Source organism: Ambystoma mexicanum, chromosome 3p (assembly GCF_040938575.1).
Source record: "Ambystoma mexicanum isolate Mex_15411 chromosome 3p, UKY_AmexF1_1, whole genome shotgun sequence".
NCBI classification, from domain to species: domain Eukaryota; kingdom Metazoa; phylum Chordata; class Amphibia; order Caudata; family Ambystomatidae; genus Ambystoma; species Ambystoma mexicanum.
Window position 1 is genome coordinate 650598246 of NC_090925.1, and position 72089 is coordinate 650670334.

Sequence of the window (72089 nt, forward strand, 5' to 3'; positions counted from 1 at the left end):
AGATCCGGAGGTACTTGATAATAATATGATACCTGAGTTACTCCAAGAAGAAGGGGACGAACAGGAGCGGGAGCACAGTCCCCGGTCTCCCCTCACTCGCAAACAACGCAGATCGGCTAAAAAGGCACAGAAGAACAAAGCAGCTACATTGGAAGTTCAGCATCCTCCATCTAGCCCTAAACCAGCGATTGAGCCACGATCAAAAAAAGCTAGAAAAAGAATGGTAAGAGCCGCCCAAAGGGCCGCTAGGACTAAGGGCCCCTTGACAGACTGGCTGACATCTGAGGAAAAGCCAATTGTAGTGGACGATAATGAAGCTTCTGTGATATATGAAGATCCTGACCTTGAATCCAGTATACATACACATGGGGAAGACGTCCCTGAGATACAGGCGAAAGATCCCGATGAACTTAGCTTAATGGACCAGAAAATAATTGGGAGCGAGAAATCTACCCAGCGTATATGCTTCATTAAGAACTTATACCCAAGTGGCAAAAACCCCTGGTTAGCACGCTCGGAGTTGCTAGCAAGATTATATCATATACCTCAATTGCGCGTGTTAAAATCGGAGGATTTTTTGTTTATTGAACCACTGGGGTGTCCGAATCCCAATGTATCTGCCATACACTGTGTTTTTCCAACCACGGCACAATTAATCAGGAAATATAAAGAAGAGTTGTTAATAGTGGACATTGAGATTGACGTGGACCCCCTGGAGAAGGATCCTGCACAGGAATCCGAGGATTCTACACCAGTAACTGTGGTAGACACTGTGCCTATAATAAGGGGAGGGGAAAACCCGGCGCTGAGGGAAATACAGCAAGTTCTGAAGTCCCTACTAGAAGCAATTCCGCAATTGATTAAGAACCATTGATGTCTATCATTACTCTCCTGGAATTGCAGAGGTTTCTCTCACTTGTTGAGGTCGGAAGGCTCTGCACATATGATAGCCCAATATAGCTGTATTTGCCTACAAGAGACGTGGTCTCTTGATCCGTTATTATTTGACGGCTTTGTGATACATCAAGCGCCTGCTAAACGGGGTAGTAAGGGGCGCCCCTTTGGAGGGCTCCTAATCGGGATTGTGAATTCAATTGTGTCTCGCAAATTACAGTGTAAAGCTGAGGAACAGCTATTGGCAGTTGAGCTTGAACTACATGGTGAGAAAGGCCTGGAAAGGTACTTACTAATTAATCTATATAATCCACCAGGAGACTTGGTATGTGACTCTCTGCAGGAGGCGATACAGGATTTGTTATCCGATTGGTGGCTAAAAGCAGGAAATGTTGCTGTGATGATCATGGGGGATTTCAATTGCCATATGTCTGATGAATCAAGCATATCTTCAAATCCAGACCTCAACACAAGATGCGAAATGAACCATGGAAAGAGGGATGTTGGGGGCCTGGGTTGGCTCAAATTGTTTGGAGCTTGGGACATGGCCATGATTAATGGCAGAACTCTGGGAGATCGACCGGGGAAACATACCTGGTCTAATGGAACTGCTGTTAGCACATTAGATTATATATTTATGTGCCCCGAGCTCCAGACAAGAGTAGTCGACATGAGTGTGAGGCAAAATGAATGGAGCGATCATGCGTCATTGCAGTGCTCATTTAATATCCCTTTATGCCCTTCGTCGGTTCTGAACATGGGTACCATCCAAACAAACGTGGTAGGCTCCAGAATTGTGTGGTCAGAGAAAAATATCAATTTGGCTACGGAGTCACTTAAAACCATTGCAACTCTGGGCCTCCACGATTTTGATCATATGACTATAAATGAAATTGAGGATTGGATATCCAGATTCACTCGTAAACATGCTTTAGCCAAGAAGGGATATATGTTAAAAACAGGGGGAGCAACGCCCTATTTTAACAAAGAAATCAGGGAAGCCAAGAGAGATTTAAGAGCGGCCATTCGGAGCGTTAAATGGGGGAATGTATATGGAACCGGGTACCGCGAGAAGTTAAGAAAAATTAAAAATCGATATAGAACAGTGGTTAAAAATATCAAGGCCCGCGAGAAAAATACTAGGTATCAAAAATTAGTGCAAACTATTTGCACTAGAAATCCTCGTGGTATCTGGGCCCTTCTTAATGAAAATAGAGAGAAGGTTAAGGGCCCCCTTATTAACCCAATAAGTAAGAAGACGTGGGAAAAATTTCTATTGGACCAAAACAGAGGTGATATTGAAACCCCAAATGAAGAGGGGATAGAGGTGCCCTTTCCTCCGCCCATTGATGTTTCCCCTGAGGCAATATTGGAAAAAAATAATTAGCCTCAAATCATCTAGAGCCCCTGGACCCAACGGTCTGGCGAATGTAGTTATTAAGAGCCATCCCTTGTTTTGGGCTGATTTATTCTCTTTGCTCTTTAATGAAATTCTAGAGCAAGGAATAATCCCCCGCACCTGGCAAACAGCTACCCTTATCCCTGTGTTCAAAAAAGGTAACCGTATGGAGCCTAATAACTATAGATTATTATCGATGCTAGATATTTCTGGTAAATTGTTTGCGGCACTGTTACTCAGTGAATTGCAACAATGGGTTGATAAGGCCAAAATACTTAGTAGATTCCAATGCGGTTTTAGACGAGAGTTTTCCACCTCCCATAATCTACTTGTCATGGAACTACTTCGAACACGGGCACTCAGTAAGGGGCAGCCCCCGTTGTATGCTTTGTTTATAGACTTTCAGGCTGCATTTGATTCCATCCCGCGATTAAGGTTATGGGCCAAACTTGAGAAATTGGGATGTCCACCTAACCTATTATACTATCTAAAATTACTCCATTATAACACAACGGCATGCCTTAGATTGGACCAGGAAGGTAATTCAACACGCAATGTGATACAAGATAGTGGGGTTAAGCAGGGATGTGTGACAGCACCTTTAGTATACAATCTTTATGTCTACGATATCCCTGCAGCCCTGGCTGAAGCAAATAACTTTGATGATCTTGTGATCTTTGATAATACCATAAGCGGTTTGAGGCGTTCTGCTACCGCTTTGTGGGATTACGCCAGAATAAATGGATTGAAGATCAATCTAGATAAAACGAAGGTACTGAGATTCACGAGTAAAAAAGCATCCAGGGTGAATCTTATGGTACATGGAAGTGTCATCCCTTATGCTCCATCCTACCGCTACCTCGGAGTGGATATTGAACCCCTAGGGGATTACTCATTGTGCAGACAGGGGCGCTCCATGAGAGCCATGCAAGTCACTTCACTCATTGCCTCATTTACAAAAAAACAGGGTGGCTTTACCCTTTGGGGAACGCGTCAGCTCTATATCCAAGTAATGGCACCAATGATTATATATGGGCTTGATTCTCTACATACAATGGACCTAGGATGGTTACAAGTTTTGGAGGGTAAGTTCTGGAGACGGATCCTCGGGTTTCACCCGGGGATACCCATGGCCCTGATCAGATTAGAACTGGGACTACCCTCCCTTAAAGCCATGGTCTTAAAGAAAAGAGCTGGTTTACATCTCAAGATGACTGATGATTCGATCAATCCCCTCCTATTGGTGATCCATCAGGAGATGACCAATAAATATACTACGTCACCCCTTTACAAAGATATGGTGACATTCCTAACTGACATTGGATGGACACATAGAAGGGTTAACACCTCCAAGGAAATCCTATATGCCCTAGGTAAAAAAGTGGATCTATGGGATTGGCTTGAGAATTACAATCACATGCGCAACCTCAAGTCGTATCAGTTTATTAAATATCGTTTGTTTAGCTTTATGAAGCCACAAACCTATTTATCCCTCTGTCCCTCTAGTAAACTTAGACGTTTTATTCTCTTACTTAGATTTGAGCAATTGCCCACCCTGCATAACAGAGGGGGTTGGGAAAAAATCCCGTCCGACAAACGTATATGTCGCTTGTGTAAATCCCCTGATCACCTAGAGACAGCTCGACACCTACTTACGGAATGTTTGAAATTGAGAGCGACAATCATTCGACATCTGGGTGATTTTGCACATGATCATGCTACTATACCTGAAATGTCCTTTTGGTTATATTGCACTAATACCAGCAATATGCATTTATTTATCGCCCTATATAACATCTGGCAACAAGCCGAGCGGGAGTTGAAGTGTGAATTAGTACCATCCTAAGATGGAGGAAATGTAAGGGGGTGCATGATGAATCCACTTAGAGACTGAAATGAGTAAGTTTGATAGTCCATATACAAAGGCCTCAATTAGACTCGGGTGATAGAATGTCAATGCTTATTCCTTAGTTAGGGTGTTTAGTTTTTAGTTCTTATATCAGTTTTTATATGACTTTTCTATTTCCTTTTAACATGAATATGTATATAGCTTAATTGAGCATAAGGTTATGTATTTGTGATTTGTAATATGTAAATATTATATGTGTAAAGTTTGAATTATTTCATACTACATCACATTAAAGAATAATAATAATAATAACTTACTGGGAATTATGACAAGGGGCCTCATTACGACCCTGGCGGAACGGGTTAAACAGCGCCGTAAAAGGCTGCGGTGCCATTCAACCCGTTCCGCCACATTACGAGGTCCCCAATAGGTCGCCAATAGCGGCATGGCTACCGGCATACCTCGTAATGAGGCCCAAGGACTCGGCCTTGGTGAATGATATTTACAGTATCGTTCAGGCATGGATGGCTTCCCATGGTCTTTGCCTGAATGGTGATAAAACAGAGCTCCTTATCCTGGGATCTGTATCTCTTCTCTCCAAATTAAACAATGATTACACCTCACTAATTATTGATGAGAACCCTATAAGAGTAGCAAAAGAAGGAAAAACTCTTGGTTTCTACTTAGATTCTACCTTAACATTCAATAAACAGGTAAAGTCCCTAGCCTCCTCTACAGCATATACATGCAAATTGATTAGAGCTGGCAAACAATTCCTATCCTCCAATAGTTGCATAATGTTAGCAAGAGCCCTTATCTTATCCAGACTCGACTACTGCAACACCTTATACATTGGGGTCAATAAATATATTATAAATAAAATCCAGATACTTCAAAATAATGCCCTTAGAGCTGCCCTTAGCATCTCTAGGAAAGAACACATTTCTGATACTAGAAAAAAACACAAGTGGCTATCCACATCTGAGAAAATCTGACTAAAAACTGCTTCCCTGATCCACAAATGCTTAAACAAAAAAGCACCTTGCTATTTGATAGATAAAATCTCTAGAAAGACCTCCAACAGGCCTACGAGACTAGCCAACTCCAACTGCCTTCAAGTGCCCCGCTACAAATGATCTACTATCGGTGGTACCAGTTTCCCAGTCAAAGCCGCCCAACTATGGAACTCACTACCCACAACACTAAGAATGGATCAAACCTTTGCCAAATTCAGACAGAACATGATCGCCTGGCTCATAGAAAACAACGAGAAATGAACCTCTAAAACGTGACAACACCTGCTTACAATGCTTACAACATAACTGCACCTATATATATTTGTACATAGGCTTCTTGTATATCCCTTACTTACTTCCTGTATCTACTCATCACACTTTTATCCACTTTCATCGCTATTATTGTATTATTGCATTATTGTATTATTATATTGTATCATGATATGTAACCTTGTAGTAAGCCTCGAGACTTCTTATTCCCTGCACCCTGATACCTTTGGGTCTGGCACGCATAATATATAATATATAATAAACAAACAAACAGCCAAGCACCCGTCTCCCGCTTATGCAGCCAGCTCCCCCATCTCCCCAGCCAGCAGCCTCCGAGTTCATCCAGCCGGCCAACAACAGGTCCAACTTCCTTAATTTTTGTTTTTCTGCTCTTGCTCCTCTCTCTGTTTGTGCTCTTTGCATGCCCAACCCCTTTCTCTCTCCTCTGCTCACCTTTTAAGCTCTCCTCCATTTACCTCCCATCTTCCTATATTTTTGTATGGATTCCTTATTGTCTCTCCACCCATTCTCAGATACCATTTTGATGTCATGAAAGATGACTTTGGTCAGTCACATATCAAACAATCTAAATTAAATGTTCTCCAACAACATAGTCCCACTAGGGAATGGCATTTTCAGCAGATATGATGAGACTGTAAAAACGAAACCTATCATTATGGGGTAAAACATAAATTGTCATGATGACGGTCATCCCTAAGTTTAACTATGCATTCAATTTGACACCATTGTGGCCCACAGAGAAATTCTTTAACTATGCTTACTTGAAACATAAGAGGTTTCTATCCGGCGAATCCACGCTGAAACTGAGCATGAACAAGCTCTTCTCAAGATCAGTGTTGGGCGGCATAAAACTACAATATGCAGAATATGCAGAATGATATTACTTGTCACACAGACTAACAGACATAGTGTATACTTTCATAGAACAAGATCAAGATCTAGACTGGTTAATATTTGAATTGAAAGCCATGAACACCCTCTCCAAATGGGGACTGTTGTATGGATTCAAAACATGACTAACCACACACCCAGTCATGAATGCCACATTGAGAAGCTGGAAAACTACTCATAAACTATTGCATGTAGACTCCAACACTTTGAGCCACCCATTGGGAATGACTGGAAGCTGAAGATAGACTTGACATTTGTCTTCCATAACAAAATAGCATCAGGGATGAGACTCAAAGAGATATTCACAGACACAAAAAGGCACACGATAGTGAGCTACTGCAGAGAAGCCAGAGCAAAATGTTTGCAATTTAAGATACCACACGAGTGGCATTGATCAGCGAACAAGCTACATAGAGTAGGGCTATATATTGAAAACAAATGTTGGAGGTTCAAAAGAGCAAAGGCAAATATAAAACACATCTTTGGTCATGCCCAAGATTGCAGGAATACTGGTCCCATATTCTGAACCATATTGACACAACAAGTGGAATAGCAATTGAGAGAGAAGCAAGAGTAATACTGAACCTGTGTATCTGACACGAGGCCCTTTAAGACAAGGTAGCAATACTTTGAGATGGATGGGGAAGCAGAATATACTCAAAGATCAATAATCAGACTGACTCAGGAAGTTGTCAAAGTAAGTCTGTTTTATTCTCAATTGTCTAAGACAGGGATTACAGCGAACATCAATGGACATGCACTCGATTTTCTCACTCCATGAGTTTCATAAAAAATACAGTTTATATAGTAAAAACTCATCATCATTGACATCAATCTAGGTGGCAAACTGCAAAAATCTACTTGGGAAAGTGATAGGCTTAAAAGGAACATCTAGGTATACATTTCATACTTGTCAGGGAAAGTGATTGGGTCTCTATCATCAGGCTGGTAACTAAGCCATCCTCTAGTGCAAGTTACTATGAACATCATCAAATACATGACATCCTATTGGTTATACAAACTATAGGGCTCTCTATTACGTGACCCTGTTAAGTGACTTCAATTCAGCAATCTAAGTCAATGCCTAGTCTGGGATGCCCAAGAGAAGCCCTTATTTATATATTTTTATGACAAGTTCATAGATCTGGATGATAAACCCTTGTATAACGCCCCTCTCTTTGAATCCCCCTGACCTCACGGACCCAAGGAGTAGGTTTGTTTTGCAAATTAAAAGATTTATTTGAAAAATTAAACAATATACATATCACACTTTTATGAATAAATTAATATTTGATAGCACACTTATGAATATAATGTTGATCAACAATGGGTAATGTTACAATTGCACACTCTTTTCAATCAGTGAGGAGTTAGTATAGAAAGGATAAGGTAGCAGAGAATACATTTATGGTTTCAAAGAAAAACAATGATGGAAAGAATGCAGCACAGATATAAACTGATATGGTTTCAACAAGAGATAATATGATCACTTTTTCTTTTGACAATTCACTCCCCCCCTATGCAATATAAGGAGATGGAAGGAGAACACACAGTTTTCAGGAATACAATCAAATGCAATACAAATTCCAGTTCCCCCCTAGCAAGCTTAGAGCAACCGGTAAGCTTTTAAACATGCAGAAATACTTTTAATGTGATTTGCAATGAAGTGAAAATATGCTAAAAATGATTTTAATTCCATCTAGGAGATACAGGGTAAGTGTCAGCTACTTTGAATTAGTTCAGGTCAACACTAGCAATGACTCATGAGGGATTATCAGGTTGAAAACGAATTTCAGCAATGGAAGCAAAAGACAGCTATTTTTGACAGGTGGAGAAAATTGAGTCAAATTGCAATTCTCTGCACTTTTTCCCAGTGCGTCGATCGCGATTACGGAAAAAGTATAACAAGTAGAAAGTTTTGGGCTTGTTGGAAAGCTCAGGTTCTTGGGCTTTAAAATGAAAGTTAAATCTCGCTCCTAGGACATGCGGTTCAAAAGATACGGACGATTTAGTGGAGGTAGTGTCTCAGACATAAAGTAACATTCAAATGACAAATGACACTTTCATAGGTTTGAAATCACAGACTGGACACACAATTTCTATGCAGTTCTAAATAGGTGGAAATGGTTTGAATTAGATTATTTTAAACTAAGAGATTGGTTTTGCACAGCTCTGGCTGGATACTCACTCCTAATTTGGGAAGGAATGGGCCTCGTCACAGATCTGGTCAACAGGTTCAGACTTTTCTTCAGACGGGTGGTTCTGAAGTCACAGCTATCTGGGTCAGCTCTGCTCTGCTGGTCTTGATTTCTGGTTCTGTCAAAAGTTCTGGCACTGCACAGCGGTCTGGTCTGGTTTCTGGTCTGCGGTTCTGGATACAGCACTGCTCTCTGGGTCTGGTTCTGGCAAAATTCTTGGCTAGAATCAAACAACACAGCCCGGCTTCTGCTTCAAAGTTCTGGAGTCTGGTTTTCTAAGTTCTGGTCTCTGAATAGTGCCTGAATTTGGATGTCGTCCGTCACAGTGCTTCGCAAGAAAGTGGAAAGTGAATGTCTCTACCTGGGCCTTAGTGGCTCTTTTTATGTCATTTAAAAGTGGGTGGGAAGGCTGACTTTCTATGCCCAACCCTCTGAGGATCCTGATAGGTTAGAGGATTTTCTGTGCTCTCACTGGAGAACAGAGTTGTGAGTCAGAGTGTTGCTACATTTTACAATCTATTGAAGAAACACCCCTTTGCTTTTACCTAGAACCCAATTTTTCATAATCAAACATGTTTCCCAAATATACAAGTGGTTCATAATACATGTACACATCACCGATGAATTAAGACCGGTCTCTGTTCAAGCCTCATGTTCCTGCGAGCTTGGGTTCAGAAACGACAACATTTTGTGCTTTTAGTGGGTTTTGCCATGTTGGTTTTTCATCAAATCTTCCACGGAGGTACACCCCCCCTCTACGCATATTACAGTAAGTTTTAATTTTTCTAGCATAAACCCCGTGTCTGCAATATTCATAAATCCCGGGGTTCGGTCTCAGAACATCGTACAGAGTTGAGTTTAGTCTCAAATTGTAGGTACATTTTTCATATTACGAATCTCCAAATTGTACATTTTTGTCAGCTTCATACAATATTTTATAAGCAATTTAATAAAACATACATTTGCCTCTCCTTCAGTACACCCATTTGCTTGTCCCCGCCCCCGGGAACTTGGCTTGACTCAGAGATCAAATGTCTTTCCTTCCCCCAGAGCAACTGTTGACAATTAAACCTCAAATCAGCATATCCTATTCAGCAGAAATAGTCTATTGTGTTGACTGAGGTCAGCAGACCAGGGTGCCACTGTGCATCTGATTAACACAACCATGTGATCTCCTGTGCTGTTGCTGGTAAGAGCAGGTGTCTAGGCTTCCCCTGGACAGAGGCCTCTTGAACTTTTAATTGAATCAGACTGCCTTCTTGTGAGGGGTTCTGAGGTGTGAAGGCTTCCCATTGACGAGCAAGGCTTTGAAGTTTCCAGCTTACTCAGGTTCCTTCTCAGCTCCTGAAATACCGGTCTCCTGTCAGAGTTTAGATCGCTAGCACCGGTTAATATCAAGTGCCGGTACTGCACCCATTTTTGGGAGCTGTCTTGAATTAATACATTTCAAAACGGGATTTTACTTGATAGCATATGATCCTTGCTAACATTGTATTAATGTGGATTCTGCAGTAGAGTAATGTAGAACACTTAACCAGAAGTTGGATTTTTTGTCCGGTGGTTTTGTGCCCATGATTTTAGCGATTTTTGACATTAATTAAAACAGATTTTGAACAGCACCAAATTCCTTTGCACTGATTTCGCTCATGGCGCTTCTCGCACTGGTGGGTGGCAGGTCAGGTGACCATTTTGGTGTGCGCAAAAACTGCGCGGCTTTCCTGGATTCTGGCGCAAATGTGGGCTTTTCACTCATCTTGGATTTTCTAAGCCCACAGCACCAAATGTTGCAGCATAATAACTTGAACGTGGGTCGATACACCTGACAACCCTCTATAATTGGTTGGCACCCTTGTACCCCTCTGTAATATTCCAGACACGCTAGCAGCACTAGGGCTGGCACCCAGGTGCTGGTGGGCTAGTCTTGACCATAGCTTCCCACCTAATTAGCCTGACATCTATCATCACTCTTGCCGTCTGCCAGTCTAATTCCGTGTAGGGCGGTAAGGAGACCGGTGCCGGTAATCCCTTACTGCCCTACTAGAAGTTCCCTTAGTGGATCCCTCCTTTAATGCCTGGTCTGACCAGGCATTATGGACAGGATCCGCTAAGGGAAATCAGAGCCAATAACGGTACCGCAATTTGCGGTACCGTTATTAGCGCCTTCCCCATTCCCATTGAGCCCTATGGGGGCTCAAATGGGAATGGGGAATGGTTTGGTGAATGGGGATTTACTGGTCCCGCCAAGGTCGGACTGGGCCGGTAAGTCCCCATCTCACCAAACCGGACACAGTACCGTTATTGGTGGTAGTCATGGCGCAAATAGCGCCATAACTACCACCAACCTCGTAATGAGGCCCTTTGTCTCTTGTTTTCGATGCAGCTCAACCCAGCATCTATTTTCATCCGGCCATGTGACTGGAGACCATTTTTCAGAGCATTTTACTGTATAAAATACAATTAAATGATGAACCTCTGACGTCCTCAATGTTCTTGCACCTCACCTCAAACAGGAGTTTGTTCTTTTCACACGTTTTGTAACTACTGCATGAACATCCAGGCTCACAGTGGCCTTGAGGTCTTGGTGCTGGGCCAGCCAAGCCTTTCTTGGATTCATCTTCGGCATAAACTGTGTTTTCCAACTGTGCCACACTGAAAAAGGCCTTTCTATTCATGGGGTCCAGACTCTGCTAAAGTGCGTTGTGGAACATCCATAGTCCATACATTCCTATGCTTATACGTTGGTGCATCGCCGCAATCTATTCACTACGTAGCAAGCTTTAAGAATACTTTTCCATACTTGCATTACTGCTTCTGTATAATTGAAAAATGACTTGATATATTCTTCATTATTTCTGTAGCATGAGCATCTTCATCACGAGCCCGAAATGTTGCTCATCTTTATTACTACTTCAGATCACATAGAATGTTTACATTTGTCAACCTCTTGCTTCTTTTCTGGATGCATCAATTCTGGTTTACATGACGTCACCAATCTCCTTTCTCGCTTTTTTTCATACTTCCGCTGGGAGTTCTTTCAAATGGCCATCATATTTTTGAGAATGCATATATGGTTTCATCAGTGGGTACCTTACTTCCATGATTTCTTGCGGTATAAGCATTCTTAATGGTACTGCACGTGTTGCACACTCTGGCTCCCAACATATAGGCAGCATGGGGGCGGAGCTTTGGGTGTGGGTCCCTGGCTCCACCTCTACACTCCCCCCTCTGGGCATTTCATCATCACTTTCTCATCAATCTTCACATATAGACATCCTCGTCTGAAGAAATGCTTCTTTTGACCCATATCTTTATGATTCCTTTCAAGCATCCTGTTGACTTCACCTGCTCATCTTTATTCTAAGACGTAGGCATGCATTGTCGATTAGGCCTGCAGTAGATCTATCTCCCCACATTCTTCTTGTGGTCTTTGGGTACAGGAACTTTATTCCCTCAGGTGCATGGATGCTGGCCTTCACGTAGTCTCTGATCTCTTCATCTATCAGTTCCTTAGATTTGAGTCCAGATTCAACATCAATCATGATCTTTATTCCTACAGATTTCGTTGCAGTCTTCTTGCATTGTGAGATTATTATTCTGATCACACAAAATCCAAGCAAAACTATCACTATCTGAGCTCCAAGGAACTTGAACATGTCCGCCATCAATTGTGGAACACATGAGTAGATTGATCCAATCCAACTGTCATTAGCAATGTTTTCCACTTTGTCTATCATCTGGAAGTGTAATTTCATCAGCAGCATTATGGCGTTTGTCAAGGTGCCATTCTCGTCATCATGAGAAGGTGTGACTGTGAAACATGATTCTCCAATTAATGCACAGACACCTCCATCTATAGTTGTGATCATGTCCAGGACATATCTATTCTGAAGAGCCATCAGTCGTATGGCTCTCAGCTCTTCCTTGATAGCATTGAATCCCTTTATGGTGGTATTAATTGTCTGTAAACAATTCCCACCTGGTTATCTGTAACCACTTGGTATTTGCTGTCAACTGGATCCCGTGTATAAAGATTATCGGAATATTGATGAAGTCTGACTGAAAAATCTGTGTTCATATGGAATTGAATCAAAGGCTTCTATTGACTTGGCTGAGAAATAGTTCTCTCTCTGCATTCGATTCAGTAATTACGCAGGTCTCTTCTTCCTTAGGTGAGCATTTGCTTTTGGAAATTCGCCCGCCAATGTTCAAGTCACTTTTTGGAATCAGCAACGCTGGAACATGGACAATCTCTATAGAACACATTCCTAATCAATCTCTGGCCAGCTTCATGTAAGCTCTGGATCCACAGGCCCACTAGTGATCCATTATCACTGCTGTCCCGATGCTCATTCCTGGCACATCAAAGACTCAACCACAATTTTGATTCTCTCCAACGTTTCTCATGCCATTGTTTCTGTAACACAATTTTGCATTGTCCAGAGGCACTATCTGTAAAAATCCTCCTTTATCTTGGGACCCATGTCAGTAGTTTTGCAGGTTTTGGCCATAAAGGTTTGCATCTGTTTTCCACAATGTCAATGGTTGGTTTGCGATAACCAATTACTACCCAGGCTCTGCAGATAACCACACCTTCCTCCCATCTGTCTGGAGAAAGTACTGATCCCCAGATCTGCATCTTGCCTCTTTACTTCCATCTTCAAATTTCTTCTACAGTTTTTCCTGGGCTTTCAAGTCTTCTGTTTACTTCCCATCTGATTCTAGCTACTTTCACTCCAGGCTGTTCATATCTTATCAAATGATTTCTGGTGTGTTCTCTTGCTCTTGTCTTTGTGTCTTGTACATAATCATCTTCGTCTGGAGCTGACCATTCTGTTGCCCATACCAAAGTTGCTGTTTGGCCCATGAACTGACCTCTTGCCCGGCACCGGGCTATGTGAGATAGGCAATGTGCTGTCTGAACATCGATTTCAACAGCTATGAATATCTTAGACTTTCCCATGGTATAAGGCAGGAGTGCACACACATAGCATTCCTCCTGTGAGGGTCTCTTTCACACCTCTTTCATGTGCTGGTACCACATGTTATACCCCAAATGTGCTGTGCTATCTAGGTAGTCATTCAATTCACTATGATTCTCCCTTTCACTCCTCTTAGGTCTCTTTCTTGCCTCTTGAGCTCTTATAATCATCTCATGAGGTATATCGGCATAGTTCCTTCCCACTGGGGGAATCATAGGGACACTTGTCAGTGAAATTGGTGTCTTTACATGAGCCACTGGTGTAGGAACAATCACATAGGGCCTTGGCTGTCATATGACTGCTACATCTGGACCTTCCTTCTGCATAGGAAGATACATGGGAACTATTGCTCTCTTTGGACCAACATAATAAACAGTGTGTATCGTGAGAAACAGAAGAATAATGATGAATATGATACATGTATATATTATATACCAATACATCCAACTCCAACAGCAATGGCTTCTCCCACGTTGTGGTGCTCTCTCATTGTTTGCCACATTATTATTGCTATCAATATTTCCCATCTTGCCTGTGATTACTTTTAAGGAAGGAAAAAATAACTTTCATCGGGCAAGTTTGTCAGATGCTCGGGTTTAACTGAATCTGCTCAATTATCTCGTGTAGTAGCCAATTTATTGCAGGTCGATTTCTCGGATCTCTCAGAAATACACGAATATTGGTCTGTCATCCAACAAGATAAGGATGCTCTTGAAGCAAATACAATATTATTCCAAGCAGTTTCTGAGCGTCTTCATCAGATAGGACCATCTGCATTTTCTGTACAATACTCAGGTAGCTGGAGGATTTGCTCAATGTTAGTTAAAAGCAGGCTCCTCACAATGGGACAAGTTTTAGGATCTTGCAGAAACATATGAAGTTCTCCCAACAAACGCAGGATATGCACATGAAGAGGAAAACAGCAAGAACGAGCCGATAAGTGTTGCCATCAGACACCATCATGGGAACTCGGTAAGAAAGGAATCAGGAAACTGCTCCCTCTTCCAATCATCAAAAAAGAATTCGAGGTTGCTCATTTTTTCTTATTCTGCATCTCAATATTCCACAGTCCAATGTTAGCAAACTCCTGTGGCCCAAGAACAATAGCTTTTTCACTCCTTGCTTAGCAGCTACAGTGTCTCGAATGAGCCACAGTCCAATGTACTCTTTATCTGTCCACTAGACAGTCTCTGCGTCTTTCTTCCTTGTCATCGATCTAGTCTGCACATGCTGAACTTCTTCTCTGTGGCTTGCTTCCGAATGGGGTGGGGTTTGGTGGTTTCTCCAGCATAGACTTTTGTGTCTCCCAGGTGAATCCATGCGGGTCTTCCTAGGACTTTAAACCTGGGCTCATGCCATTTACGCGTAAAATTCCTGATTAGAATTTTATCACCTGGAAATAGTCTAATTCTCATTCGCCTCTCCATAACTAGTTCATAGGACGTGAGATAATGATCCGAGCCTGGTTGATTCCTCAATGCATATGTGCAAGGGGCAGGCAATGCAGCCATCCTTTTTTCAATGTTAGTTTTAGCTTAACTATCCTCTCTTTGAGCAGACCATTGAGTCTCTCACATATTCCATTTGCTTGTGGGTGATAAACAGAAGAAAACGTATGTCGTATGCTGAGCAATAAACCAATTTGCTCGAACATCTAGTTCACAAAATGGGGGCCATTATCTGATCTCAATACCTCAAAAATTCCCCATCTAGGAAATACTTTGCAGAATAAAAACTTCACAGCGCAAGTGGCGTCAGCGTGTGTGCATGGATCGGCCTCGATCCACCTAGAGAAGGGGCACACCACCACTATCATATACCTACATCCATTACAGACCTGCAGCATATCAACATAGTCGATATGTAAATGCTGAAAAGGACCATTTGGTCAAGGAATAACTCCTGTAACTGTTCGCAGCGTGTGCCCGGCAGGAAACCTTTGTCATACGATGCAATTTACTACATAAAAAGCAACATGTTCTAAAAGGTTCGGCACAAACCAGTCCTCCGCAATGGTTGCTGCAAGGCTTTCTCTAGTGGCATGCGCAGGGTAGTGTAGATGTTCTAACACCACCCTTAATAAGGCTACAGGCATCACCGGTTTACCAGTGCTTTCCTGTCACTACAGTGCCTTGGAAGGGAATAAAGAACACCCCCTCCATGTCCACAGGTGTTTCTCATCTTTTGGGGCTCCACCTTGAACTACCATTAATTGTGTTTTTGATAAATTGTTAAAGCTTTCATTCACAATCATCATCACCACCATTCTCTCTTTCACATCAGGCATATCAAAGCTCATTATATCAGGTGTATATAAAATTAGTTTTGCCTCTTTGTCTGCGGCTTGGTTTCCACGTGAAATAAAGTCTGTTCTCTTAGTGTGCACTGTGCACTTAACTTTTCTGATGGCTACTGGGAGTTGCACTGCTTTAATAAGTCTGTCCAATAAGGCGGCATGTTGCACTGGAGTGCCATCCGCTCAGAGGTAGCCCCTCCTTTTCCAATGTGCTAGCCCTGCGTGTACTGTTGACATCACATAGGCGGATGCACTGTACACCGTTACTTCCTGGTCAGCGTGTTTCTCAAGCATGACAATCAGCGCCACTAATTCTGCAGCCTGTGCCGAAAAGTGAGACGGTAGTCGTACTCTTGTCATTACTTTGAATTCCCTGTTAGCCCTGTGTTTTACCACAGCAGCACCTGAATACCTTTGTCCATCAGTTTGATCTATCTTTGAAGACCCATCAATAAATAAAATAAAGAGAATATTGTCTGCTGCCAAAGCATTTTCTTTTACACTTGGGATCTCGTTATAGAATTCTTCATGATTTGAGGAATCATGTGCCTGCTCGTCCTCTGCCAATGGTTCAGCTACAAACGTGGCAGGGTTCATCATCTTACATCTGACTATTTTAATCGCTGGATTCGATATAACCACCTCATCAGCAGAGGTTCTTTGGGATATCAGTGTACCTTTAGGTTTTTCCAAAACAGCAAACAAACATGTTCAACAAATAATGTCATGGAACACCCCGTTACTATGCTGGCAGACTTCTCAATAGCGAACGCTGTGGCTGACAACGATTGTTTGTGAGGTAAGTGACCCCTCATTACTGGGTCTAAAATCCCACTGTAATATTTTAGAGGCTTGTACCCCCATATAGTTCTCTGTGTGAGAACTGCTGTCATAACTGTTCCATTTGTGTGTGAAAATAAAAAGAATTCCTCAGAATAATTGTGAATCCCTAAAACAAGAGCTGTGCAAATTGCCTTTTTAACTCATCAAACCCTTCCTCCATCTCCTCACCCCATACAATGTTTTCTTGAAACTGATGTGCCTTTTTCAGGGCTTGCAACAACGGTCTTGTGTAAGAACTGTAATAAAAAACTCATGCGCTGACATAATTGCACAATCCTACAAACTGTTGCATTTGCTTAATCGTGTGTGGTTTTGCTGTTTTCAGAATTACCTCAGCCATTTCAAGTGTAACGTTCTCTCCTTCATGTCAGATTAACTGTCCGATGTATAACACTTCTTCCTGGCACTATGCAATTTCTCTTTGTCCACCTTACATCCTTTTTCTGCTAAAATAATCATTAGCTGCTCTCACGTCTGCACTCTTCTTCTGATGTGCTGCAGACCAAAATATCATCTAAATATTGCAACACGACACTTGGCAAATCAACATTGCTTAAGTCCATCTACAGGACCCTATTGAAAATCGATGGAGACTCACAATACCCTTGGGGCAATCTTGTGCTTTTCAATTTAGTCTGATGGAACATAAATTACGTCAGATCCTGAGAATCTTTCTGCAACAGGATTGAGAAAAATGCATTTTTCAAATCAATCAGTGAAATATCGCACCTCAACAGGGATACCACACAAGATTGTCACCGGATTAGGAACTAGAGGAAATTCAACCTCTACAATCTGGTTAACCAGTCTCATATCTTGAATTAAACACCACGACCCCCACTTAGATTTTTTGATAGGGTACACAGCAATATTGCATGGTGACTCTGACATCACTAAAATGCTCTGATCCATCATGGCGGATATTGTCTTAAACATACCCTCGTCTGACTCTCAAGACATGCAATACTGCCTTGCTCGAGGTAAAATTGCTCCTGGACTCAGTTTGATATTTACTTCTCCAACCCTTCCTGTCCTGATTGGATCTTTAAAGAAGAATTGATGTGTGAAGTCTCCGTTATTTAATAGAAGGGTCATATTTAGTTTTTGAAGATTGTTTCTAAAAAGCACATGCTTGTGGAGATAATTTCTTTTTTTCCGGGAAAGCTAATGTAAGGAACATAGTCATTTGTTTTGTTTCAATAGAGTAACGGCTGCAGCATTCTGAATTCTCTGCAATTGTAAGATTGAAGAATTCGGGCATCCAAAATATATGCTAATATTGAAGTCTAAGCAGCATACTACAGATGAGTTCATCATCAACACTTCATGTGAAAAAGAGAAGAATGGAAGGAAATATTTTTCTTGATGAGGAAAAAACAAGATGTAACTAGCAAATTGGCTGTTTAGTGTCAATTTGTTACTTCAATGTTGGGCTTTAAGCATTGGACAAAGGTGTTTGGCCAGCACGATGGATTCCCTATATTGTATTTATTTGTATTTGTTTATTTGTATTGCGCATCTAACCCTGAGGTAACTGGGCACTGGAAAACTTAACAAGGTACGGGAAACATACAAATAAACATACATAGGTGTTGAACAGGTGGGTTGACCAAAGGTTACAGGTAGGTCTCACAATCAAAAGGTGGGTCGACCAGAGGTTACAGGTAGGTCTGTGAGTCAGGACAGTAAGTACATTTACGGGCAAATCAAGGTCAAGTCAATAATTACAGTTAAGGTGAATCAAGAAGCAGGACAGTGAGGATAGAGTATAGATCCGCTGGCAGCCGGGAGTTATTCTGGGAGTGCCAGTAGTAGGGATGCCAAAAATCTTATCTACATCTGTCAGGGTGGCAGATTTTAGTTTTTTTCCCCTCCAAGGATTTCTCATTCATAACTAGATTTAAGTTTTTATCAGGATTGATCTTTAGATAGTTGAGAGCCATCCAGCCTTTGATGGAGAGCTGACAGTATCTAATCTTTCCAGCCAAGTTGTCATCTCCCAAGTCTACCACAGTCTGAGTATCATCAGCATAGTTAAAGAAAGCAACACCAAACTGATGAATGATATCCTATCGAGGGTGAAGGTGCATAATAAATTAGCCTGCAACACCATAGTCATATGTAAGGGGAAAGGTGGACGGGCAGGAGACTGGAATCCGCAACAGCTCCATATCACCCCCTTCTAAACTGTCTCAATGTAAATGCAACTGGCTGCAGCCTGGTTAGAGACTCTTTATATGTTTTAGCTTGGAAACTGAAAACACAGGCAACGCAAAATGATGTGTGGATCTTTATGCTACCTTTTATGGAGAAAAGATAAAATCAGGACATCTTAGACAACTTTTTTGGTTTATGTTTGGAACTCGAAGGAGCCTTCATTAGTAAAGACTTTGACAATACTATGATAGACAGACAGTAATGTGTTTTAAGCCATGGCACAAGTCTTCTAAAATTTGAAGGGTACTATTTAGCATACAGAAGTGGTGTTGGAAGTGATGTCATAGGGCGTGAAGCAGGCCCGAAGTGTACGAAAAGAAGTAGTGGAACTCTGTTCCCTGCTGGCCTGTCCCCCTCCCCACAAACCCCATCACCACGTCCCCGTCCACTTGCCATATAAATGCACCTGCTGTTTAAGGGAACGTTCAGTGTAGTGCACTGTAGTGCAAGTTTCAAGTTCTTCCTATACTTTTATTTTAAAACAAAACCGTTCCAGAACGTTTTTTAAAAGAAATATATTTAAAAAAAAGTAGAGGACACCGTTCCCAACCGCTCCCGCCCACTTCAACCACTGGCAAGAAGTCAGAGCAAGGCAACACCTGCTGTTATATGTGCCCAGTTGCGATACATTCACTTAATTGGCTGTAGAAGAAGTTTTCTCTTCTGGTGTAGTGTAGCAATCTGAATAGAAAGTTCCTTGTGAAGGGGGGACTACATTCCAATGTACCCAGTAATGCTGATAAACTACCCACTTTTTACAACTGTCACTCTTTAATTATTGGCACTTATTTTTAAAATCTATGCAGATAACACAAGCTATGCTCTTCAATTGCTGGCTTTCACCTCGTATCATTTGCATTCCTGCAATGAACTTGTAGTGTTGTTTTCCCTTTGTTAATGTATGACTACATGCACCAGAATTCAAAGTAATGTGAGATTAACAAACAAGGCTGCCTGAAGTGCTTACACCTGATAAAGAATAATTTCAGGTCCCAATAAACTGTTCTACTGCTTTAAATGCTTAAAGATATACTAAAAAAAACACTATAATAAAGCCACCTGCTCTTAGTATTCTTTTGACGTAGGCATGCAACTTAGTTTTATGCTAAAATTAAATGAGCAGTTTAACATGACCTGCTGTATATTCTCTATAGAGAAGACCCGTGCTGGTAGGCAAAATAAATGATGTGCACTTGAGCCTGACCATCTGTACGTATGCATTGAAATAAAATAAGCTTTTGAAAGTATATCAGCAACCATTCATAAATAAATGTGCTCCACAAAACGGCGTATTAGTCTTGGCAAAGTACAAGATTGTGAAACACATAATGGCTGCCTCTGACATAAATTTAAACGATACTTTGTCATAATAATTTTGGATTTCGAATTCAGAAAGTTAGCACGGATTATGATAAGTGGGAAACTCATCAAACTAAGGAATCGCTGGCAGAAGAAATCCGTCTTCTTATTAGCATCTGATTCAGAAACAGTTATAGAAGGGGAAATCAGGAAATAGGACCCCCCTGCGAGAAAATATTGTATAGCACTTTTGTTATTTGTATTTTTTGTGGGCAGTTAAACGTTCTGAAGCAATTTATTTCTGCCTTCATCTAAGAAGAATATACATCAAACGTTACAATGACACATGTAAAGACTTTCTTTCCAATAAGAAGAGCATGCCAGCAGCCTGCCATTATCCCTTGGGCAGAGGTACACACTGGAAAGTACTGATCCCTGAAAGACGTTCAAATGCCGCCTTGGCATAGAGTCTAATCTTAAGTGCAATATGGGGCAAAAGATGGCCATGCCAGAGCATATGAAGCTAATGATTACAGGGTTTGAGAACCTGGGCAAACAATATCACTATTTAGGTGAGTGCCAAGGCAAATGACAGCAATACCTTGGGGGAAGTCCCAGGGCATTTGCTAGATAGGCGTACCTACATCACCATGTCTTCCCAGTAGAGAAATATGCACAAAAAGTCTCTCTACAGAGTTACTAATTTAGGATTTCAGCACTCAAATGGCAAAGCTACTAGTCCCCCTCTCCCCCATTCTTTGGTTTTAGAGTCAGTGTAGTGATTCATAGAAGAGCAAGTTCATAGATTTGCCTTCTGGCCCCCTCCATTCCTTTGCTCCACATGCAAGTGCAAGCATCTGCTCCACATAGTCCACCCGCAGAGTCACTGATCTAATGCTCCCCCATGATGGTTCCCCTAGTGTTCTAAAAGTGCTGTTTCACCTCTAAAGCTTCTCTGCAGTGTTTTCTTCCTCAATGTCCATCTGCTTATATTACCCGACTGGCCCTACTTTGCAGTGCTGCTTTCCCTAAATTCCCTCGCCGACAGTTCTTACCCCCAGACTCACCTGTGTGTCCCCTGTCATTCTTTGTGAACACTTTCTCAACACCCCTGTCCCTCTCTGTGACTTACTCTCATGTCCTGTATTAGCAAATGTAAGACTACAGAGTTATTTTGATTGTTTTATGTTTCTGAAGCCTATCACTTTGTGAAAAAATACTCTGTGTTTTGATGTCACTGTGGCCTACATTTTCTGGATCCAGGTATAATAGTTGGAATTATATCATACCAGCTGGAGTACCCAGTGTTGCCCGCGTCCTGAGCGAGTGGTGTCTCATGTGCCCTGGAGGATGTTGCTCTTGTCCTCATGTCAGCAAGTCTAGCTTCAGTTTGCTCTTGCATCTCATTTGCCCTGGAGAAAGTTGCTCTTGTCCTCTGGTCGGCAAGTCATGCTGCTGTTTGTTGTTGTGTTTCAGAAGCTCTTGGTATTGATTTTCGCTTTGCATCAGATGGAGCTTTTCCAAGAGATGTTCGTTTTGTGTGCATCATGTTTCAGTCAGTTAATGGCTCCAGCACATTTGAGAAAATGTCCAAGAAAGATTGATTGATTGTGCTCTATTCTCGTGAATGAACTTAGGTAAACTGTAACCTTGCCATTTCCCATATTTGGAGTGGCGTGATAAAAACAATATTACATTCTTTTTTTTATTCCCTTTAAAAATGCATTAATAAACACTTTCAAACTGTATACAGTAGTACTTTTTTTAAAGGAATAACCAAGACATGGAACATTTTGCTTCAGACACTTTTCCAAATGTTGCCTCCTTCTAGTACCTACTGTAGTGAATTGGGGAGAGCATTAGTAAATGAGGGTGTCTATGCAGTACATTTTTGCATCCAAACATAGACTACAATCTTGTCCCAGGCAAATGAGCAATCCATGCAAAGTTTGGTAGAAGTGGGTTCAATGGTGTGGATTTGTATAGCCAGACAAACGTACAGACATACATACATTCAGCTTTATACATAAAGATGTCTATGTTCAGCCCTTTCACGACTCCTGCTCCTAAGCACTGTAAACATAGGTGTTATTCCAACCAAGTATAATAGTACATCATTTATCAACCTCAGAAGGGTGATGGGCTGATTCAGTCCTGCTGAAATATGAGCTTGAAAGTGTCGGCTGGCACATGTCTAAGATCAGATTTGAACTCATTTAGCTATTCACTTGTGCCAAGGTGTGTTTTTTGATGAATTGTGCAGTTTAAAGGAAACATGTATTGGGATATCTACTCACTACCTTCTCCTGTCCCCTCCAATTCTTTTTAAAACAAAATATAACACTGCTATTATCATGTTTACTAGCGGCCCACTATAATAATACGTTATATTAATAAGAAATGTAACCTCCAGAGCCAATTACATACCAAATATTCCTTGGTATATACATTTAAGGCAAACTAGCTGTTAGTGCTCTCTGTCGGGATATAAGTATGATCTGCAGGTCATGGGTTTGAATCCTAGAAAGGCCTACTCATCTTTTTACCCTTTTCAGGTCGACAACTGAGTATTCATTTTGGTTATCGGGTAATAATAATTTTACGTGAGTATTTTGTGTAAAGTGATTTGGCCACAGCCTATTTAAGTAATGGAGTATTGTAAATGAGTAAATGTTAGTATCAAAAATTTCAAGCATAGTCTCAGAATTCTGTGATTTTCCTATATTAGTGTTGCTTTAAGTGTGACTGGACAGGGCAGCGGGGTAATCTCAGTGTGCATGACACAGCCCAGAAAGGGGTAGAGATGCAGTCACGCTCCTTTTGTAGCCAGCCAGCACCCTACCCTGTCACTGCCGGAGGGTGCAAGATGATGAGTGATGTCAACGGCCGAGGGAGTGGACACTAGCCTGATGGCACCAACAATTTAACGCCTATCTTTGAATGTATCGGAGCTAAAGTGCGGTTACAGGCATAGGTACGTGGTAACAATTGCACTTTGATGGCGAGGGACTGACAATTGGGCGACCACGGTGAGATCGAGGCCTGAGACTCTTTATCCACCCTGTTCCCTTTGTGACAACTCTGGCTATGCCCTTAACCCCCCTCCCCCCACACACTTCACAAAGCGAGACCTATTGGCTTTGGCAATTCTTCTTTTATGACGAGGCTTCATCATGGCTAGTCACTGTTGGATAAGATGGTTACAAATGTGCGACCCAGGGTCCAAAAAACGGCCGAAAATCCCCCCAATAGGTTCTGAGTGAGAAGATCAGAAATCCCCGATCTGGAAGGCATCTGTATAACGTGGAACACCGGATTTAAAGTGTTTGTAAAATAGTAAGCTGATCCAGTGTTAATTCCCGTCCTCTACTGCCATCTGCTGAAATATAAAAATAATGCACGTTCTATTTAGTTAATCTAAAGAAAAAATGCTTCCCCTCAGACATCCATTTTAACAATGTATTCAGTTTAGACAAATCGAGGAGCTCCATTAAGGGGTATTTCTGCAACACAAGTGTTTACACAAAATGATGAAGACACAGACAATACTGTAACAATGATCACTCACCAGGGACACTTGAGGGAAGGACTTACCTCATGGTTCACCTAATATCAAAACATTATACAATTCATTGAGATTTCCAGAATTACTGCATCTAATATGCATAAGCAAATGATCATTCAATCAATTTCAGGGAAGGTATACTTTTTTGTGCAATTCAATTTAATTCATGTTTATTTTCAGAAAATATTCTGTAAACGTATCTTCTATAAAACTAAAGTTCATGTACATACCATTTGTCCAGATGAAAAAGAACATTAAGTTCACACAATTATAAATACATGTATGACGAAATATTTGATATATTACCCCACACCCTTTACCCTTCTAATCATCAACAATTAAAACCAACTCAATAAATAAGAGTACCTTAAAAAACGTTTCAAAGATTGATATATTTCTAAAATCCTTCCGTGCGCATGCACAATTGCATTGTTTTGCATTTGGTTATTTATATAGCGCTGTTTCCCCACTTGTGTGGCCTCAATGCCCTTTTTTCCTTAGTTGGAACACCGTTGGTGACCATAGCCAATATGGTTGGAATTTCTAGGGGGTTTAGCTTAGGCGATGCATATGTGCATTTTGCCGTTCTAAACCTTAGGTGGCTGGCAAGGCTCGACTAACCAGCTCAAGAGGGGTCAGACACATGGGTGGGTGCTATTGGGGGTTAGAGATAGATTGCCATTGTTGAGACAGTCTATGTGAGGCCAGCTATACCGGGTTCCTTTTGGATGGTGGCCGCTGTATGCTAGTGGCAGAGGTGTTGAGGTACGTCAGGTGTTTCAGTCTTGATGGCTATGTGCGAACTAGACCGGATGTGCTTAGCTGTAGCCGTATTCTATCGTGCATGGATGCTTGGCCGTGCCTGCAGCCTGTGTCCACACTATTGGTGTGAGAATATATGCACCGTAGGCTGTGAGATTGCTTATTTGTCCAGGTCTATAATTGAGAGTCCTAGACCAATGAGCCTAGGTTTCATACTGTAGCCGGTATCTGCGTATATTAAACAAAGATGGAGGCTACTTCTAGATTTGAGAGTCCTGTATAGTGGCAGAAAGGCCTATGTTTCACAGTGCAGTAGGTTTAAGCATATGGTTAACAAAGACTGAGGCTGTTCCTAGATTTGAGAATCCTGTATAGTGGGAGAGAGTCCTAGGTATCACAATGCAGTAGGTTTCATTATAGAGTATAAAAAGATGGAGGCTACACCTATATTTGAGAACCCTCTACGGTGCATACAACAAAAAAAGGAGGGGGCTTCAGCTAAATTCGAGAATCCTGCATGGTTGGGGCCTAGGCTTCTCAAGGCAGTAGGTTTCAGCCTATAGTACAGTAGGTTTCCGTAATGTGACAGTCATCGATGGTTTGTTGTACCTGGATTTGGGAATACATTTGTAGTGGGAGATTGCTAGTGTTGAGAGTTTCCCTGAATGAGCGATGCAGTTTAACAGTGGCAGTGATTACTTAGTGACGGGCGTGTGCTACCCTGGGCTATTTATCTCATTGTTAGTCGTCTCTCATGAGGACTGGTGGGTGGGGGCGCAGTGAGGATGTGGTTTACTGGGAGTACTAGTCGGCTGGTAGTGTTGAGCAATAGGTGGTGGTATGTCAGGTGAAACCTCTGTGAGAGATGCTGACCCCAGAGTTGTGATTGTCGGGTGGGGTTGTTGTTATGGGTGGGTTGATAGTGGATCAGGTGTGCCACAATGAAATCGGCTGGCTTACCTGAAGTATTTCTTGGCTGGCACTGTTGTTGAGCAATATGTGGTAGTGCGTCAGGTGAAACCACTTCAAGAGCTGCTGGCCCCTGAGTTGTGATTGATGCGGGGGAGTTTATTAGTGGTGTATTCACGGGGTGCAGCGGATTAGGAGGGTATTGGGAAGAACAAGGTTTTAAGGGCCTTCCTGAATTTCAGGTGGTTTTCAGTGTTGCGAATGTGTAAGGGAAGGGAATTCCAGATGATTGGCGCTTGGACGGAGAAGGACGAACCGCCAAGCCTTGCAGAGCTGTGGGGTGGGATCACTAGGTGAAAAGCAGTGCGATATCTGAGGTTCCTGGAAGGTTGGTAGGGGACAATTTTGTCTCAGAGGAATTCAGGGCCAGTGTTGTGGATTGCACGATGGGTAATACACATGGCTTTGAAGGTGGTGCGTCGGGCAATGGGGAGCCAGTGGAGGACTCTCAGGGTAGGGCTGATGTGTTCTCTGGCGGGCAGGTTATTGAGCAAGCGTGCTGCCTGCAGTTTCCTTAGCTGGATGGCGGAGCTCGTGGGTAGAGGCAGTTTGCGTAGTCTAGGCGGGAAAGGATGATGCAGTTGATGGCCGGGAAACAGTGGGGATAGGTGATGTAGGGGAAAATCTGCCTGAGTATAGGTAGTTGGAAGAAATAGGTTTTAGATATGCTCGTGGTATGTTGGGTGAGGGATACATCTAAGTCAAATTCGCATCCAAGGTTTTTAATCACGTTAGAGTGTGCTGGTGCTTGTCCTAGTGATTCAAGCCACAGGATTGGTTGGGGAATGAGTGATGTTTTCCGACAGACTAGGATTTCGGTTTTCCCAGGGCTGATGATGAGGTGGTTGGTCGTCATCCAGTGATCAATGTCAGAGAGGCACGATGACAGGTCCGGGCTGCCAAAGCCTTCAGAGTTTGGGATTTTCAGGATGATCTGGGTATCATCTGCATAGTTGTAGCAGGTAAGGTTGTACGAGCGGAGGATTGCGGGAATGGGTTGTATGTAGAAGTTGAAGATTAGCAGTGATGTGGATGCTCCTTGTGGGACACCTTTACAAGCTGGATGTGATATGGATGCGAACTGGTCGAGGTGCATGATTTGCGACCGGTTAGAGATAAAGGAAGAGACCCACAAGAGGGCTGTGCTTTTGATTCCTAGTGTTTGTAATCTGACTAATAGAATCGAGATATCAATGGTATTGAAGGCTGCAGAAAGGTCTAGCAGGATCAGAACTGTGCAGCCGTCTGTGTCGGCTGCTCTTTTCAGGTCGTCCCAGATGGAGACTAGGGAGGATTCTGTTCCCCTTAGTGGCCTGAAACCTGATTGTGCTGGGTCTAGGAGGTTGTTGGCTTCGCCAAATTGCCCAAGTTGTTTGTAGGCCATGCAGTCAATAAGTTTGGTGATGAAACACGTATTGGAGATAGGTCGATAGTTTTGGGGGAGGAGTGGGTCAAGAGTCAGTTTCTTGAGAATGGGTTTGGTGTAGGATGTTTTTAGGGCTTTCCTGAAGGATCCTGATGTGAGTGAGTGATTAAGGATTGTGCGTGTACCTGCACAGGTGGAGGTTAGTATTTTTTGAGCATTGAGGGTGGGCACGGGGCTTCTGGGGAGCCTGAAGGGCAGCTGACTGCTACCAGCGAGAGGAATTCTTGGTGTGTGATGGGAGAGAAAGAGTCAAAAGAAGATTGTGATTGGGGGGTTTGGATGGGGGGCTGTGGGCGAGTGGGCAGTGACAGTAGGATTTTTAGTTTGGTCATGATGGCATTGTGTCTTTCGTTGGTGGCATTGTAGAAGTGGAGTGAGAGGGTGTTGCATAAGGCTGGGTTGCAGGCATTTTGGATTGGGTTCCAATAGAATGATTTCTTGCTTTTTCTGATTTCCGATCTGTAAATTCTGGTTGTCTTTGCTAGGGTGGTTTTGATTTAGGCTGAAGGGTCTGCTCTCCAGGCCCGTTCCAGATGGTGCTTGAGAGTTTTGAGAGGTATGGGATTGGGGCTGAACCACCTCGGGGTTGGTCAGGATCTCTGTGAGGCACGTTTTGATGGTGTGAGGGGTTAGAGGACATTGGTAAAACAGAGGTCGAAGGAATCTATTACTGGGGGTTCCTTCCATGAAGAAGAGTGCATTGAGGGAGTTGCAGAGTGAGAATTCAAGATGTCGGGTGTTTACAACTTTGTCCATAGTGGGAAAGTGGAGGTGGCGGTTGGCGGTGAGCATGTGGGGCATTGGCCACTGACTATAGTGTTGAGTGGTATGGTGAAACAGAGTGCTGAGTGATCCAACCATGGCAGGGGTCGCAGGGGCTGGGTAGAAATGTTTTTGGTGCTGAAAATTGCATGAAGGGTGTGGCCTCTCGTGTGGGTGGGAGTTGGAGGCGTGGTGTTTCAGATTGAGTGGAGGTAGACTTTCTGTGAGTGACAAGGTCATAGGGTCTAATGTGGAGTCAAACCATATGTTGAAGACTACACTATGTCAGGCTTAGGGGTACAGCTGGTCCGTTTGGCGACTTCAGGGTCCAATATTGATAGTGGTACTGTTAAACTACTTCAATGGGATGTACTCAAACAGTTCAAGGGGAGTAGGGGACCCCCGCCTCCCCTGAAGTTTAATATTTGCTTAAGGTCGCAGTTCACTGGATTAACGGTAAGCCTCTGGAAACCCGTCATGAACTATGCAAAACACAAAAACAAAGATCCAGGATTCTGCGCCCAGTAATGTCGGTACGTGTTTTATTGAATTGCCCTTTAGATAACATGTGTTTTGGCCTTCCTTGGCATTTCTCAAATCAGGGCTCTTGTGTTACTATAATTCACCAGTGTAGAACTTGGTCATTCTTAACATAGTTTTCCAGGGAGACTTTCTCCCAATACTTATCTATCTCTTTCTTAGATAATCTTTCTAGACATATGAATTTGGAACAAAGATCTTCTTGTCTTTTGTTTAAGTTTGAAAATGCGTGTGTCATGTCACCTCTTTTCGTAAATAGATTCTTTGTTTCTTCTTCCCGGTTCCTTAGATATGCTGCCATTGTTGTATGGTACGTTCACCAGTCTGCCTAGTTGCCAAGCTGTAATGTTACATAAAGTATACACTATGTCAGGCTTAGGGGTACAGCTGGTCTGTTTGGCAACTTCAGGGTCCAATATTAATAGTGGTACTGTTAAACTACTTCAATGGGATGTACTCAAACAGTTCAAGAGGAGTAGGGGACCGAAATAGGTTAGCAGGGACAATGGCTACACTGTAGATGTAGCACACTAGGCTAATCAGCCAATCCAGGCCAGAGGGCGGGCTGGGAGGTGGGAGGAGGGTGGGGAGAAGGAAGTCGAGTAGAAGTGGGGAGCGCAAGAGACACAGGTGCACATGGCAGTTGGGGGCTCCCAAAATGGCTAGATTACAGAGTTGCCAAGGCTCAGGAGGGTCTGTGGCTGTTTTACACTCACCTGCTGTGCTGGGGACCGAAAGATGCCAGTGTTGCGCTCACCTGATCTCTGCGAGGGTGTTGGGGCACGGTTGGAGCCCTCCCTAGACTTGGCTCCCCTGGATCAGCCTCTTTCCCCAGCTGCTGTAGTGTGGGCTACTCTAGCTGCTGGCACTGCCCCTGAGAGAAGACGAGAGGCAGTGAGAATGCTGCGGATGAATGGTGATTCCCCTTGAACCCTTCGTTCCAGAATGAGGTGAGCATGCGTTTACCTGTATAGTCTCACCTGTTTTCTTGTGAGGATGAGCTCTCCACCCTGCTTCTCTTCAGCAGGGGCACTTGTTACGCTCTCTTGGTCACTGCGGAGGCGTTGGGGCATGGTTGCAGCCCTCCCTGAACTTGAATCACCCCCTTCAGGCCTCTCCCTCAGTAGAAAAGCTGTGAGTGGTGGTATGTGGTTATACTGCTCCTGCTTGGAGATAAGAGTGTGTGAGTGTGCCAATCTGTGATTGTTATACCTCTCAAACCCTTCACCCCAAAGTATGGTTTCTGTGAGCATACGCCGGCCCATAAAGCTCACCTGTGAATTATGGAAGATAAACTCTCTGTCCTGCTACTTCTGGCAGGGGCGTGTTGAATGGGATCTAGTTCCTTCACTGATCCCTGATAAGGATTAGTCCAGTCCAGCTGCGACTATGCTTCTCCTTATGATTGGTAAGTCTTTCTTGAGCTCTTGTGATGCTGTTCGTTCTGTTTAATGTCTTTTATATGTTGCTCCTATTTCATGCCCGCAATAATGTCTCTCTTTTGTTTTCTTCCCTTAGATGGAATTGCGGTCTCAATGCAGCTGTGAGACGTGGCCGGATGGAAGATGGATGCCACTGCAATGTTTGACAGCAGGTAAGTGATGATTTAAGGAAAAGCGCAAAGTATGGCGAAGCGCAACCTTAAACTGACTGTTTTTTCGATGTCTAACCTTGTCTTCTGTTTTTCCCTGCAGGCGCTGCTGTTGACGATGGAGCGTGTCATGCTGAGGTGCCAAGATGAAGATTTCGGCGTTCCCGAAAGTGTAAAGATGAATACTTGGTGCGCCGAAGAGATGTACAGGTAAGAAAAGCTTCCCGAGTTGGAAAGTATGCTGACAGGAAGCAGAACGTCCAGGAATCAGGATCTTCAAAGGTAAGTCTGACCTCAGGCGACCGTGAGCGTTACGCTGCTTGCAAGTGCAGAATAACGCGAAGCGTCTCTCTTGAGGATCGGGGCAGCTTATATAGCTGAGATCGTGGGCACTCCCATTAGAGCTGGCTTACCAGCCACACCCTGCCACTCCTAGAAAGTGAGCACGTGCAAAGGCAATCCATTAGCAGCTACACCCAAGAATACACTTGGGGTTGCTTAATTGATGGAATATTGAAGGTTAATGCATCCTGCTTAATGGATGGAATGTTCAAGGTTAATGCATCTGAAGTGCTATGCCCATAATAAAAGCTTTTTGGTGTTAAAAGGATGTTCTGTTTACTTTTGTTCATGAGCCTGGTGCCAAAGGTGCCAGGACAGTGTCCACCCAGGTCTCCAGTGCATGCCACCCCTGCATGCCTGTGCCCCTGACTTCATGACCAAGACAGCACTCCCCCTCAAGGCCCCTCTCAAGGGTGGTTCTCCTCCTGGTCCTGGTTTGTTGGGATTATTGTGATGGAACTGCCTGATTAAACTCAGAGCATGGATGTGTTCACTGGGTTCCAAGTTCGGTCTTGAGGTCTGTAACCTTTCCAGTCAATTAGGTAATACCATTTTTATTGAACCACCTTGGAGTCCAGGATGGATTTGACTTCATATTCTGGTTCTCCATCTATTACTTCGGGCTCTGGAGGAGAACTAAGCCGTGTATTGGACTTAATTGGTTTGAGGAGAGAGACATGAAATACGAGGTGAATTTCATGTGAGATGGTTACTCCAATTTCATGGCGACAGGATTGATTATGGACTTTATAGTATAGGGGCCCAGGTATCTTGGGCGGAAAGCTCTTGGCTCCTTCAGGAGAATATATTTGGATGCTAACCACACCTTTTCTCTAATCTGGTAGGCAGGAGCTTCCTTCCGATGTCAATCAGCAAACAGTTTTTGTCTTTCCTTAGCCTTGGTCAGATGCTCTGTTGCCTCCTTAAGAACCTGAGTGATGGTTTCATGCAAGTTTTTTATGGCTGGCATTTCCAGGGTATCGGGTGGATCAAATACTGATGTCCTCGGATGTCTTCCGTGCACAGTGTAGAATGGAGTTTTCCCTGTGCTTGTGAGAACTGAGTTGTTGTATGCATACTCAGCTATCCAAAGTATATTTTTCCAAGAATCCTCAGACTGTTGCAGCATACACCTGAGATATTGCTGTAATGTTTGGTTGGTTCGTTCAGTTGGCCCATCATTTTGAGGGTGTTTGAGGGTGATGGCTTATGTACAACCGGAGATCGATTTTAGCAATCGTACAACACTTTCTCCAAAAGGCAGAAACAAATTGCGTTCCACAATCAGATACTAATATTGATGGAAATCCATGCAATCGAACAATTTGCTCTAGGAACACAGAAGCGAGAGTTGACGCAGTTGGGCGATGAAAAGGGCAATTTTGGAGAATAAATCCACAATGACTAATATTCTGTTGTATCCATTGCAGGGTGGAAGATCCCAGATGAAGTCCTTTGATAGGGTATGCCAAGGGGCTGGCGGTACTGTTAGGGGATGTTGTAAGCCAGCAGAGTTCTGTTTCTGAGACTTGTATTGTGTACAGACACCGCAGGCTTCAATAAATTGGGCAATGTCTTTTTGCCAGGTTGGCCACCTGTAGTTTTGTTTTACCTTAGCCTGACTTTTGGCTATTCTGGGGTGTCCTTCCACTAATGAATCGTGGTAATTTGTGAAGATTTGCTTTTGCAGTTCTTGTTCTTGGACATATAATCGTCCTTGGAAATATGGTAGATTGTCTTCGATGGTGTACTGGTCACCTTTTAACAGCCATTCCTGTTGTGTTGATTAATCCATCAGGGATTGCAAACTGGTTCTTTGGTCATCCAAACACGTGGTGGCAGCTATTCTGGTTTGAATCCTTTCCTCAGGAATTACGGCCACGGGGTTGGATTCTGTAAAAGCCACTTTCTCTTCACTCATGTGTGATAGAGCGTTTGCTTTCCTATTGCGTACTCCAGGTCTATAAGTGATAATAAAATAGTATTCTGTGAAAAGGAGAGCCCACCGAAGTTGACGCGAGGCTTGCGCTTTGGCGGTTATCAAGTATTGCAAGTTACGGTGGTCCATGATGACAGTGACCGTATGTCTCGCCCCAATAAGGTAATGTCTCCAGGCCTTGAATGCTGCTTTAATCACTAGTAATTCCTTATCTGTGATTGCATAGTTCCACTCGGGGGGCTGAAAATTTGCGGGACCAGAATGCGATGCGGGTAGTTGTCCTGTTTCAGGGTCTCGTTGTGACAATACTGCTCCCATGGCTATTTTGGAAGCATCTTTCTCAACTATGTAAGGTAGGTCTGGTAGTGTGTGTCGAAGGACTGGTGCTGTAGTGAATGCTAGGTTCAACTTCTGGAAGGCTTCTTCAGCTTCTGTCGACCAATGGAAGTTTTGATTTTTCTTTAACAAGGAGGTAATTGGATGTACAATTTGTGAAAACCCAGGTATAAACCGACAGTAAAATTTGGTGAATGCGAGCACGCTTTGCACTCCTTTTGTGGATGTTGGTGAGGGCCATTGGAGGATTGCATCCACCTTTCGTGCATCCATATGTACGCCTTGTGGTATGAGCATGAAACTGAGAAACTCAACCTCGGTAACATGGAAACATTTTTTTGCCAACTTCGCATACATTTGGTGTTGTCAAAGCTTCTCTAAGACTGCCCGGACATGGCCTACATGTTCTTCCATAGAATTTGAGTAGATAAGAATGTCGTCAATGTACACAAGAGCGCAAGCATCCAGTAGTTCACGGAGTACATCATTCATAAATAATTGGAACGCCGTGGGGGAATTGCATAGCCCAAAGGGCATGACCTGGTATTCAAGGAGGCCGTACTTTGTGCAGAAGGCCGTTTTCCACACATCTCCCTCTTTTACTCTTACAAGATGGTATGCTCCTCTTAAATCCAGTTTTGTGTAGATATGAGCATGTTTCACTTGGCCCACGAGCTCTGGTATAAGTGGTAAAGGATATCCATTTTTTACTGTGATCTGATTGATGGCTCTATAGTCGATGCAAGTTCTTAAGTCCCCCTCCTTTTTAGGTACAAAGAATAAGGGCGAGGAGGCAGGTGACTTAGACGGGTGAATGAAACCGTTCGCCAGGTACTGATCCAGGTAAGTTCTAAGATGCTGATTTTCCTGTTCTGTCAGAGCGTACATTCGGCTGCAAGGGATCTGGGCTCTGGGTACAAGATCTATTTGACAATCGTAGGGTCTGTGCGGGGGCAGAACATTGGCTTGCTCTTTTTTGAAGACATCCTAATAATCTTGGTATTCAAGCGGTAAGGAGCTGATGAGGCCCAACATGATTCCTTTCTTCGGTTTCAGATTGGTGTCATCTTTTTTGTAACATGTGTCCGCTCAATCATGAGGAAATGTCAGAACTTGTTTTTGCCAGTCGATCCTAGGATTGTGGGTCTCCAGCCAGGGCATTCCCAATATCATCTGGAACTGAGGAGCACCGATGAGATCGAAAGTAATGTCCTCTTGATTCCCGCCCTGACACAGAAGCTTGACTTTCTCAGTGTATTGTGTCACCGGGCCGGATGATAGCTGAGAACCAGCCACAGCAGTGATGTTTTCTGATTTCTGCTTCTGTTGGAGAGGAAGGCCTATTAGGGGAGCCAAATCTTGGTCAATGTAGTTACCCACAGCTCCACAATCAATATATGCCTCCCAGGCATGTATTTTTGATGGTTGCTTGTGATTCACAAAAGCAATGAAAGGACTAGATGTGAGGTCTGTACGGATTCCTTTTTCATGCTCGACAAGCGGATCTCTAAACTTGCCGGGCATTGGCGTTTCCCGAGTTCTGTTCTTCTTCTTCATCAGTTTTGTCTGTTGCCCCAACTGTTTTCTTTGGTGGTTTTACCAGGCAGTCACGGAGGAAGTGACCTGCTTGTCCACAATATAAGCAAAGCTTTTGTTGTCTTCTTTGTTCCCTTTCTGCTTTGGTAAGGGGACTTCGTAATCCACCAATTTGCATTGGCTCAGACTGTTCATGTGGTTTAGTCTGATTCTCACAAGGTCGTACTTAAACTGACCATCCCTCTGATCTAGCTCGATCCATTTTCCGATTCTGCAACCTATGATCGAGTTGCACCGTCATGTCTATGTAGTCCGTTTACCTCTCAGGGGGATTAACCACTTGCACAAACACATCCTTAATTTCTACATGTAACCCTCGGTAAAAGAGTGTAGTCCTCTTCTTTTCTGGCCAGTTGGTCTGGGCTATGAGATGATTGAAGGTTGCAATATAGGTTAATAGATCTTGGGCCTCATTACGATTCAGGCGGAATGGGTTAACGGGGTCTGCTAATGGATGCAGGCCCGTTATTCCATTTCTGCCTGATTATGGGGTACCCTTGCGGGACCCGATAAGGACGCCTGGTAAAGCCAGGCATCCTTATCGGGTCCGGCGAGGGGACCAGGGAGTTAACAACAGGCCAGTCGTAATCGGCCCATTGTTAGCTCCCTGCACCCATTCCCATTGAGCTCGAATGGGAATGGGGAAGGTCCGGGCCCGGGTTCCCTGAGGGAGGAATTACCGGGCCCTCCAAACTCGGAAAGGCCCGGTAATTCCCCATTCAGGGTTCCCGGACCCGGTTTTGGTGGCAGCCATGCCGCCAATAGTGGCATGGCTACCGCCAAAGCCTAATGAGGCCCCTTGACTCCCTTGTCTGAGTGACAACAACTCGTTGTCCAGAGCTTGTCCTTGAGTATGATGAGCAAAACATTTCTCCATCTCATCTTGGAAATTCCCAAAGTTCTGGAGTAAAGGGTCATCTTGATTTACCAAAGGTATAGATCAGTCATAAATACAGCAAACTTGTTTTGGCCACTGATGAAGAGTTCAGGAAGGGCTAGAGGCACTGTTCCTGGAAGAACCACCTGAACCGGTGTTGATTGTTGTGGTGTGGAAGAATGAGAAGAATGGGTCACTCCAGGCAGTGGAACCTGTCCTGCTTGTGCTTGTAGCATTTTACTTGCCAATTTGTCAGTTCTTTCTTGAGTTACAATAAGATCCCTCTGTAATGCATTGGTTTCCTGTCTTGAAGCATGCACTTCAGCTCATAATTCCCCTAGTAAGAGGGCTAACTGATCTGTTTCTGAAGTTTCCATAATGCCCAGGCAGAGAGTTTAGAGGCTTTGCATTCTGTTACGCTCACCTGATCTCTGCGGAGGCGTTCGGGCACGGTTGCAGCCCTCCCTGAACTTGAATCACCCTCTTCAGGCCTCTCCCTCAGTAGAAAAGCTGTGAGCCGTGGAATGTGGTTATACTGCTCCTGCGTGGAGATAAGAGTGTGTGAGTGCGCCAATCTGTGATTGTTGTACCTCTCAAACCCTTCACCCCAAAGTACGGTTTCTGTGAGCATACGCTGGCCCATAAAGCTCACCTGTGAATTATGGAAGATGAGCTCTCTGTCCTGCTACTTCTGGCAGGGGCGAGTCTAATGGGATCTAGTTCCTTCACTGATCCCTGATAAGGATTAGTCCAGTCCAGCTGCGACTATGCTTCTCCTTATGATTGGTAAGTCTTTCTTGAGCTCTTGTAATGCTGTTCGTTCTGTTTAATGTCTTTTATATGTTGCTCCTATTTATGCCAGCAATAATGTCTTTCTTCTGTTTTCTCCCCTTAGATGGAAATGCGGCCTCAATGCAGCTGTGAGACGCGGTCAGATGGAAGATGGACAGTGTCCACCTAGGTCTCCTGTGCATGCGACCTCTGCATGCCTGTGCCCCTGACTTCATGACCATGACAGCGCTGTTGATGGACCTAGTTGCTTCACTGGTCCGTGTGCGTGGCGGCCCAGGCCAGCCGGTGAACGAACCACCTTGAAGGTAAGTGTTCGTAACAATGATTACTGTCCGTATCCTTTTGCAATGTCTTTGCTCAATGATTATTGTCCGTATCCTTTTGCAATGTCTTTGCTCAATGATTATTGTCAGTAACCCTTTTGCAATGTCTTTTATTTCCCCAATAGGTGTGAAGATGGCCACGCAGAGTCGCGGTGTTGGAAGTGAGTCCTAATGGCGCCAGAGGGAGCTGTGCAGTCCCCACTTAGATGGTAAGTAAGGTTTCAAGGTTGTACGCAAGGTTTATTTGTTGCACAACCAAGCGTAAGTTATTTATACAGTTTCTAACCTTGTGTGCACCTTTTCTCTTGCAGGGATGGCCTGGCGGTGCCTGATGGGGAGTGACGATCTGAAGACCTGCCGACGGTTGCTGGATGGATGGATCCGTGAGAATGCTGGGCAAGAAGAAGGCTCTTGCAAAGCTGGACGCTCGGAACAGATGAGGATGCGCTCTGACTCAGATGACAAGGGAATCAGGTAAGATGCGATGCGCTGCTGGCGATGGTATTGCAGAGACAAGTAAGACGCACGTCCGGCGATGGAGTTGCTGGAGTCAGGTAAGCTGCGCTTTGAGCGATGGTATTGTTGGAGGCAGGTAAGATACGCGATGAAGATGCAGTGTTGGAATCAGGTAAGCTGTGCTTCAAGCGATGGTGTGGCTGGAGTCAGGTAGATGCGCGCTGAAGAAGAAGTTCAGGAACCTGATGAGTCGCGTGCTGAGATGATGAGTTGGAAACAGGTAAGGGTGCTTTGATGGCGGTAAGCGTTACGCTGCAGAAAGCAGACTAACGCAAAGCGCTTGCATGCGGGTGGGGCTGGCTTAAATAGCCTGTCCCCAGCCACTCCCCTTAGCCCCGCCTTGTGGCTCCATCTTGCTCCTTCCACAGACTTCTGCATGTGCCCTCCAATGTCTTTTAATGGCCACGCCCGGCCTGGATGCATGTGCCCTAGACACAAAGTGTGCAGAGCACACTTTCTTATGAGCCTGTCACCAAAGGCGCCAGGACTGGGTCCATTTGGACCCTTTGGGTAATAAAGGTAGTGGAACTTGGCTAGTGGCCATGACAGCCAGCAGTGACAACGGCTGCACTGTAGATGTAGTGCACTAAGCTAATCAGCCAATCCGGACCGGAGGGTGGGCTGGGAGGCGGGAGGAGCGTGGGGAGAGGGAAGTCGAGGTGAAGAGGGAGCACAAGGGACACAGGTGCACACGGGGGGCTCCCAAAATGGCCGGGTTAGAGAGTCGCCGAGGCCCAGGAGGGTCTATGGCTGTTTTATACTCACTTGCTATGCTGAGGAGCGAAAAAGGCCAGCCGGGACAACGGTTACACTGTAGATGTAGCGCACTAGGCTAATCAGCCATTCCGGGACAGAGGGCAGGCTGGGAGGCAGGAGGAGGGTGGTGAGAGGGTAGTCGAGGCGAAAGGGGAGCGCAAGGGATACAGGTGCAAACAGGGCTGGGGGCTCCCAAAATGGTGGGATTACAGAGTCGACAAGGCCCTGGAGGGTCTGTGGCTGTTTTATATTCACTTGCTGTGCTGGGGACCGGAAAAGTCTAGCCGGGACAACAGCTACACTGTAGATGTAGCGCACTAGGCTAATCAGCCATTCTGGGACAGAGGGCAGGTTGGGAGGCGGGAGGAGGGTGGTGAGAGGGAAGTCAAAGCGAAGGTGGAGCGCAAGGGATACAGGTGCAAACAGGGGCTGGGGGCTCCCAAAATTGCCAGTTAGCAGAGTCACCAAGGCCTAGGAGGGTCCGTCTCTGTTTTACACTCACCTGCTTTGCTGGGGACTGAAAGAGGCCAGCAGGGACAACGGCTACACTGTAGATGTAGTGCACTAGGCTAATCAGCCAATCCGGGCCGGAGGGCGGGCTGAGAGGTGGGAGGAGGGTGACCAGAGGGAAGTCAAAGTGAAGGGGGTGCGCAAGGGATACAGGTGCACACAGGACTGGGGCCTCCCAAAATGGCAGGGTTACAGAGTCGCCAAGGTCCTGGAGGGTCTGTGGCTGTTTTACACTCACCTGTTGTGCTGGGGACTGAAAGAGGCCAGCAGGGACAACGGCTACACTGTAGATGTAGCACGCTAGGCCAATTAGCCAATCCGGGCTGTTGGGTGGGCTGGGAGGTGGGAGGAGGGTGGGGAGAGGGAAGTCGAGGTGAAGTGGGGGCGCAAGCGACACAGGTGCACACAGGGCTCCCAAAATGCCCAGATTATAGAGTCGCCAAGGCCCAGGAGGGTCTGTGGCTGTTTTACACTCATCTGCTTTACTAGGGACCGAAAACACGAAAATTCAATTTAAATACACTTAAAATAAAAAATAAAACAATTATTCATTTTTTCAAACCTTTCATCATCTTGTTCCTTAAGGGCGAGGCCTAGTTCAAGGGTTTGGCAGCGACATATACCACATTCAGTAGCACAGTGGATCTACAATATCAAGCACCTCTGTCAAAGTTCTAATACTCCAATTTATACAAATAGGTTTCATCCAGAACTCCATGGACTGGTTAAAGAAGAGACATAGTAACAAAAAGTAATTCCCTTCTACTAGCACCCTAGCAGTGGAGGAGGTTTGGAGAAGGGAGGGTCCGATGACCTCCCAGCCAATTAGGAAGCTCAGAGTGGGGGCTTTAGCTCATGGTGTAGTTTGGGTACCTTGGATTGTGCATGCCCAAGCAGCAAGCGGACATCGAGCAGGTTCAAATGCGGCGCTCTGTGCTGTTCGGAGACGACTTTTGGTGAGGCAGGTCAGGCACTCACCTAGATCTATTTGGGTTTAGCCAGGTTGTAACTGCCGGGATGAGGGTCGATAAGTGATGCTGCAGAGATTCGAGTCGGCGGATAGGAATGATTCAAAGCAGTGATCCTGTGGCTCCAGTGTGTGGGTCGGTGAAGCAGTAGTTCGAAGGGGAGTCAGTCCGAGTCATGTTGTAACCCCTTGTTCGAGTCAGCAAGTTACTCTCCAGCATTCTGAGTCGGGTCCTGGAATCGAATGTTTGATTCGAGCCTAGCAGGTAACGCTGGTGAGGGAACAATCCGGCATCAAGTGGGCTCAAGATGCAGGTACTGTTGGTTGGAGGATCTGAGGAGTGCCAGACAGTAGCACCGCAGGATCCCTTGGTGTCGACACAATCATATTTGGCTTCAACGGCGGTCAACCGGTTTCAAAGCAGCAGAAATGGGGAGCCTCAGCTAATCTGGTCCTACAGATGCTGTGAAATCCAATTCAGGGGCTCAAGAATAAGGTTTGGTCCTTGTTCTCATTCTCCCAAGTACCAGGGAGGCTGGTCCACAACTGCAGGTGCCTTACAACACAGTAAGGTCCTGAGTACCGTTGTGACTGGCAGAAAGGAAGGTCTTGTCCCAGCAGCATGTCATTCCCAATCATCCCTGGGGATAGGTAGGGGGCAGAGCTCGCCTCTGCCTTGGCCACTCAGTCTTCACCACTCTGGCGGGGGGCTTTGGGAAGATCAACTCTCCTAACAGAGATGCTATGAAATATTCTTGAAACGTTGAAGTCCAAAAGATAATTCATAGAAGTGGTATGAGGCCTCTCATTTTAAAAGTAAAAGTCAACAGGTGTTTTCACTAAAGCTAGCCTGCGCTGGGGGTCCAATCCCTGTTCTTGAAAGATGTGTACTTTGCCCTTCTGAAATCACACCCAATGTACTTTGTGCTAGAGGAAGTGAAGGGGACAGGATGGAGAGGCAGAGGCAGACAGAAACAAGATTGTGGAACCTTCCTCCAACTGTACATAGCTCTCCCTGTCTTCCCTAACCTCACACTTCCCCTTTTCAATTGGATAAAATGCCCCTTCAGTATACAGTATGCTGGTGTTAGGGTACTCTTTTTTAATGGGTGTGCTCCTTTGATTCCTGGGCCAAGCACAGCTTCCTGTTGAGTGACTGTATAAGGGAGAGCGTTACCTACCCTCAAAAAGAGATCAAAGAAAAGGCAGGGCCATTCAGGTTCCTGTCCTGTCACCTGGCAGGACCAGCCTAACTGGACAGAACACACATCACCTTCCACAACTGAGTTGGTTCACAAGAGCTGACACATGTATGATATCAAATTGGATGTGGCTGCAATGATTGCGACCTTTGCCATGTTCCATGCCCTAACTCAGGCATTACTTATATTTACGGTTTACCCTGCCACCAGCATGGGTGCATAGCTGAAATACAGCCACTGGGATGCAGACTTGCCGGTCACTGAAGATGTCAAGAGGGCACCTGTGAGCTCTGAACCTGCTCTGTGCCACTGTTAGAGCAGACACTGCAGCTCAAGATACTGATGCAGCACGACACAGTCTCACACTATACCTTTGGCATGGAGACTATGAAAAGTGAATCTGATCAGCAGATTTCCCTTTCAGACATGGAACTACCCACATCATTTTATTAAATGAATACAAATAAAAACGGCCAGAGCTTCCACACCCTTGTCAAATGACAATCTGTCACAGAGGGTGCCCTCCTTCTTCATCCCCACACAGTCCTGGTAGACTTCTGCTTCCTCCCTCGCTGCTCCTGTCCTACACTTGTGTTTTATTATTTTCCCAATGTTGCTTTTTAAATGAAAAACATATTTTCTGGTTAGAAGTGAGTTTTGCTCAATTTTAATTTGTATTTGTTTGTTAATGTATTGACTTCCCAGATCTGTCTGATTCTTTTGTGCCAAACTGCCAGTTTGGTACACTAGCATGCTATAGTGTACAGTGTTATGGCACAGGATCTTAAATGTAGTTTCACATTAATGTAAAGTCACTTTCTACAAGTGACAAATTCTATTTTAATCTCATTTAAAGTGTTAAGCTTCAGTTTAATAGCTCTTTCCCTTGATTCCGTAAGTAGAAACCGGTCCAACTTTTGAACTTTTTTCTGGCATGATTTCTAAATATCCTGCGTGAAAATTGATTTTATTTTGCATCCAGTAGCAGACAACATTATCTGTACAATATCTGGTGAGATTCTCAATTTCAGATGGAACACATCTGGGATTCATTACAAGCATGGTGTTGCAGGATAAATGCTAGTAAAGTGGCAATAATTCTTTACTGCTGTATTACTGCACCGCAGTACTAACAGTTATGGTCGTAAGATGGACATTTTACCTCAGCAAAAAAGCAGTAGCAAAATCTTCCAATTAAAACTATTTGAATTTACCATGTTGTATTACTCCTCAGAGTGAATCTGCTAAAAATCTCCCTGGATTCCTATGGCCTCCAAAAATGGGGAGTTACACCACCTTACCACTGCTCATAATCACATGGTAATGCCACAGGACCAAGTGACATTAATGGCAACAACGTTTGGTGGTAATTCTGTAGAGTTACCGCTGGACTACTGACAAACCCACGGTGAGGCACTGTGCACTTTTCAAATTAATTAAACTTGTAGCATCTCAATCCAAAATCATTATCTTTCAGAAATCGTTTTGCTGTCTTTCTTTTGTCTCCAAACTGATATCACCCCGAGAGTCACCTATTCAGGACTAACATGTGACTCGTTCATCGGTGTTGCAAATCACCTTTTCTCTGCAGGCCAACTACATAATAAACCTAATTTTTAGTTTTGGCTATTAGGTTGCGTTGAAAGCGCTACCTTTAAGTCACAATCACTGTCATTAAAATAAGAGCTTTAGAATAAGAGCTTCACATTCGAGCTGTGAATGAGGGTCTGTAATGCTTTTCATTGCAGATGACATACGAGGATGGATACATAGGCTGTTGTTTGGTTATGTGTCCACCCATTTAATGCCCATTTCTAAGTCAAATCCATACAATTTTCCACCCATTCCCACCCCTCTCAACCCAAAGCCACACCCCTTTTGCACTCTTTCGTCGCATTTGTGTTGTGTGCTGAATTTGGCAGCAATGTTTACTTCCAATGGGTAGTTACTAATTGTTAATGTTTCTTAAAAGTTATTTTACTTGATTTTTGATGTAAAAGATATATACTAGTGCTTTTAAGTTGTGCCATATATGTGTATTTATTTTGTATTAGCTGTGCAGTATACTAGTGATGTCAGTATGATGTGATTGGGTCTGGAGTTTGTGCTTGTTTCTGCAAGATAGCCATTTTCTTTCAACATTGGAAGAGAGATGTAAGGCTGTTTTGCCTGTTGAACTAGTGTTGTTACTTTGTTAATTATGTGTTGAAACCTTTGCAAACTGTGGGTATTTATTTATGATATAAAGTAGACTTCTAATGTGCTTTAGGGTTTTCCCTTTGCACCCAGGTAGGTGCACCCACACATGTGAGGTACTGTTTTTGTTGGGACACCTGTAGGAACGCGGGAAGGTAGGCCATGTGTTGTTGGCGGCATGTTCCGGTGGGTGACCAGAGTGAAATGTGCGGAAATTGTGTTTTTTTTCTGTCATTTTCCTGATTTTCCCACAAACTATGGAATTTTTCCCTACATAGTTTTTGCCTGACGTATGCAAATCACCCCTTCCTAAACTATGAATTTTGTCTACTTTTCAGCAATGTATGCCTTTCTGGCTTCCCATTCAGCTTTCCTACACTTTTCTTCCATTCCATCCACGCATGTCCTATTGGACAATAAAAGGTCAAAATCGTCTGCCTCTCATATAACGGCTGATTAGCATATCGAAATATGATCTTTTGGTTTCCACTCTTCCTGTTCTTGAAAGCCTGGAAAATGGCGAATTCAGCACAGCCAACCATTTGTTCCTAGCTCTTACAAGGAACAAACCACAGGCTTCTTTGTACATTTTATTGGCATCTTCTTAAAAAACCTAACATTTTCTCGATTTTGGTTATTTTCTCTCAACCTCCAACAGCAAACTATAGGATTCCTGGGTGGCATTACGACCACCTACATGTGGGGGAAAATGGGGGCCAAATTTGGCTGAGATATCTCATGTAACAAAAAAGTTACAAGGGGTGAAATGGCAACATACCCAAATCACCAAAAAAGGCCTTGGCACTTGGGGCGGGTGCGGGACCCATGGCAGTTAAGGGGTTAAGCATCGTCAGTCACGACTTAGCTATATCTTCATTGCATGCAGCCTTCATTTCAATGGGCAGTGCACTCCTGATGCTCCCCACTAGCTGCTTCTGCAAAAATATCTCTGCAGTCGACTCCAGGAGCACATGTGAACTTCCTCGCATGCCAGGTGCTCCTGCGTCGGGACATCTGCATGCCGAGTTGAGGTAGACCCTGCAAATCCAGTGCAGACAGACTTTGAAAATGCAGGTCAGGCAAGCTCTGCAAATCCATTGCAGGCAAGCACTGTAAACAAAAATAAGTCATTTTCGAAAGTTGCAGTACTGATCGCCCCGTCCTCCCAAGTTGTTATATGTAAAGTTAACAATTGTGGAATGATTAAAAAAAATTGCTGTTTCTAAAAATAAGGGAAACAATAATTTTTCATGCAGTGCTCCTGCTTTTTATACTAATGACACTTCTGACTATTTGCTTTTTTCTATAGTGCTTGATACCGCAGCTGCTGATTCATTGTCCTGTAAATACCAGGTTTCATTGTTGCCCAATATAACTGTACAGTCAGCTTCGGGTGCACATTTGAATTTCCCTGCACACTAGGCACTCATGCGCCGGGACATTTCTTTGTCGCAGGTAGAAATAAAAAGAGCTAGGAGCATATAAATGACATAGCAGGGTATCACATCCGAGACTTTTGACCCAAGGACAATGTCAAAAGACGTTTTGACCAGTGCAAATGTTTAAGTTTCTGGCAGTCTCTGCAGGACAATTACTCACTAGAAGTAAACCCATCAGCATGTAAAAACAAGTTTTTAAAGGGTGCGCAATATTTGTTCTCTACCCTCTCACAGTGCAGTGAGGGCAGCCCAGTGGGTTGTGCAGGGCCATTTTAAGCACTTTTGGGGCCCTGGGCATGGACATCTTTGGAGCCCCCCTCCGCCAAACCAAAGGAATTAAGGGATCAAGAATACTGGTCGCGCCCCGTGGGCCCCACCCGTCGCGCTCACAACCTATATGTTGATATGCTGTCTCGCAGCATAATAAGCACGTTTACTCCCTTTAAGTCCCCTTACCCTCTTCATTCTTGCTCTAATCAGAACGATAAACAAGTAGCATTTGAAGACCAACATTAGCAGTCTACGAAGAGGTTACTGTTCTAGCACATACAGGATCATTTTTATCAATAGGATCCAGGAAGGTATGCAGCCTGTAGTATTAATGCAGGACCGTATGTAAAACGTACATGTACCCCATAATAGACAGAGAACTCACATTAGCTGCCTCGCAGAATGCAAAAGTTCTCATGCATGGATAGAGGAGACCAATTGGAAGGAAAAGAAAGCTACACATACCGTAGCATGGATAGTGGATGCAGATTAGAAGCTACCAGGAAGGTGTCTTTATCCAGACAGACTGAGATTAAGAAGTGGCATATAGTTTTCAAATAGTGTTGCCATTAGATATTAAAGGAACAAAACCCTATAGCCAGTGAAATCATGAATACGTCTTTTATGAAGGTCATACCATGAGAAGGAAATCACTCTGAAGGGCTGACAATTATGAAAGGTTTAGGAAGTGGCAATATTGAGAGGTTAGGCAATACAAGATTGAATCCCAAGATGACACATTGGTTAAGGGGTGAAGGGGTGAATCTGGGATTTGTGCCAACTCTGTAATTTCTGCATTTGAACACGTTCTTTTCCAGTTTTTACCATGAACTAAAACAATCTCATTTTATCAAAAACACACTTGGAAAGTACACAATCACATTACCAAACATGACAATTTTTAAACAAAATACTATAGAAGGGTGTTATGCAAAATGGTAATGGTTATAGCTTAATTCTCTCCATCATCAAGGGAAGTATATAGGTACCAGAATACCAATCGATGTGATTTAACAAATTTAATCTGGGTTTGTCTTTTGTATTTTAAAGCTTTAAATATTTCCAAAACAATGGCTTGTGACATTTTCATTTATAAACGTTCATAATACCTTCGACTTTTACCAAAAAACAAACCGTTTTTTGTGTCAAACAAGCAGACCTTAAAATATGCTTGCCTGAGGCCTGCAACATCTGCTCTGCTCTCTTCTGTCTACCAACCCTTCCACCCAAATGGCCTACATATGAAGAAAGATCAAGTAATGGGCTAAACAATACCAGCAGCATGCTATAAGGCACACCTCACAGAAGACAGCACAGTAATGTAAGACATATTAGATGATTTGACCAGGATCACTGTATCGACTGCTGGCAAATCCATGATACAAGCATGAACGCTTTCGTTCCATAGTCTTGAATTTGGATACTTATCCACCTCTTGGACTAACAGTTTATGCCATTGTTGGAGGCGATTGCCTAGGTTTTACACCACCCCATTTGACCAAACCGATATCTAGACCTTCACCATACGGAAAATATGTTAGTTTTTATAGCAACCCCTATTTGGTGCAGGTACATTGCTGATAATATCAGATGTTGTTCTGCAAAACCAAGGTTATATGCAGGCAGGTTTATAAACTTCAGACATAGGAAAGGCTCAGCCAGCCTTGCACGAATGTGATATTCTAATTTTGCATATGAACAAATATCTCTGCAATGGGTGCTTCACACTCTGAGTAAACTTCTGAACCATTGTGGCACTCAATTTATCAATATGCATTTCACCGTTGCCCAGTGCACATGATCAACATAATTCCCACAAGAAGGAAAGAATGCTACAGAGTTGTGCCGTAAGGAACACACAAACTATGCATACCACAGTGAACAGAGAAAGCAATACATGATGAATTGATCAAGGCAGAATTTACTTGTCAGAACAGAAAGGCATTGGTTTTAGACCCTCAGCAGCTCCCCATAAAATATCCTGGCGTGTGCTATTTAGGACTGGTGAACAATGGAATCTTACTTCTTCAGGCAGCTTTTTGGGACCCCCCTCCATGGTAGGCGCCCTGGGCAAGTGCCCCTTTTACCCTCCCATAAAAACATCTCTGGGGTTGTGTTCTGATCCTTGTGACTTTCCTCGATGCTGGTGCGGGCACACACATGATATAATCTCAGCTGTCTCCGCTCTCTCTGTACATGAATTGTGATGAGCGGAAGGGTGCTTTTTGTTTCTTTCCTGATTTCACGACCCTCAGGCTTGCATGTTAGTTGTACCCACAGGCCATAATTCCGTGGTCTGCAACTGCTGCTCACCAGATCTCTGTACTACAATTACCATAATCATTTTCCACTGATTAATTACTGTGGCTGTGGTTGATGGGAGTTGTAGTCCAAAAAATCTGTATACCCCAAAGTTTTGTTTGCTTTGCTCCCCGCTAGCCACTTCTTCAAAAATATCAATGCAGTTGGCTAGGGGGGCACATTTGAAGGGTAGTTTGTTATGAAGAAGCTTATCCCAAAATGGAAGATGAATTATTGGTTTCAGAGTGACTAGTGTATTTGTGCTGTGGATAGCTCTTCAGTATAAATGCTCTTCATACATATACGCATCCCATTTACCCACATGCCAGGCGCTCTTGCACCGGGACATTTACCTGCTGCAGGTAGAAACAAGTATAACCTGAAGTGCTGTAGTTGTCCCGATGTACACACAAGCAGTGCTCAGTGTGGCTCCCGTCCTTCAGAATACTCTGTGTACTGGGATCCACAGAGTGTACAAGATTTGTCCTCTTCCCTGGCACAGTGCAGTGTGGGCAGCCCAGCCGGTTGTGCACTGATCCTTGTAGTATTCTTCGAGGATGGTGCAGGCACATATGGGATCTAATCTCAGCTGTCCCCGCTCTGTCTGCAACATGGATGCGATGAGTTCAAAGGTGTTTTTTTTTTATCTTGGCCGATGTCACGACCCTTGTGGCTTACATGTTGGTTGCACACACATGTCCTAATTCTATGGTCTGCAACCTGCTGCTCTCCAGATCTTTGGACTACAACTCCCATCGTCCTTTGCCAGTGATTAATGTGACTGTGGTTAATGGGAGTTGTAGTCCAAAACATCTGGAGTCCCCAAAGCTGTAAACCCTTGCTTAAAGTTAAGTCAAACCTTTGTTTGCTCTAATGTTCGCCTTTCAGACACTTGGGCCCAGGATGTGCAGTGAACCAATGTCAGAAAGCACAGACTTTTCTCTCACTGTCTATCTTAGCAAGATGTGTGTGCTACTGCTATTGACACTCGGTGACGAATACCAGCTAGAGGGGGTAATGAAAAAATGCGATCATGCTTTGTTAGATATCATAATTTAAAACAGTCAGACTGAATACATTTTTGGCTATTGTAATGTATTTGGCTAATAGTATTTTGCACTGTGCGGTAAACTATGTTTTATAGTTTATTTGTTTAGCATGCTTTAGTAACTATTTAAAGTAATTTGGAATGCAAATTAATGCTAGTACGGCTGAGTAAAGGAGGCAGACTTAGGAAAGCCCAGGACATGCTTGCTTTTATTAGAAATACCTTTGACAATGCGTGTATTTTGTATTTGAGCGAAGGTGATTGCAAGTGCGCAATTGCTTTTTTAAGTTATTTGCTGAGTGGTATTTTGCACTGCGTCATGCTTTGTAAATTAGGCTTACTGTTTATTTTAGCACAGATTGTATATGGCGAAGTACACAGACACAATACAACACACATTTGAAAAGCACTGTTAAACAAGGCTCAGTACACAATTTGATTAAAACTGTAAAATAATGCTTCTCGCTTATAAAAGCACACTTTTAAAAGAATAGGACAGACAGTGTTGACATGATTTTGTTCATGTTCACACATTGTTGGGAGGGACAGAATACACACATCAGTCCGAAAGCTCAGTTTTAAATGTAAGCATAACCAACATGTAGTCTCCAAGTAGCGTAAACTTTATTAAAGGAGAGCATATGTACACGTATGTACTTAACAAATTGACTACCTGTCTCTAGAGGTCCTGTATGTACAACAGGGTGGGGTGAGGTGGGACTACCTTCTTGGTAAGTAGGGCTATCACCTGAGTGGGGGCAGTTATTTAAGCCAAAAGCTTTTATTGCAGAACAAAATTCTCTTTAATAGTTTTTCATAAAAGCATATTAAAAAACACATTGCAACATTTGATCCTTTGATCGTCAATCATACCTTTCATTCAACAAAGGCTTATACAGTAACAGGGTTAATCAAATTTAGTTTTCCTCGAGCATAACAGTTGATAGTTTTATGCATATATGACATAGGAAAAATACATAAGGTTTCCTTTTTCGGTTCTCCCTTAAAACAGATCTGACCCCCGTCAACAAAAATTAGGGAGTACCCAATTGACTATTCCACATATGTACTTGACAGTGATGAAGCTAAAAATCAATGCACACCTATGAAAATCTAGCCTTTTCTACAACTAAAAGTTATTTTTATCACCCTTTGTCACATATAGGCCTGTGCATTTCTTAGTCTTAAATTATCACTATTTATGTGTCATTTTTGTCACATGTAATGAATTAATTTGCACTGTTAGGTGCCACTTCCGACACCTATAAGCCAAAACTATTGCATTGGTGTACATATGAGGAGGTACAAAAAGTCTGAAGGTGTTGTTAACTTATGTGCCCACCCATTCACTGCCCATGGCTATGCTAATCCTTATGGCCATTCACACCATTCCTGCCTCGGCCTAAAACACCTCCTCATGGGAACAATTAGAGCTCTCTATTATTAAACTTTAGCTCATGTGTATTTCCATCTATTGCTGGCCAAAACCACATCCCTTTTGTGCTCTTTGTTTGCATTTGTATTGTGGTCTGAATTTAGCAGCCATTTTTACTTCCAGTATGGAAGCCTCTATTAAATATGTAATACTTAAGCAATTTTTAAAGGGACAGGCCTTGCAATGATTCTGTCAATACCTAAGATGCCACCCAATTCAACTTCTTATGTTGCACCTTTGATATGCTTTACAGGCTACGTTTTTTTCATTTTGATGTCAGTTGTTTAAACATACTGAAAAGTGCATGTTGCGAGTAAACATACTTGGGATTAAAACATTGTCACCTTGAATACTTTGCCAGTGTACCAATTGGAAAATCTCCCCTCTCAGGTCCTTTTTTGCTGTTCATTATTATTTTGGTAGATGCCAGTGCATTTTGGTTTTGGGCACTTTCTTTTAGGAGAAAAGGTCAATGAAATATTTTCTGTTTCAAATAACCACATATTCATTTTTGTAAAGTAATTAATACATATGTTCACTTTAAGAAAACATATTTTTGCTTTATTGGTTTTGCACCTTTTCGACCATACTTCATCCCAGGTACTTTCCATATTTCCAGTTACCTACATTGTCTTCAAACAAGCCCACCAAAAATACTGTAAGTTGAATGTGCTGTATTAAATATAAAAAATAGTAGTATGCTCATTTAAATAAAAAAAAATATATTGCATGTTAAATATAGTACTAAAGATAACATTTAAAATTACAGGCTGCTCACTTCCTAAGTATATGAATAAAAACTTTTATAAATGTTTTTACAATCTATTTTATTATGTAACTATTTAGTATAATGTACGCTTTTGACACTTTACTGTTATCATTTAAAACAAAATAAACAGATCATTCAACTCTTACATTTCTTTATATTAAAAAAGAACAATGCAATTAAAAGAATATATTTATTTCAACGTTCATTTACATTTGGTGAAATACAGTCTCTTTTGTATGGTAATGAGTGTCTCCATTTTATGTTGGATGATTTGTGCTATTTTCTGGACATAACTGCCATTCTGCAGAACTTGTTTTGCTTCCAGTTACAAAGAATAGTTTCAATCAAGCCCTAAATTACAAATGTAAGTAAATTACAATGCATGGCATTTTTTATTTCATTTTTTATGTGTTCAATTGGAATTGAATACATTAATGTAATTATGTTTTAGTGTATATAAACTATACGTGATGAAAAACAAACATTAATAAACTGCTAAAGGTAATATAATACAGCTAGAAACACAATTAAGCACAAATATGTATTCAAATACATTTCTTGCATCTAACTACATTATTTCACTTAATTCCTTTTATGTGTATATAGCTATCATTTATTTAAATATAAATTATTACAGAGTTCACTATAAGTATTATAAAATCTTTAGTTCTAGAATTTCTAATACAAACCTACCACTATAAATTATAAACTATACAGATAGAACAACATGGATTAGGAAATATAATTTAATAAAGGGGGCCTATTTGAGACAGGATTGTTTTATTTAATAAAGTAGATTCTAAAGATGATTTCACCTGCCTGCAATTACTATAAAAATGTTAAATTAGCCCTCTGCACATTAATATTAACAGTAAAATGTTTTAACTTATACAGGAATGACATAAAGTTGAGAAAAGAAAAGAGTAGTTTTTCAATGGTAGTGGGTCTAATATTTATGCTGTCAACTGTAGCATGTACACTTATACTTATGTTATATAAAATGTGTACAAGCTTTACTTAATATGCACTTAACATTACAGAAATGGTGCAGTTTACCACTTCTTCTGAAATCTTTACAAAGTGCAAATATTTAAAAAGGTAAGCGATTGTATATAAAAAAACAACATTAAAACTGTTTTTAAAATGTACATTTTAAACTATTATATTAGGTTAACATTAAAAAGCATACAGTGAATGTTTACCCGTTAGTAATTTGAAAAAACTATATTTTTAGCCTTTTAATGTTTATATTGTTAGTAAACATACTATGAACAAATATTAAACATACCTTAATGAAAAAATGAACACATTCATTGACAAACATTAAAGAAAATCTCTAATACCTTAGCGGATGATTATCATTAAGGCAGGTATATATTTTTGAACATTTCAAGAGGAAAACAATGTCTTCCAAATAGTGCTTCTGCTATACCCACTAATTCTTGCAAACCAGCACATTTTTGGAATAAACACAATTTGCGTACAATTTTACATATTCTTGACCAACTGTACAAACCTTTACATATGCTTATTGAACCAAACTACTTGCATCCTGATGTTCTTAAATCATTTATTAAATGGCAGGAGTGCATGTTTTCAATTACACAAGGTACATCGTTTATGGTGATGTTACAAGAAAATTATTGCTGTTATCCAACCATTAAATTTGCTTTAAATTCTTCCTTATCACTGCATCCTTCATGCATTATTTGTATTAATGCATACAGTATGGATGTATTTAAAAAAGGAAAATAATTACTATATTTTTGATTCACATGGTTGAAATATACCAGATATTAATGGTACTTGCATGCACTCTTTTAACATTCAATTCCTTTGAAAATATACAAGGTGATTCATGGAATCATTGTGCGCTGAATTGTGTGGCACAAGCGTAAAAAATGCAGCGCAAGCGTGCGAAATGCCCGCAAGCACCAGTTTCCTGATTCATGAAAGGCACTGCACGTGGCTTACCTGGGACATAGTCCAATCCGCGCGTGGCACACACGTCACTGTGACATCCCGAATGCTGTGCGCAAGTCACCCAATGAAGGCGTACAACGTCCAGTGCACACACCTAAAAAGGGGGTGGAACACGTGGAATGGGGAACAACACACAAAAATGTGGACGTAATGGGGCAAGTACAGCAGCGAAATCCCTGTAACGCCCACACGCACGCTAAAAATACGCGTTCATGGAATTAAACAGGGCAAACCCGCTCACGCCAAAAGACATGCAAAGCCAGAAACACGTCCGCCATGTGAGGGCAGGCGGAAGCGCCGCCGCGCAGCATAAAAGTGCACGCAAACAACAAACAAGCAGATCCAGCTACGATGAATGTCCCATTTCTCGCAGCATTGACCGCGGGACACCGCAGGAGGAGGAGGATAGCCAGGCCCTGCATTTTCTTACCCAGGACCAGCCTTTTTGGGATGCCTGATGACCAAGTCTATGGCAGGTGTAGGTTTGCACCTCATATCATCCTAGACCTGGTCACTGAGTGGGAGGATGACCTCACTTCACCCACCTTGTGATCCCAAGCACTGAGCCCCTTGGAAAAGGTGCTTAATGTCCTGCATTTTTTGGCCACTGGGTCATTTCAGCGTACAACTGCCATAGTTGTGGGCGTCTCACAGGCCACGCAGTCACACTGCCTACACCAGGTGTTGTCAATCATGACTGCACGCCCCACAGTCCGCAGGCACATATGCATGCCCAGAACACCCGCAGAAAGGCAGGCCATGGTCCAGGATTCTTACAGGGTGGCACACTTCCCCAAAGTGTTTGGTGCCATTGATTGCCCCCATGTGGCCCTACATCCACCTAGGGTCACTGAGTACATCTATTGTAACTGCAAGCACTGGCATTCCATGAACGTGCAGGTTGTATGTGATGCCAAGGGAATCTCATCTCCTCTGTCTATGCAAACTATCCCAGGTCCACCCATGACAGTTTCATATTCAGAATGTCATCCCTAAACCAGGCCCTGGAAGCTGGGAGGCATGGCAACACATGGCTCATTTGTGAGTACAAATGCCTGTGCACATGCATGCATGCCACACACAGACAAATAAACAAACCCAACTAATGACAGCCATTATCGCCATTAGGGGACAGTGCCTACCATCTGAGCACCTACATGATGACGACAATATGGAACCCCACCACACCACCTCACATAAGATACAACGCAGCCCACATTGCAACTAGGGGGCATCGTGAAGCGCACATTCGGAGTGCTCAAGTTACGTTTCCGCTCCCTTGACCGCTCTGGTGGGTAGCTACTATATGTGCCCCCAGTACTTTGCAGGGTCATTGTGGTAGCATGTGTCCTGCACAACGTTGCAACATGGTGGGGTGTACCGGTGGACATGGTGTTGCCCCCACATCCCCAACCACATGCACGCCCGCTGCGCATGGGAGGGGAAAGGGCATGTTGCGAGGCAGCCCGTACCCAGCTTGTGGCTCAATCTTTCACCTAAATTCCCCACCCTGCAGAGTGCACACAGGCCAGGCACATTCCAGGTGACAATCGATGATGACAAAGGGACAGTCAGTTGTCACAACCTTAACACCCTGAGAATGTGTCCTTGGAATAGCAGCATCGTGTGCATCCCTAGCCACTTAAACAAAAACAATCCTGTGCGACCAAAAGGCACACATGCAAGCTACAGATTCCACCCCCCCATGCAAAACAGCACATCCAAATGCTGGTATGTCACCTAGACCTCCCTCAACCCCATGTCACCCACTCGACACACCATCACATGGCATGACACAACTGTCACAACGTGCACCGTCACAAATGGAAACAGGCCACTCGGACACGGAGAAAAGAGTACTAAAACGACATAAATGCATGCCACCAAAGGCGTGAACACCAAAAGCTGGAACCTTTGGTGGCATGCATTTCAGGGAAACCCAAAAAAGAAAAGAAAATTCGGGTGCTGCAGGGTTGTTCCCCGCAACACCCCGCTCACTACACAACACAGTACAGTGAGTGGTGTTTCGGCCTGGAAACCCCTGCAGCTGCATAAAAAAACAGAGCAAAAGAAGTAGACAGCGGCGCCAGTTCACGATCACAAAAGTCAAAGTGAACTTGTGCAGAAGGGACACGGGACACAGCATGTCTCAGAAGGCAAGTAGTGTGGACGTGGGTGGATGTTGGGGTGGTGTTGAGAGCACGGGTGGGGATGTGTTGTGTGTGTTGTGGGGGTGTGTTTGCAGGGCTATCCAATGCATGTTAGAATGGGAAATGCATGCACCTTCAGTGTCACATACATTTTCCATGTGAACTACTCCGTTGTGGACACATCTGCAACTGAAACATATTGCCAATCCTGTGACAAATCATAAGCAAAACCAACACAGACCAATCAATTTACCAGCATAACATATCATGAACACAGGACCTAACAGTGACAATGTCAGACAGTGAGGCAACACCATAGCACAAGTCCCTCAATGTGACATTGTCACCACATGTCCCCCTTCCATCATGAGAGTGGCTTCAACAGCTAATGGGGGCATCGGACTGCATACAGCATAAAGTGCATCAACAGTGTATACTGTCAAGGCAATACATGAATAAGCAAAATGAAATCATTCACAGTCAATATATACTCACCAAAATGCAGTCCAACCAAGCACTGGAGAAACCATCATGTATCCCCACTAGGGGTCTATACACAAGTTGGACTTTAGACTGTCTACAGATATGACGGAAGACCAATGTCTCTGTGTAAGATACTGTCACACGGTGCCATCCTTGTGAGCCCATGGAAAGGGGAAGCAGGAGTGGCATATGTGTCCGGACCCCACGCTACAAACACAAACACAAGACAAGCCTGTATGGGTCCAGCAGGAACACAAAGTGGATGCCATCAGATGCCACATAGCACCACACTGTTGCATTAATGGACAATAGGCAAACAATTAAAATGCCCATAGTGGACCCGGGTGGGTGGGAGGAGCACCAAGGATGGGGGAGGTACAGGGTGCACCTCTACACCCACATGTGTTGATGCTGAGATAAAAGAAATCCTCCATGGGCTCATGGTCTGCACAGCCCAACCTGAGTGGAAGATACATTATCGTCGTCATCCTCTGGTTGTACATCTGGAGGTGCGTGTGGTACATGTGCCTGACCATGCATAGCCCCTGCAAGCCCCTTCATGGCAGCAAGCATGCGGGTCTGGTAAACCTGGTTCTACAGGAATATCGCACGGAGGTCCCCATGCAGCACCTCACGTGAAACACAGAGTTCCTCCTGCAAGGACTCACGTGTAGAATGGAGATCTGCCTGTGAGGCCTCACGTGCCAGAAGGACCTCCTCCCGGCTTGCATGGAGTTCAGCCAAGAGGGTGCATTCCAGCTGCTCCATCCTCTGTCCTGCCCGTGTCCCCTGGCTCATCATGACTGCACAGTATACTGAAAGAATGTATCCAGAGGTTGTTTCTTAGTTTTTAAAGGTATCAACAATGTATTTATTGAGATACATCATTTACAAAAAATGAATTAATCATTAATTAATGCACACATATTCAATTACATTACCATTGCAGGAGAGCATAAGACACCAGATAATAAAATCCTAACATCACCATCATTCATCAACAGTCACACCATCATTTGCAACACAAATCAATCAGCCTCATTCACTCACAGTAAAAACATTTGAACTAAAACATTTAGTACAATTCATAAGTGGTAGCATTTAATAATTTAGCCCCTCATAGTCTTTAATATTTCATTTTATCCACATGTAATGTGTAGCAGCACAACAATTAACCAGAAAATGTGCTCTATTCCACGGAGTGGGTATGTTCAACAATGAATGATAAATTCCATCCCCGAATGTTCTTCTCTACCGGTTTCGACGTTTTGTGGAATAATTGGAATAACGTCTTCATCAGGAGAAATAATTGATACAATATTACTACTGACTCCCAATGTCATACGCTCCAAAAGATCAAAGCCCACAAGGTGTGGCTCAGGGACAATCAACCAAATTCCAAGAATCTCGGAAATGAACTGGAATTATTCCAGTATTCTAACAACTGTGGCCGGGGTATCTGGTCGGGCATCGTGGATGCCATCAACACGGTGGGGGTGGCATCCCATGACTACCAATGCGTCCGGAAGTGCTGGGAGGACTTCAGGTCCAGGACCCACAGCAAGGCACGGCACCTCATTGAGCTTGTGGAGAAGTGGGCCGCCAGGACCGGTTGAGCAACATCCAGATGCGGGTCCTGGAGCGCACACACCCAGTGCTTCACCACCAGGTCCTCGAGTTGCAGACCCGTCTGGAGTTGAGTGGTAAGAGTCCATGGCCCTCATTACGACCCTGGCGGAAAGTGACTGACCGGACCGCCACAGCGTAAATAGCGTTTCCGCCATTGCACGAAGGAGCAAAGTGCGGCCCATTCCGACCCATCGGGCACGAGCACCACGGCATGGCGGAAGTGCAAAGTCCGCGATGGCGGAAATGACCCCAAAACGGCCCACACCGCCGCCGTACGGCGCCCTAGGTGCAATACCGCCACCCATCACAGCGGGCACCGCAGAGTGCACCTACCGGAAAGTACGGTGACCGGAAATATACGGAAACGGAAGTTAAAACATGGTCCCGGAACGGGAAACATCCCGCCGTGCACCTATAAAACCACCAAAACCACACAACCACTAAAAACACTACCCCGAGACACACCCCAACCCGTCATCCACCCTAGCGAAACCAAGAAAAATGGGAAAAGTAGCGAAGAAAGCGTGCGACCGCAAGCGGCAGGTCCACTTCTCCCGTGAGGAACTCACCGTGCTAACAGAGACCCTCCAGGAGAATGCTGCCGTCGTCTTCTCCACGCAAATGACCAGGACGGCACTTGCGAACAAGAAGGCCATATGGGCTCTGGTGGCACAGCGGGTAAGCGAGGTGGGGACCGCACCCCGCAACCCACAGCAATGCAGAAAGCGGTGGGACGACCTGCGGATACGCGTCCGCAGCATACTCTCTGCCAACCGCAACATTGCCACAGCCACCGGGGGAGGTCCTGAATCACCCATCAAGTTGACCCCCTGGGAAGAAATCTGTGCCTCCACCATCGGAATGGAGAGCATAGAGGGAGTCGGAGGGATGGAGAAAGGAGTGCAGACATCAGAAGAATCAGGTAGGTGGCCCAGATAAAACAATGCTAAATCCACAATGTCCAATCATGTGAAGTACCATGTGTCCACATAGTGCAACAGAAACACATGTCCAGGAGAACGTCCACACACATCGCCCTGATAGCGCACCTTAAAACCACAATAAATACATAAATAATTAAAAACCCCTAAAACACCCACCACACGTCCAGCAGGCACACCCTAACTGCAGGCTGCCAAACAACTGCACCCTCACCCCACACACAAATAAAAGCACCTCCAAGGCACCGACCCAAATCACCCTCATGTACCACCCCAATGCATGTGATACAATGCCATTCCAATACCCACAGACCCATTAATAACCCTCGCCCTCCTTTACTCCACCACAGGCTCCGATCAAAACGACGAGCATCAGGACACCCCTACCAGCACACCTGCAAAGAGGGCCAAGACCAACGGCCAAAGACCCTCCACCTCAGCTGCACGCATCAAGACACGGCAGCAGCACAAATCAGGTGGCAGCACAGAGGAGGGAACATCAACAGGCACCCCAGCAGCCAGCATGCCCACAACACCACCACCACAGGTCCCCCCAACGGATGCCACAGAAGGCACTGCCTCTGGTGGCAGCAGCACCATAGGTGACACCCCATTGATGGCAGCATGCTCCGACACAGAAGACGGGGATGTCGAAGTCAGATCCATCCATGACCTGTCCCATTCCCCCTGTCTGTCCCATCCCGTACAACATGAGGATACCACGCAGGGGCACCCACAAGACGACGACTGGCCATCCCCCCCAAGCCCTGTGGCAAGGCAACATGAGGTCAACAGCCCCTCTGTGACACCCCCGCAAATGGCCATGGCCCAGCAGAGGCAACAGTCCCTCGACCAGTTAATCGTGCAACAGCAGCAACTGGCCACGCTCCTCAAGGACCATGCCGATGAATGTGGGCGCACTAAGTCAGACATAGAAACATCAACTGAGACACTCAGGGCAGAAATGGAGAGAAGTACAGAGACACTAAGGGCACAAATGGAGAGTAGCACCGAGAGCCTGAGAGTCCAAATGGAGAGAAGCACCGAGAGCCTGAGGGGGGAACTGCATGCGACGTCCAAAGACGTATGTGCCGAACTTGCCGCAGTGCGCCGTGTGCTCACTGAGCTCTCACAAACCCTTAGGGACATGCATGGACGTGAGCAGGCAGAGACGTCATCCGTTGCAAGTTCCGTCCAGGGCAGCCCCCAACGTAGATCTGGGAGGAACCTGCGCTCCACAGGCAGGGGTGCCCCTGATACCCGCAGAGGGGGCTTGCAATAGCGACAGCCCACTGACAATGAGCTTCTTAGGACACTGGTGTTCGGGGGGGAGGTAGGAGGGTGGAGGGGGTGTGTTGGGCTCACTTGGGTGGCGGGTCGATAGGGTGTTCAACATGATATCACATATGCCATAAACAGTGCACGATCAACCAATGAGATGTGTGGACAATGATCTTTGTGTACTAGGCCATCATAGGCGTACAGTCCATATTGTGCATGTACCAGACACACACAGTGCCACGAGTCCCGTGTCCATGTATCAGCCACCAGGCGTGAGTGCTAGAAGCATGCATCAATGAGATGCTGACGAATGTCACGGCCCTCCGGTGCCTCGCAGACTCCTTGAGGTGCTGCCACATCCCCACCCTCATCATGACCATCATCAGGTGCTTGCAGTTCAGCGTCAGGGGGCATGGGCACATTTCTACGTACGCACATGTTGTGGAGCATGACACATGCCATGACCATCTTTGCAACCTTCTCATGGCGGTACAGGAGTGCCCCGCCAGACCTGCTGAGGCAGCGGAAATGAGTCTTCAGTAGGCCGAATGCCTGTTCAATGACTACACGGGTACGTGAGTGGGCATGGTTGTAGTCCTCCTCATGCTGGTCCCGTGGGTTCCGGACTGGTGTGAGGAGCCATCTCTTCAGTGGATACCCAGCATCACCTGTATGTGGACGATAAACGTATGATGTGGAATGCCATTGCTACGTACGCACACCCCCCCCCCTTCCTGGCAGTTCATTGCCGCATCACATACCCCACATCATCATGCATGAAATGAGACTCACCGAGTAGCCAGGATCTGTTCCCTGCATGTCGCTCCATGTAGCGTGGTATAGTAGAGTTCCTCAAGACCATAGAATCATGGGTTGATCCAGGGAATCTGGCACAACAATGTGTAATGATCCTGTTGGAGTCACACACCATTTGTACATTCAGGGAATGAAATTGTTTTCGGTTGCGGTACTGGGCCTCCATGGCATGTGGGACGACCAATTCCACATGGGTGCAGTCGATGGCACCAATGCAACCCGGTATGCCGGCAAGTGCATGGAATCCCACTTTTGTGTTGGTAATTTCCTGCTCCGAGCGTGGTAGAGAGATGTAGTCGTCTGCGTGCTGCAGGAGGGCATCGAGCACTTGCAATAGTGTCCGTGAGAACAGTGGCTGAGAAATGCCATGCAACTGTCCGACTGTGTGCTGGTAGGTGCCTGTGGCCAGGAAGTGTAGTACAGACACCACCTTCAGTAGGGGTGGGATGGCGGTTGGGCTATCTATCATGCTGACAAGGTCAGCCTGTGTCATGTCCACAATGGCGGCTATGGTGTCCGGGTCCAAACGGTAGAGGGTGTGGATCTGCTCATCAGTGAGGTTGAACGGATGTGCTCGGAGGGGTGGGATTGCGGGCTGCCTGCGTGGTGGTAGTGGCTGTGCTGGCGGCCCTTGCTGGCCCTGCCTTGGCCTCCTCCTCCTCCTGCGTCTCCTCCGTGCGGCCGGTTGTAGTTGGTGTTCGTCTTCTTCTTGGAGTTGGAGTACTTGCAGTGCTATCAGGTCCCCCAGGGCCAACATCGCGAGTCCTGCCGGTAGCATTTCGGAGTGGGTGTGGTTGTGGGAGGAGACTGGGTGTGCAATTTATGTGTTTTCAGGCTGTATGGCCTCCACCTGTGGTGATTCATTCCACCTGTGCAAGCTGCTCTCCCCTTTGGCCGAGCACGTCCCGCACACAACGCTGCAATTCGAGGAATGGCATCTTGCTATTGCATTCATGTATTTGTACCCGATGGCCGTGTAACATTTGTTGATATGTACATTCGGCTATGGTCCCATTGTTTCACATACAATCTTTGCAGTCGCGAACAGACTTGTGATGGGTCAGTGGGACTTAGTACTCGAGTAACGGTGGGCCCTCATGCATCACTGTACCGAGTTGCACCGACGGGCGGGCCGTCCCATTCGTGGGTGAAGGCAGTTGCCATTTTCACACACAGCCGCACTCGATGGATTAATTTGTGATTTCAAACGGCCACAGATGCCTTTTCGACGTGATGTTGCAAATGAGGAATTCGAAGGCCGGCGCTTTCGGTTTTTAGCTAGCGCCGGGGAGATGCCCACAGGTCTGACTGCAAATATAACGTTCTTTTGTTCGATGTCCTTGAGACAGGGGCCATGGCGAGGAAGCAATGATTGATATGAATAGTTTTGGATGCGCAATAGTGACGTGGGCGATGAGGCCGGACGTTCCCAAATACATGTAACTTCACAACACTGGAATTACGGGCTGGGGCACTGTGGATTTTGCAGGCTGCATAACGCACAGACTCAATGGAAATTTCGAATGTTTTGTGAGTAAATATTCAGGCGTTTTTATAACAGGATGAGGGAATGATGAATGGATGCATGGGCAGGTGATTTGATACAGGGTTTGCCATGTACAGGGCTTGCTGGAATCTATCCGCCTCCCCTGCGCTATGTGATGCAGGGCTGCCATAGTGGGACCATCGTCTATCTGGCCTTGTTGAGCCCTCCCTGTCTCGACGCGCCTTCAGACACTTGTGTCCATGCACGTTAACATTCCCATCTGATGGAATCTGTTTTGACAGACACATGCACAGGTACACTCGTTTGTGATGGTGTTTACACCTCGATATAGATAGTTATGAGTCGCAAGTGGTTTCGGGGTGGTGATGATCCTTTCGAGTGGGCTAGCATGCATATGACTGTGGATTTAGTGTGATCATTGAAGTGAGTTGTTCGAATGTAGTTCTGATGGCCATTCTGTTCTTTTTCTTTTCTTTTGGTTGACAGGTATCTCCTCCCCTTTTGCCACTGCCATCTGTATGCCACTCCTGCAGATGGCGTTTACTCCCGACACCTGCTGCTTCGTGTTAATCAGTGGAGCAGCATTACGATCTTATGGGACGATCGCCAATGGGCCACATGCCCTTACGCAGTACTAGTGGCTCGGAGCAACATTTCGGCCTTTCAGCTGGACTAGTGCCTCCCCATTGGGACGGCCCTGCGGTTCTGTGCGCTTCCATGTTGCCTTTTCGTACGTGAATGTGGCTCTGTGTAACATGATGGAACAGGGCGTCACACAAGTAGTAGCTGGTCATTCCTTGCGGATGCAGCCCACAATGGTGATATGTGTTTTGGAGTTCATGGACTAATGGCTGTATGGGCTTGGTGATTTAGTTGTGCATTAAATTTCTATTCTGATATGGGCCGTGTAGCGTTCTTCTTTGCGTGTGATGTGGCATATTCCTATTTGGGGAGCGATGTATTGTGAGGAGATCTGCATTGGGTTCCAGCTTCGGAGTTTAGTCGCGTGGTACTGTGCTGGGCGCGTTTGCCTACGGAGCCCAGTGAGGTCAGGGATGGGGGCTGCCATTATGACTGTTTGAATGTTGTCATGCTCAGGGGCGGGGGAATGGGTTTTGTGTAACAGATGCCGGTCAGCCAGGTGGACTGGTGGAATGTTGTGATTTTCGGAATATTGCTGATCACAGGTGCCTGTGTTTGCGTGCGTTTCTGGGGGGGGGACTGTGGTCATGTCCATTGGAATGGCTTCTGTATTCGTGCCATCTGTGCCCTGCAGCTCCCATTGGCCCCTCTTGTGTTTCTTTTGTTCGTTGGCATGCATGGGTGACTTGTACATTTCACTGGTTGCATTGTGACTTCATTGCACCTACGGGGAGTTGTACTTTGTGGGCAGGGAGCGGTGTACAGGCACTCAGTGGGGCCGTTTACGGTTGATTCGCGATGCCGTACTTCTCACCATGGCGGATTGGTGCTTTCCGCCATGCTTGATGGCGTTAGGTACATGTCCGCTAGGGTCGGAATTCGCGTACCCTTGCGCCATGGTGGTATTTACGGTTTGGCATGGCGCGCGCGCGCGTACTTGGTGCAGTTAGCGTTGGCGTTCACTACGGTGTCGCTAATGGCTTCGTACTTTGCGGTGACGGGTCATAGTCGCACCGAGCGGTATTCGATGGCGGTATTGCATTTCCGCCATCGTTTTTCGGATTCCGCCAGGGTCGTAATGAGGGCCCATGTGTTCTTGTCCAGAATAGTGCAAGTTGAGGTCTGGCCAAGTGCGTGCACTACTTCTGCGTTGATTTCTACAAATTGACCCGATAGTTTATTACATACAACAATTAGCAAATTGCATTAAAAACTTATATTATCCAAATATACTACCCTTTGGAATATTCTCTCTTGTAATAAAAACAGTCAAAATTCAAACTGTAAATGTATATAAAGAAAATACAACTAATGAATATATCACAGCAGAAAATTGCTGTTCTTTAGTTTGTAAAAACAAAAATGAAGACCATGATATAAAAGTAACACACCAGTGGCATTATAAACTAAAACTTTAAATCAAACAAACTTGACATCAAACTAATAATACATTGTATACACCTTTACTACAGCAAACAAAACTAGCCATGATATAGTTAACAAAAAGTAAAAGTTTAAAGAACAGTTTTAATCTACCAATATGATCACACAGGACTATAATAAAATAGAACACAACTATTCTAAAATTAATATTATGTTTACAAAACCTATAAACACACAAGCAAAAAGCAACTCTGGCTCACTTTTCTCCTTTCCCAGGGATTCCTTCGGCCCCCCTGATGGCCGAGGTATTCATACGAGATATATTCCGCCTTCACGGATTGCCAACTAAGATCATTTCGGATCGAGGAAGCCAATATACCTCGAAATTCTGGGCTGCTCTTTGTCGAAGATTGGGCATTGAACACGCTTTGTCCTCGGGGTTACACCCCCAGACTAACAGTCAGACCGAGTGTCTGAATGGAACTCTGGAACAATACCTGCGGTGCTACATTAATGATGCTCAAGACAACTGCTACGATCTACTACCTACAGCGGAATTTGCTTATAACAACAGTGTCCATTCTGCTACAGGACTAAGTCCTTTTTTCTCAACCTTTGGCCTTCATCCACGAAGTATCTTACCGGTTTTGGAATCGGATGCAGTAAGTCCTACCATTGAGGACCGCTTGCAACGGATTACGGCAGCCCATAAGACAGCCAAGGCTGCTCTGGTTCAGGCTCGCAACCGGTACAAACTCTCAGCGGATCAAGGACGATCTGACCTTCCCGCTATTAAGGTCGGATCGAGAGTCTGGTTGTCCACTAGATTTCTCCCAAGATGGATTCGTCCATCAAAGTTGTCACCCAGATTTGTGGGTCCCTATATTGTGACCTCTCGGATCAATCCGATGGCCTTCAGACTGCAACTGCCTACTCGCATGAAAAGAATTCATCCGGTGTTTCATTCTTCCCAGCTGCGACCAGCTTTGGCTGACATTCCCACTGCCCCTCTGGGTCCTTTTGTGGAAGACCAAGATCCGGTTGAGGATGAATATGAAGTGGCCAAGATCAAGGATTCTCGTTATCACCGAGGACGATTGGAGTTTTTGGTCTCATGGAAAAACTACTCGCCGTCCGAAGACTCCTGAGAACCTTGTTCTAATGTGCATGCTTCACGTTTGATCAAACTGTTTTTTCGGCCCATCCGGGTAAAACAAAAATGAAGACCATAATATAAAAGTAACACACTAGTGGTATTACAAACTAAAACTTTAAATCAAACAAACTTGACATCAAACTAATAATACATTGTATACACCTTTACTACCACAAACAAAACTAGCCATGATATAGTTAACAAAAAGTAAAAGTTTAAATAACAGTTTTAATCTACCAATATGATCACACAGGACTATAATAAAATAGAACACAACTATTCTAAAATTAATATTATGTTTACAAAACCTATAAACACACAAGCAAAAAGCAACTCAAATGTAAAGCACCTCCACTAAGCAAACAAGTCTAACCCCATTTCAATATAGGCATGATATATAGTTGCAAAAACGTTAAAATGTAAACAAACAGATACATCTATTAATTTAATGAAAAATACGTCAATACAAAAGAAGTGAACTATTGTAAATTTAAGATGAATCCTACAAAAGCCATTAATACACAGAAAAAAAGCCATTCCGATTTACAAAGCATACATTTATTTTCAACACAACAACCTCTTCAGTCAAATGGCTCATTGTCTTTTGCATTTTCTGCAATTTGATATAATACAATAACAAAAAAACAAAAAGAACAATAGAAATGCCACTAATAATCATTTTTTCATTGCAATAAATTCTAATTAACAAAACGCATATAGGTGCTAACTCAAACATATTGAGGAATTACCAAAGTAAATAACCTACAACAATATGTACCACTCAAAGAAGACACAAATGACTACTTTTTGAACATAAGAAACGACACAACAAAAAATTGAAACACAGATTAACTTTTTCATTAACAAAATATACATCTTTAATATTTGGCTTTGAACAATTCTACATTAAAATAACAAAAAACAAACAATTCATTTATATGTATATATTTAAATATAAAGATTCCATGCATAATACAACTAATTTTATTAACAAATATACTTCACTTAACAAACTATTATAGGCAATACATAAACCTATGCACCCATAAAATATTGAAACTAAATACGTTTACTTTCAATAATACAAAGTTACAGACATTTAAATTGTCAATCAAAAATATATCACTGAATACACTACCATTATCTTACACTCATGCGCCCCTTTTTCATCAGACATTGGGACAGATGGAAAATGAGCCGCCATTACCCGTTCCGTCACATTTGATATGCTCGGAAGCAGGGGTCTAGTATTTTTCCAACATGGCCGCCCACTGTTTATCTGTGCACAGTAGCCGCCGGCTCCTCACGTTTCAACTGTGAGTTTTGCTCTCTCCCTTTGTTGCTACGCTCCTGTTATTTCCCTTGGCTTTGCTAAGCCCTGCTTTCTTCCGTTGCCTTCTCCTTTCCTCCCTGCTTTCTTGTGACTCGCTCTCCCTTCCCGCCACTTTTGCTGCTGGTCTCTCTCGTTCTGCCTCCTTCCCGTTTCCTGGTCTACGGGACACCCTCGCTCTGCCTCCTGCCCGTATCCTTGTTCCCTGGTTCACCTACCTCTCTTCTCCTGGTTCTCCTTTGGCTTCTTTACTTGTTCGGAGCCTCGTCGGATACCTTCCAGGATACTCCGCTCCGATCGTCTCTCCATCTGGATCTTCAGTGTCCGTTCCGAGGATCCCTCCGCGGCCGGAGGATTTGGGTTTTTTTCCCCGAGTGGCTTTTTCACCTTTTTTGGCTGTCATGGTCCTGGGGCCCTTGGTTCCCGGAACACTTCCGCAACCAGGGTGGTGTCATTCCGTGACAGACCATACCTACTAAAAAAGAAATCGTTAATCAAGGAAAGAAGAAAGAAGCCCTCCAGGATATTATCTTCAGGTGAGGAGGAAGTGGAGGAGACTGAAGTCGAAAGTGATTTGGACATTTCTGACAAACCAGCAATTTGTGACACTTACACATTTATAATTATCCCTTTACAAAAAAACATCACAACCAACCTTTCAACACACCCAATTAAATGGGACATTGCATCTAACATGTAATACAAAACCTGATAAGTGCATAAAAGAAAAATTAAAACAAAGGAAAAACAACCATTTAAACACACAACACACAAAAAGCTAAAAAATCTGAATTTACAAAATATATCTAACTACCAACAAAATAACCAAACAATTCTAATTGAAGACATTACATTATTTTAAAGCATTATTAAAAATGGGTCAGACCTTATGTGTAACAATTGCAATCAGCTATGGTACAAGCAAACGTTGAAAATAATTACACAGTCCTTAAAAGATCTTTCAATTTATCAACAATGCAATATAACATTCAAAAATCCATATACATATTTAGTATATGCTACATGTACCTTAGTAATGAAAAAAATCCCATCCTGCTCTTATATAAATAAAATTAGCTTTCCAACAGTACCTAATGAATTACAATTAAAAGAAATAGAAGAACATTTAATTTCCCCCAGGATACCGTTTATGCAAATCAAATCATTACCAAATGGATCACAATTAGCAATACACGGAGCTGCTGTAAACGTACCATCAGATGTAATGCATGCAGTAACCACATCACCACAACAAATAACAGACAATGCAACTATTCCAATTGAATTAAAACAAAAATTAGCATACAAATCACATACACATTCCCAAAATGTATGGTCAAATAAAGTAATAAATGCAGCTCAATACTTAGCCTCACTTAGTTTTTCAAAATTATAGAATTACAATGAATCCACATTGGACACCACAATCAGAATCTGAACACAATATAATTACAGAAAACTCTTATGAAAATACAGACAGCTTATCAAGTGAAGAATCAGAAACAAATACAGCAAGTAACTTAGACACATTATTAACTAGTGACAACCCCATAGAAAGCACACCAAATGTACTATTCCATGGCCCAGCAGAGCATAACACACCCATGGGCATTATGAATACAACAATTCATTATTTCTTTCTTTTCCAACTATTTTCTTGTGGTTTCTGATAGCCAGATCATAATGAAAGTGAAAAATCTGGACAGTACAGTACAATATGCAAATTGGAACTAAGAAGCCATTATAGAAGAGTAGAAAATTCAATAACAAACTTTTTAAACTTAAAAAATACATATAAACCAAATTCAAGGTAAAGTTAACATTTCATTGTGTACATTCATTACAAATGGAGCTCAAATAACAACAGGAAACATACAACATCAATTAGATTTGTTTTTACCACAATGATGATTTCACAATATAAAAAATAATTAGTGGATCACTACCATACTGAGGCCATTGTAAACATTGTCTGCTGCCGAAACTTGCTGGACCAACCTTTTAACAATACTAAGCCAGGTATTACATAAACATTACACTGATGAACTAAACAATAAAACATGTCAGCAAAAATGCAATATGGTAAAGATCCAGTAACATGTGCAAGGCACTTTGACTATCAAGTACTAAAGTTGTTTCAAACAATGCTGTTAAGTAACAAAAATCCTGTAAGCAAGATTATTGATGATTTTTTTTTGTTGAATTTCCACAAAAAGGGTCACCACATATACATGCATTATTTGGATAGAAAATGCAACCCAAATAGACAAAGCAACTCCTCAAAAAATAACCACTTTTATTGATACTTACATTACATGTTCAACCATATTACCAGAACATGTCAAATCCTTGACTCTATTACAAAAAATATTTATATACAAAAAGCTTTAGGTAAAAGCATCAGACTACATGTAGATTTCATTTTCCGAAATAGCCTACGCCATACTAGAACCATTACCAGAACATGTACAAAATACATGTACTGAAAATGTACTTGTAATCCAAAAAACATTAACATCAATCACACCTAAAAAAGCATCTTTTGAACAGTTCCTTTCTATTACCAATTTATCTGTTAATGATTACATGTATGCAATACAATCTGCAATACGAAACAAAACTTCATTTTTAAAACACAATCCAAAGGAATGTTTTGTTAATAATTATAGCACTAATCTAATATACCTTTAGCTTGGCAAGCTAACATTGACATACAATACATACTTTACCCCTTTGCATATGCAATGTATATTATCTCTTACATTAGAAAATCAAAAAGCGGAATGAGCAAGTTATTACAACAAGGAGCAAAAGAAGTTCATCATAATCTAAACATTAAGGAACAACTATGCCACATTGGTAACACATTTTTAAATTCTACAGAAATAAGTGCACAAGAATCAGTGTTCTTAATTTTACAAATGTCTCTTTGCAAATCTACCAGACCATTCCCGCCTATTAATACTAGTCCAGTAAATAAACAACATTTTTTAATGAAAAACATACAAACCCTCAACTTGTTAACTGATAACTCAACAAATATTAAATGTGACAACCAAATCAATAAATAACTACAAAACACGTCCAATATCTTTAGAAACATGCACATTAGCAGACAATGCAGCTTGTTCCACAATAACAATTAGAAAGCTACACATAAACATACTTTAGGTAATGACAATTGACTTCCAGAAGGCAATTTCTACAGCTCTGGTGAGGAAGAAGAAAACAATCTACAATCAAAAGTAAATCAAAAAGAAACTGCAGAATAACAACACATACAAAAAATAACAAACAAAAAAGTATTCAGTATTGCAGATTTAACAAAAATAATGACTCAGAAAACAACTATTGGGAACTATTAATGCTATTTTATCCATGGAAAAATGAACAAAACATTATGGATAACAGAAAACATGTTATGAAAAATATTTACAAGTGCAACACTTAGTGGAAAACAAACATAATACATAAAATCAAAACAATTAAATACATACTATAGAATACACAATATAGGAGGACATTATTATACATCCATTATCACCACCCATTGATATACAAACAGGCATACAAAAACCCTAACAGAAGAGGACCATATCTATGATTTAGCATTTGATTGAGGATTTTGTATAATCAATAAAGAAGAAAGTATGGTAAATCATCAAATATGTAACCAACAATTCACAAATATCATTACAAGTTTAACCATTGAACAGCTAGCATTCATATACCATCATGTAAATTGGTTAAAAACAAACTCCATACCATGCTACACATTTTGTAGAGGAAGAGCTGGAGTTGGAAAAAGCTTTTTAATAAATGCATTATTTCAAACATTGATATGTTACTATAATGTAAAAGCAGGAGACAATACAGATAACATACATGTACTACTTGCTCACCAACTGGGAAAGTTGTTTACAACATTAATGGACAAACTTTATGTTATTTTATGTTAAAGATACTTATATTGCGCACCATCACCAATGGAATTGGTCCCCATGTACTCTGGCGGATCTGTAAATGAGAAGGTGGGATGGGTTAGTAAGGTGAAGAAGGAGTAGGATAGTGAGAGGAGTGATGTACTGTTGGCAGCTTCAACTCGGTAGACACTGGGTGCTGAGCTTTGGTGCGAGTATTGGATTGGTGTCAGTCCGTGTGTTCTGTTGGTGTGGCTTATGTGGTGTTGCGGTGTGGTGAAGTGCGTGCAGCTTTTTGTGCGAGAGATGGTTGTGTGAGTTTTTTGAGCGAGATAAGTATGCATAGAGATTGAACTTATATTGGTTAGTGGGTTATATGACATTTAACATGCTAACATTCACAGTTCTGTCTAAGTGTAATACTTGCTGATCTACATAATTCTGTCTAAGTGTGGCACTCGCTAACCTTCACAATAATTATCTAGATATCGGGCAGGATAATATTCTCAATTCTAAGTGTGGCACATGGCAAACTTTAGACAGCTTATTAAAATTTCCAGTATGCCAACATTTCATATATAAACCACTTTCACATGAGGAACAAACAATATTATGAATGAAATTAATGAATCTAAGAGTATTTCAATGGTAGCAAGCAATTTGTTTAATTTCATTAATAATAGATTCCAAGAACTCAAATCTTCAATGTGACATTTGGAGAAATATCAATATTAGCAATTGGAGACTTACTTCAGCTAAAGCTATTATTTGAAGACATAATATACAACTATGGCCACTTAGCAGCATATTTATGGTAAACACATTTTAGACTTTAGATACTCACTAAGATAATACAACAGGAAAATGACCAACACTTTGCAACACTGCTCAACAGGCTATGCGAAGGAAACCACACACACATTGACATAAACAATATTATATAAAGACATACAAAACCACATGCTACTTTAGCAATCAAAATACCCTATATAATGACAACAAACAAAGACATAAATGCTATTAACAATCAAGTATTTCAGCAACACAGTTAAAGAAAACCTATATACGTTAGCAATACAACTAACACCATTATTACAGATATTTTGGAATTACAAAAAGTATGTATTCTAGACAATTTACCAACAGATAAAAGGAAAACAATAGGATAATATAAAACATTACAGTTAACACCATGTCTCTGCTATGACCGCACATGTAATGTATCAGTTGCAGATGGCTTAACCAATGGTGCTTCAGGAATTATCCAACAAATACATACAACAAATACATAGAACTCAAGTAGACACTTTAGAACCACTTTATTCACACTTTGGAGACCTAAAAGTACATCACATACATTATGTTGCAGTAAGTGGAGCTACAAGTCTAACAAATGTATTCCCATATTATTATTGTACATCCAAAAGTCATAGATGAAATGAAAAGAAGGCAAACACAATGCACATTACAGCTTAGCATACCACAAATATATATTACATAACAACACTTGACTAAACCTATTTGTCACACTATACATTCCCTACAATCGCACATTAATTCAATGATTTCAGATTCAAAATGTACATATTCAGACATTATTTGCTTACTAGAAACAAACCCAAAAATGAAACCACTAAATTAGTTAACAATACCAAAACACACATCATGTGTCTCTGATAAGTTTAACAATTGCAAAACAAAGCAAGGAATGGCTCTTTACATTAGAAAATACATTACAATCAATACAACATATATAAATATTGACAACTCTGACATTGTTACATAAACACTTCAAACACCAAGTGATACATTAATTGTAGTAATATATAAACCCCCTAAAACACATCTCCAATCACTACTCTCATAAATGAAACTATTAAGAGAAAAATATATAAACCACACATACATGTATGTATTTATTTATTTATTGTTCACTTGTTAGGCACTTATGCAGGAAGCAAATACTGCTTCAAATCACCCACAGGGGAATGGGGAGAGGGCAGGGTATGATAGACAATGTAATTACAACAATGTTAAATAGTTAAATACAACAATATAAGAAGAGACAATGGGGAGGGGGAGACAAACCTACTATGCCTTGTGAGTGTTCAGAATGTGCAAGTGCAAAGGGGAGAGGGTTATGGGATATGTGCTGTGGTGCTCATGGAGAGCAGAAGGTGAAGTGTTAAGAGGAAAGGTAAGTGCAACCTCCAGTGGTGGAGGGTGAGCCGAGGCAAGTGCAAAGGATAGACAGCAGCTGGGATGATGAGATGTGGGGGATCAGGGCCCCAAGGATGCATAAGGGGCCAAACAAACTACTGTGCAATTAGCAGGGGAGAGAGAGAGGGAAGGAAGAGGTAAAGAGCAAGGTCTTGAGGCTTTTCCGGAGCTTAAGGAGGTCATGCTCAAGGCTTAGTGGGAAGGGAGGACTGTTCCAAAGAAGGGAGCCTGCTGAGAAAAGCGATTGACCACTTGCCCCCTGTTTAGCAAACTGCTTTATACACAAGGATTTGGTGCCAGAGGAATGCAGGTGTCTAGAAGGGGAATATCTAGTCTGAAAGAGCTGCAGATAGAGTGGTCCCCAGCCCCAGAGAGCCTTGTGGATGATGCAGAGGGACTGGAATTTAATCTGTGCTGCAATCGGGAGCCAGTGAAGACTTTGTAGGGCAGGAGAGATGAGGTCCCTGGGCTTGAGGCCAAGGATAAGTCTTGCTGCCCTATTCTGGATTAGCTGGCGGTGTCACAAAGTGGACGGAGGTAGTGGATGCACTATGGGTAGCTGCATTCTAGTGGAGGTGGTGCTTGTATATGAGATTATCTGTGCTGCTAGGCGAATCGCTGCGTTACAAAGGTCTTTGAGGTATGCAAAGTGATGTGCAATTATGTGTAATTAAGTATAGATGCATACGATTGTTTTATAGTGCAGAGGAGAAATCCAGTATATTGGTAGGTATGCCCAAGTATCCGTGCAGTTGGAAGAGATCCCCTGTTCATGATTACCTACCTGTACCTACAGAATTAACTTTGCTCCCTATCGTAGAGGTTTTATGCTATATTTATTCAGGAACCGCTGGATTTAGTGTGCCCTCAACTCTGTTTCACAAACCAGGGCCATATCTTTCCCTTCCATAACAATATAATCAATTTTCAGTTTGCCATTTTCCCACCTCCTGTACAAGGCTTGTAGCCTCCCTATGCTGAGGAATGTTTAGTGTTTAGGTCCAGGCATAGCAAGGGGCTGCAGAGAATAGTGGCAATTCTAGTAGTAACAGTCCTGTGCAATCACAAAATAATCAGAACAAAATATATAATCTTAACGTTTCTAATTTCAGGCACAATCAATGTGAACAGTAACCATCAATGAAGTTCCAACAGACCTCAAAACATTAACACTTAAAGACTCAAGTGACTCAATGAAAGTAACACTCGAGCAAGAAGCAGCACATGCAGAATTTCAATTCGGAGAC